We start from the raw sequence: 72,089 nt of genomic DNA on the forward strand, positions 1-72,089 counted from the left end.
TTTTCCTTTGTAAGAGTTGCTGTGGTCATGGTGTCTCTTCATAGCAACAAAGCCTTAACTAGACATGTGACATAGAAAAGTACATAAGTAAACAATCACTCTGACTGTGAATATTGCTGTCTTAGCCTGCTTCCTACGTTTAGAATCTGAGACAGGGTTGTGTGTGGTTATCTGATGTAGAAGTGTAAGATCTGGAAGAGTAGAATGAGGGGGATTCAAAAGGGAAGGAGAATAAAACAGTCCCGGAAAGTGTCGCTGTTACAGAAGCCAATTCTTTAAAAATAATGTTTTGAGGGTCATCATGAAATATACCCCAAACTTTGTCCTTTTTTTTTTCTTTTGGTAAGTTTTGCCTCTAGGAGGCTTAACCCTCATGGAGCTGTCTCTTGGACAGTCCCCTTCGTCAGCATCAGAGAAACCCTGGCAGAACTACATTGGCTAAAAGGCTCCAACCATAGCAACCATCTGGGATAGCCAGTCACTTGAGCAACTTGCTTGGAACACAGCATCTGTTCCTCCCCTGAGGCCCTCACAGGGATGACAGGCACTTCCACTGGACCTCATAGCTAGAGTCAATAATAATACACCTTGAGGTCACTTAAGACATAAGACCAATATCCTACTGTGAACTGTGCACCTGCCTTTAAGAGAACATTGTAACAACCAACCTTGCTTGCCTTGAATTTCCCATCAAATCAACTTCTGTAATCTAAGTAATAGATAGCTATAATTTGAAATTATATACTCTTCCATACCCCTGACCAAATGAAAGTAGCAAATACAGAAGTTTAAAACAATTTTTAAAAATTGAATGTCCACCCTAAGTGTTGAATATAATGTTTGGATAGATAAGCAATGATATTCGTAGTACTGCTTTTGTCTAGGTCAGTTGGGGTCAGTTGAAGTCTGTGAGTTAATCCCTGGTCTGTTAGCATTTCTGTGAAGTATCCCATTCCTTCCCCCATGTGATGCTTTCTGTGCTGTTCAATAAAAGAGAGAGTAGAAGCTCTTTCTTAAGAGGTCAGTAGACACATGGATCATGCCGTAGAGAATTCAAATCCAGACTTACTTTTGTTTAAGTGACTTCTAAGGGTGAAGTGTTTTCTTTCCTTAATTCAATGCCAATGCATTATTAGTGACTCAATGTTAATCACTAGTTTATCTACACACTTTTCTAGATTAGATTAGGGCATCAAAGCCCTCAGTTCCTACTACCTAGAACCTTCTTCTTACTTTAATACAAATAATCTGGCTATCTTAAAGTCATTTCCTAAAAAAAAAAAAAAAAAAATTCTAGAGCCTGAGAGCTCTATTTGAATAGCTAGTGTGGGGGTTTAATGCCTTTCTTTTGCATGAGAAACAAAAGTGTCATGTGGCTAGCACATTGTATGTATGCCTGTGTTAAAAATCGTTCATCACACCACTCCCTTAAAGAGGAAGAAAACCCATTTTGTTGAAAGGTAGGTGAGCCTCTAGGATTGAAACGTTTCCAGGGAGACTGTGTCCTTATGTAGAAGTAGGGAAGGCCATATAGGAAACATATACAGCACAAAGCGATGATAATGATCTTTGGGTTTTTTTTTTTTATTATAAATGTTAAGCAAATCAGTTCACATTTCAAAGCTCAATTTCAAGGATCCATTACTGAGAACACTGGGACTGACTTCACATCATGAGAGTCACAACCATAACCAATGGAGAAGCTGAGACTTCTGTCAGTATAGATGTCAAAGTCTCCATGAGAAAATAGCTGGTTTGAAGGGCTATGGTGAGTGGTGGTTTCTCCAGTGAGACAAGCTGTGATCTTTGCACTCGTCACACCTGGCACTGTTGTTTCCACTCATCACCCCATGGGGCAAAGTTCAAGCCTCTATGCTATCGAAGTCTCCATTTGCCATCAATACATTAAAACAAATGCATGCACAGACTCAAGTGCTATTTAAAAAAGAAGCAAAACTGACAACAGTAAAAGAAGAGCTAGATATGTCATCAGTGACAATAAAGACATCAATGCCCTCCTTAAAAAAAAGTCAATAGAAAGTAAAAACAGTATCACCAGTTTGCTCTCTATGAATTCTAAGCCAGCCTGGTCTACATAGCAAGTTTCAGTCCAGCCAGGGTTGCATGGTGAGCAAACAAACAGATCAAAAAGCCAACAGACAAGCAACAAGTTAATAGAGGGATGGCAGTATGGCTCACCAAGCAAAGTCACTTGTCACCCAATCCAATGACCTGAATTCAATTCCCTAGGGCCACACAGAAGAAGAGCTGTCTCCCCCTAAGCCATCCTTTTACCTCCACACATGCACCATGGCGCATTTGTATGCACACAGACACACACACGTAAGTAAATGTAACTTTGCTTTTTTGGTTTAATAGAATAACCAGGTAGAAAATCATCAAGGATTAGAAGAATCCAGAACTCTATTAACCAGCAAGACCTAAGAACAGGCGTAGATCACTATATTCAGAAACTGTAGGACGCAGTTTGTTCACGGGTCCATGGAGCACACACCAAACTCTCCAAGGTGATAGGAGAAATACTGACAAATTTAAAAGGATTGAAATCATGTATGTTCTCCAACAACAAACCAGGAATCAGAACAGAAGAGGTTCTTCCAAAGCTTGACGGTTCATGCAAATAACCTCCGTGTTGTGATTTGCCCTGGAGTTATCTGTATTTTGATGCTAATTCTGCTGCCTCAAGGACAGCTACCTAGTCGCTACTCAGGTCTCAGGTGACTTCACCAGAATCTTCTCCCCATTGAATTTGTAAAACACAGGTGAGGGGCAGGTATGGGATAGAAGGAGGCCTGTCATTGGAGGAGAAGGAAGGATGGGCGGGAGAGAAGTTTGAAGGAAGAGGAGGAGACTGGAACGGAAAAGAGAAGAGGCAGGAGGGAGAGGGCGAGAAGCCGTGGCAGGTGACGTTAAGATTCCACTCTGTGTATTTACAGGTTGTTATTAATGTTCTTAAGGGATGGATGGTACTGGGCTTTGTATGTTTAGGTGGGCAATTATATTTTGCCAATTGGGCCAAAGGTTATTGTGTTGTGTGTTCTTTCATGTAGCAATTTAAGTGTAAGAAAGTGTGCGGCGACTGGTCTGGGCTGCCACAGAGTTGGGATGTGTGTTTCTGGCATGGAAACCTGCCTTGGGAACTAGATAGGTAGAGAGATTGCTGCCAGGCTCAGAGAGAGGCCTTCAACAGTGTGATAGGGGGTGGAGCAGAGCAGGTGAGACGATTTGCTGACTGAGAATTAAGATATGCAGCAGATATCTTGGGGCACCGTGGTGCCAAACCTAGTGAGGTAAAAGACAGCCTGACTTTTTTTTTTATTTTTTATACTTTTACAACAACACCTCGAAGTAGAAAGGCCGAGACAGGAGAATGGTTAAGTTTGAGGCCAGTATGGGAACCGGCTTGAGTTCCAATTAAGCCAGGCTTGAAACAAGAATGAGATCCTATCTCAAAAAAGCCAAGGGTGTGGCTGCAAACTCTGCAGCATTTATATCATATGGCAACACAAGAACTAGTATAGGCTATATATTGGAATCACTTGACCATATAAATGCATGTGTATATGCATGTGCATATGTATATAATGGTAGACAACATTTTTAATATTTTGATCACATTCACTTCCTCACACAACTCCCCCCATAACTTCCCTTTCTACCTTTATTGTCTACCCAACCACTTTAAGGCATTTCTTTTCTTTCTCTCTTTCTCTCTTTCTTTCTTTCTTTCTTTCTTTCTTTCTTTCTTTCTTTCTTCCTTCCTTCCTTCCTTCCTTCCTTCCTTCCTTCCTTCCTTCCTGTTTTCTTCTTCCCCAATTGAGTAGAGTTTGCATTGCCCAACTACTCTTGGGCAACCTATCAGAGGTCACAATATTAAAGAAAACTGACTCTCCCTCTCTCAGAAACTATCCAATGCCAATAGGATTCTGTGCCCTCCTCCCCTCCCTCCCTGTTCCCCCTCCCTCCTCAGTGCTGGCATTTTGTCTGGTTTGCACTTGCACAGGTCTTGTGTGTGCTCTTACAGTCCTTGAGTTTACATATGCAACTGCCCTGTTGTGTTTGGAAACAGTCTCCTGAGGTAGTCTATCACATCTGGCTTTTACAATCTTTCTGTTAGGTCTCAGGTATACACACATCTAGAAATGAGCTCACAGTGAACTGTAGAAGGATTTCTGGTAGCCAGATAAAAGCCAGCCTTCCTTGGGAAATTGTGAAAGGATTTTCTGTCCCCAGAAGGACTCCCTCTCCTTGCCCTCCTAATTTGCATGATTTGTCCACCCTATGGTTTCTCACACTCCCTTGCCTCTTGAAGGTAGCCCTGACCATGACCACTTTGTTTCTCTCTGTTCTGGACTCCTCCTGATACCACTGAATATTTTCTCTCTCTTACCCCAAATGAAAAAAAAAAAAAACTTTCTTCAACGAAGTAGCCATGCTGGCAGTTTCTGTAATAAACCCCCTTGCAAACATTTGGAGCACAAATGGACCCCTTTCAAGAGGCCTGGCTTCTCCTAACCAAATCAAACTGCTGATTTGACTCTCCTGAGGTACAGGTCATTTATTTACTTCTGCTGGCTTCTGTCACCCATATTCTCTCGGTTCCAGAGTCTACCTCTTCATCTACTTCTCCACCTGCTCTAACAAGCTGTCCATCCTCATCTGCTTAGGTAAATGTCTCTCTCAGAGCCGCCTGCTCTGTCTCTCTCCACTCCTACCAAAAAACTATGCCAGTTCATCAAGCAGCTTCCTTTTGGGCACCCCATCATATGGCGGAGAGACACCCCTCCACTAATCCTGCACATCTCTCTGACAAGCCTCTTGGTCCCCTTGGGGACACCCCAGATTGGAACCTTTGTCACCCAACATTACCCTGTAAGTCTCTCCCATCTCCTCCTTGCTGTAATCCTGGTTCCTTCCATATCTGTCGCTCAGCTGCTGCCTGGCGCTTCTCTGTCTCTAACCGTGGCTAACCACTTGTCTCTCCTCACCTCCCCCTAGGAGTCACCTGCTCTGTCTCTGTTCTTGTTGGCTCACTGAAGCCTGTTGTCTCTATCGCTCTTAGCCCCAAGTTCTGGAGGTACATCAGGCAATTGCTCCATGCCCTCCTGGGCCTCTATAAGATCAGAACCGTCCTCTGACAGAGTTCCTGGTTGTGATTGTTTCCCCAAGTCTCTCCCATGTCTTCTTCACTCTGCTTCTGTGTCTTCTGTCACCCAGCTCGCCCCTGGAGGAGCTCTTCCCCAATGCCTCGCCTGCCTCCTCTAGTCTTTCCTCCTCAGACTTAAAGATTTAGAGCTTCGCTGTCTTGCTGAAAATGACCTGACCTCAGCACACACCAGCCAATCACACTCGATTTCCAAATTCTCACATCTGCCTCCGAACAAGCAAGTGACCTGAAAATCCCTTTATCTTTAAGTTTTCTTTGCTCTAAAAAAAATCTCTTTATCTCTAAGCCTTTCGCTCTTGGCTCTCTTCCCTCCTAACCACTGAGACAATATTGAAAAGGTGTTCCGTGCTGGTTTACTCTACTAAAAAGCTGGCTCTGGAGTGACACCCTGCTCTCTCCAGCTGGAAGCATGCTTGTTCAAACACTCCTCCCAGAGTCTCTGTCCTGGGTCAAGAAAGGAGAACAACACAGAAAAGCTCACTTGGCTAACGACAGCTAAAAGGCAAATTATCCTCAATAGAGATTATTGCCGCTTGACTCGTACTTCTTTTTAAATTTTGTTTACTATCCTTAAACACAGGCGTTTTGCTCTGTGAATGTAGCCCCTACCCCCATATAGCTCTAAAAAAAATGTCTGCCAAAGTATAAACTTCCTTTTATCTCAGGATTTGTAAGACCATTGTATAAACTTTACGTAACTCTCAGGATTGATAAATTCACTGGTTGTGGTTTAAAAGATCTGTAAACTGTGTAACAAAACGTTGGCTTAAAACTTGTAACAGAAATGGTTGATTTCACACACACACACACACACACACACACACACACACACACACACACACATGCTATAGCATGTTTGCATGCTTGTATGTAACTTGGATTCAATTCCTGTTTAAGAAAATAGTTTTTTATAAGGGTATGTGCCTAAGGGGCTCACCTTGGAGCAAGTCACAACCATGTAGTTGGCCGCCATCTTCGCTAAGGCTAAAGAGAGAACATACCATGTGACTTCACCACCATCTCAGTTAAAATGGCCACTTGTAATAAACAAACTAAGTCTGCACCTATAAAACTCCATAAAATTTCTCAGTCCTACCGAACCTCTGCTCATTCCCTTCTTAGACTCAGGAGGCAATACCAGGCCTCCAAGATGGTTGGATTGTTTTTATTTCGCCTACAATAAGGAGACAACAGCAGGTGTCCAAGATATTTTGGTTTAGGATAGATTTCTGTAGGATGATTTTTTTGTCCCTAGGGTGAGAAGTTATGGATAAGGACAAAACAATAGACAAAATTTAAGGAAAATAGGACTTAAAAACAACACGTATTTGATGGTTAGGATTTATAAATTTCTAAAGTTCTAATGCCCTACTCAGGTCAACAGAAGCTGACTTAAAGATGTATGCAGTCACTTATGTCTTTGCTAACTGTGCTCAACACTAGGTTTCCATTTTTTTATTTTTTATTTATTTATTTATTTGGCATAAGAAAATATACCAGGCTGGGGAGATGGATCACTGACTGCTCTTCCAGAGGTCCTGAGTTCAATTCCCAGCAACCACACAGTGGCTCACAACCATCTGTAATGCAATCTGATGCCCTCTTCTGGTGTGTCTGAAGAGAGTGACAGTGTACTTACACACATAAAAAAAAAAAAAAAAAAAAACTTTTTTAAAAAGAAACAATATGTCTTTGATGAATAAGGTTTATGAATTCCTAAAGTCTATTCAGAAATGACTTAAAAGATGTACATTCAGCCACTTTGTCTTTGGTAACTCTATTAAACCTTAACTATTTAGATAACCGGACCATACATGAGTGATATTTTGTAAAGGTACCTTGCGAAGGGATTGGGAGAATAAGTTTCCCAGCCTTTCTGTAGACTATATTTTTGGTTTAAAGTTTTACTTTAATGCAAAAAAAAAAAAAAAAAAAACAAAAAAAAAACCTTCAATTCAAAACTTCAAGATTCAAGCTTAACAGCTTAACAGGAATAAAAATATAAAATCCCAACCTTACAAAAGCTACGAACTTGTCGTAAACTGTTGATGATAATTAAGACATGCAAGTCGATAGTCAACCTATAAGTGATCAGATTGTTTTATGCTCAGAACTGTTTCTAGTCATGTAATTAATTTACGGGGACAAGCTTTAGACGTCTATATATGTTGCCAAGGTTAAGCCTAAAACGAGTAACTTAAAACAAGCAAAGAGTGTTTAAAATCAGGTATACTTAATACGTTAGAGGATGGCCCTCAATTCCCTCAGTGAGATCTGCTGAATCTGGCATTTAAGGTATCTAAATGAAAAAGGTTTCCCACGGTAGACATAAATGCCAACTCTTGGTGGCAGCCCTAAGGTCTCCTCCAAACAAGATGGGGATAGACTTTACCTGGAACTTGCTTCAAATGCAGCCACAAGGGTCACTGGGTAGAATTACCCCTTACCTCAACCCCTACCAGAACGCTACTCAAACTGTGGACAAGCAAGGCGTTGAAAAATCAACTTTCTCTTCTTGCCTTTACAAGGTAAGTCAGCTCTTCAAAGAAAAATCTCTCAGACCTTTTAGGTTTGGTGGCCCAAGACTGATGGCCTCTGTACCCAACAAAGCCATCTAGATCACCACAGAGGATCCAAGTCTGGCTGTCCAAGCAACAGGTCATTCCTAAATGGCACAGAGGCCATTTGGTTCATACTTTCTACTCAAATTCATCTTCCTCAGATCTCTGTGGTGGCAATGAAGGCGGGGAGGAGGCAAGCTTTAGCTGAGAGTTCAGCAGCAGGAAGCCACCGTCCAGTCCACCAGCTCCTCCCTCAAAGCCTGCTGTCAGTCCATTCACAGCTAAGGGGTCTGCTTTCACCTTTAAAACATTGACTCCTTAGTAACTTTTGGGTGGGAAAGGCGTACATGTTGCTTGCTGATGATACAAATTTTAAAACACAAATTTTAAAACAGACAGCCTTCCCACTGGGAAAGAGAAACTCACAAAACAATTCAATGTAAGAAATTTGCCTTTTATATTTTATTTTAAAAATTTGCCTTTCAATGACTGCTCTTGGTAATTAAGTGCCTATGCCTCATGGTTAATGACTGGATGTTTCCACATAAAAGGAGAAAGCTTAAAGTTAATGTAAGTTGTCAAGGTCTGAAGAAATGATTTGGGATGCATGAATTCAGGTTGTGAAGAAGGTCTGGGGGAGTGGTTGGTTGTATGCAAGAAGCGAGACTTAAAGATGATAGATTTGGTGTCAAGACCTCAAAGTTCACAGCTTAATGCTAATCAGTGGAGCTCTGATTTGTTAATCTGGTCTTGGTAACAAACCACTGGCTACCGAACCGTTTTAATAATTGTCATAGTGGGCCAGGCTGGGGTGAGCACACACTGCTGGAAGCAGGAGACAACACCACAGGCTGTGCTCCCAGCTGAAGCTAACCAGTATGAGGTGGAGTGATGAGAGAGAAAGAAGTGAACAGATCCATGGTAGAGAGACAGAAGCGGAAGAGTAGCCGAGTGGTTTGTGCGCTTTGAAGAGAGGCAGAACTGGAGATGCAAAGATAGTTGCTGTTCTTGCCTGCATCAATAGAGCCAGTAACAAAGGCAAGCGCCAGTGGACCAATGCCTTCTTTCTTTGAGAAACCTGACCACTGGGTGAGTGGCTGTGATGCCCAGAGCTGCATCCTGGCCCAGGAAGAAAGCAGTGCCTGCAGAGTGAAGACCCACAAGTGACTGACATGTCCCGCTGTGTTTTCTTCCCATCACTGGGCAATTTGCTAATCTCTTGTAGCGTTTCATCTGTAAGACGGGATGGCTCTTTGTTGAATTACAGTTTCTCTGTGCTGTGTTTAGCTTGGGCCAGGAATTTCTTTCCTTTGGAATCTTAGGGTTGGACAAACATTTAACCATCCTAGTTTTCAAAAGATGTCAGTGCTGATGCTGCTCGTATGGTCGCCACTACAATGGGCAAGTATATGATGGAGAGATGGGAGAGAGAGAGAGAGAGAGAGAGAGAGAGAGAGAGAGAGAGAGAGAGAAGCAGAAAAGCCTGTCTACGCTGAAGGGAGGCAGAAGTGGAGATCCGAGGTGGTGAGTCTGATGTGAGTAGCCTACGCTGCCACCTGAGGCCATGATGATGGCCCTGCCATGCTTCTGCCAAGGGCCACATCTGGGTCCTTGACCCTGCGTGTACCAAAGTCCATGGGCTGCTGCCTGGGGCCATGTTGGTGTTTGAGGGCTAAGCAGAGTTGGCCCCACCCCTTGCCGGGGCAATGTGAAAGAACAGACCTGCGCCTGGTCTGGATCGCACAGTAGAGCTGGCCCTGGTGACATCGGGGCGAAAGAGCTGGCCCCACCAGGCATGAAGTGGCAGGGTCCTGGGAGAGATGACCCCCCGCTCATCGCTGCCTTCGACAAGCATGGGAACTGCCCCTCCCCCATACACACCAGCTCGCACCTCACCTGGGCTGCACATTAGAGCTGGCTCTGGTGGACCGGGTGAGGGTGAGCTGGCCCCAAAGGCATGAGAGCAGGCGCGCTGGCCCTGGTGTGGGTGCAGGAGAGCTGGTGCGTTGACCAAGTCAGCTTCCACCCTGGCTCAGATCCAGGGCTCCAAGTTGGCCCACCCCAACATCTACTTCATCTATGAACGACTAGAGCATGTGTAGGGGCTGGTCCTACAGAACCAAAGCTGCAGGATCTTCATGACACAGGGCAACCACAGGACATCCAAGAGGAGTCCCAGTGAGGATCCAGTCTAGATGGCATAGCAGAAACCGGAGGCCTCGAATGGGACCAATAACTCATAGCAATGAAGATGTGAGAGAAATGTTTGGACAAAAAGGAGTACTGTGGGACACACTGGGACACACTACGGCTTCCATGGCAAGATGTGATTTGTTTCGTGGGGGAAGTTGCAAGGGCAGAGGGTGGCTATGGAGGGACAGGGAGATGAGTGGGATGGGGTTGTATGATGTGAAATTCACAAAGAGTTGATCTTAAAAGGGAGTTTTAAAAATTATCACAGTCACGGGCTCAAATTTTTAAATTTCCTTTGATTGTTTTCTAAATACAGACTTAAAACTTGCTTCTCGTTATGCTGAAAACACCCCTAACCAATCTGTCTGTCCAGACCTCTAGATGAAAGGGAACAATGGTCACATTTCTATCCTAAAGCCATCGTTGGGTCCTCAAGTTCTCCGTCCCCCTTTGTGCTCCTCCCTCCCAGAAAATGCCTGTCTTCTATCAAATGACCGTTCATCTCCGACTACGTTGCTGGCTCTTGGGGCTTTGCTTTCACTCTGACTCAAAGGCACGCATCTGCTCCAGCTGTTTGCAGACACTTGCTAGCTGCTGTTTTCTACAGTGAAGAGAACAGACAGTGCTCATGCTAATACCCACTGTCCCTAGTCTCTGTCCCCACAGCAGATTCCTACTCAGCCTGCAGGAACTCCCAGCCAAGAATCAACTGCCTCAAAATGGGCCTGCACCTTGTTAGCCCCAAGTGGTCCTGCAAAATTGGTAAGCGCTCAACTTGCTCAGTCTAGCCAAGTGAGGAGCTGGCTTGCAAACCGTGGCCCCCAGGGACTAACTCCAAGGCTATCCTTTGATCTCCTTTGAGCCTCTGGCTCCTCTGGCAACTTAACTCTGTTGGTCTCTTTCCCTTTTATAACAGTGCAACAGCTCCCCTTCTCTCTAGGTTTTTTCAGGTGAAATTAATTACCTAGCCTGACTGCCAATAAGCCAGATATTTCTGATGATTTCCCTCTGGTTTCCCTACCATCACCTGCTGGTTTGAACCCCTGCTTTGGACCAGCATTGTAGACTCCCATTTTCTCAAGCCCCCAGTCGACAGGAAGCAGCTATAGAAGAGATTATGTCACCCTTGTCACCAACAAAAATGTTAGGTCTCAGGAGAACATACATCTAGAGATGAGCTCAAGCTAGACTGTAGAAGGATTTCTGGCAGTTGTAGAGAAGCCAGCTTTCCTCAGGAACTTGTGAAACAGGTTTTGTATCTCAGAAGTCCCTCCCCTCAGCTCCTCGCCCTACCCCATAATCCACATGACTTGTCTACCCCATGTTCTCTCACATTCTCTTCGGTTCTATTCTCTTGAGTTCTATTCTCTTGCCTCTCTTTCAAGCAGCCTTGGCCATGCCCAGTCTTTTTCTTTCTCTCTGCTCTAGACTCTTCCAAATGCTCTGGACATTTTCTCTCTCTCGCCTACAATAAAAATCTTTCACCTAATAGAAGAGTCATTTTGGCAGTTCCTAAACTACACCCCTTTGCATACACTTTCTACTCCCCTAGACCTCCCCAAAATAACAAGCTATTGTCAATCCTATTAGCCAAGAACTCTCAAGAACTTAACATTAAGACCCTATTCCTGAAGATGTCACAGAACATGAAAAAAAACAAACAAAAAAAAAACAAAACAAGCTCTGTTGGAAGCTTGCTTCACTCTTGAGCTTGCAATTACAGGCATGTGCCAACACATTCAGCTCATACAGTATGTCATGCTAAGAATAACTTTAAAGAATCACCCAGTAAATGCTTGCTAGCTACAATACAAGAGCTGTTACTTGGCTTCCACATCATCCTGTGGCCTCCTTAGTATTGAACTACTTCATTAAGAGACCAGTAGAAGCTGGGTGTGGTGGTTCATGAGGAGGCAGAGGCAGACTGACCTCTAAGTTCCAGGCCAGCCTGGTCTACATGATGAGTTGATGGACAGCCAGGGCTACACAGAGAAACCCTGTATCAAAGAAAAAAAAAAAAAAAAAAAAAAAAAAAACAGGAGTATTCTCAGAGAGAAAAAATATCTAACATCCCTATTTCTACCCCCCCTCTCTCTCCTCTCTCTCTCTCTCCTCTTTCTCTCTATTCTTCTTCTTGATCTGATAAAAGAATATCACATTTAAAAAATCTAAAATAAGTAACTTCTTCCAGCAAACACACAAAGAAACCTTCCAATTCCCTTTCGGCATCCTCTTCATTAGCTCTCTATACAAAATAAGACCCCTCTGACCTTCCTCTTCAAAGTGTGAGTTAGAAAAGAGGCTTCTTACCTTTATGTGATTTAAATTCAGATAAGTGTTTAAGCCACCTGCTTACATTTAGAGACATTTAGAGGGACATTCAGGTGTTCATAATGCAAAAGATTTTAGGAGGCAAAACAAATTAAAGAAGCCATTTAAATTTCAGGCAATGTCTCAAATGTCAAGTATTTCTGCCTCCATTTAATGCGCTAGCATTTACCTTTTGCTTCAGCAATCTCTAAAGATGAGGTTTGCAACGTGATTTCTGTTCTTGCTTCCTCTGGGATGACCTCAAGCAGGTCATTACAGGAATTAAAGGAATGTTGCCCCAAGAGTGAGGCAAGAGTCCGCCCTGAATTAGTCAAACAGAGCCACCCTCCTGATAACCTCTGCCCCAGTTTCAGAATGTCTTTCACCTTTTCCCTCCTTGTTTTGACTCTTTAAAACAATCTGGATTGTGTGTTGGTAGTAGTGGGGAAGGCGGAGAATGGAGAGTTAACAGGGAGGATTTGTTCCTGGGCAAAGTCCAGATTTTCTTGCAGTCACAGGTTGGGCAGAATGTGATCAGCAGACAAGCTCTCTCTGTGAGGAGAGGGGAAGAGACTTCCCAGGACAAAGGACAGGGGAGCAGAGGTGAATAAGTTGGCCTTGTCTGGCAGTTAATGTGCCTTCCCCTCCCTTTCCATGTAATGCTGGAATTCTTGTTGCACTAATAATTAAGGGATGAAAATATAATTCTAGGAAAGGGTAGAATTCAGTTATAATTAAACATATAATTTAAACATATGTGTAGAAAGTTTTATAATATTTAAGATTTATTTTATTTATATATTGGTATGTGTGTCTGCATGTGTGTGCATGTGTGTGCATGTGCGTGCAGGTGCCTGTGGAAGCCAGAAGAGAGCACCAGTGTAAGGCATCAGAACCCTTGGAGCTGGAGTTATGGGTGCTTGTGAGGTGTCTCTCCAGCCGAAAAGTTTATAATATATAATCTTTAGATATGTGTGTGTTTATATATGTATATCTATACATGTAGATGGTTCCTGAGATATACTTGAAGAGTTTTTTATTTCCTCAATAAGAAGATACATTTAAAGGCTCCTGGTTCCTGCCAGCCAGATCTTGAGAGCAAAGAGTCTCTCCAGAAAGACAGAATTTGTCCCACACAGTAGATGTCCTTCCAACAGGTTCATTATATCAAGAGGCTTAAAATCCTGCATCTATGGGATAAACCTTGAGATAGACACTCGCCTGTTAACCTTTGTCTCCCTTTGTGGACGTTGGAACAGGACACAGTCTGCCATCAGTGCCTGGCCCCCTGTTTGGGTTTGGGAGAGGGAAGCTGGTTTGCAAAGGCAGATTTGGGAGACCAGAAGGGCCAAATTCTCTTCTTAAGATAGCACTGAGAAGTCTTGGAAACCGTACCAAGGATCAGTTGGAATACTTTAGGCTAAAAGTGATGGCCTAGGGCGACCTAATGGACGCAACCCTGCAGGTTCCGAGCAGATCTGAGAATTTCAGCGTTGTCACCTAACTAGACGTATGAGCTGCATAGGGTAGTCAGGACTGTGTCTTAGTTTTCTAATATTCAAAATTATGGAAATAATATGTCTTGTGGGCTATGATCCTTTGATAGAGAGGGGCCGCGGGATAGCTCAATGGTGCTGCATAGGCTTAGCATGTTCTAGGCCTTGAGTTCAGTAAATAATACTAAATAATGATGACAATTCCACTGGTCACTGACGAACAGAGGAGGACATGCAGTCCGTTCAGTTTGTCACATATAATTCTCAGCTACATTCCCATCAACAGGACTTGTCCTACCTGCACAAGTCTGTCATAGTCACAGCATCTATAAGAAAGTGGCAAGCCCCCATCTGTGCTTCCCACCTCTCTCTCTCTCTCTCTCTCTCTCTCTCTCTCTCTCTCTCTCTCTCTCTCCAGGCCTCTGGATTCCCATAGAATGGCAGGTACCACCATTCACACTGCCCCAAGGACTTTACATAGCTCAGGTTTCCGGACTCTGGGACTTCTGCTGCCCATCTGTCTGTTCATGGCACTAATAACTCTTCCAAGAACTCTCTTATCCAATCGGACAGTTCCCCTCAGTTTTCTCCTTGAGTCCCAAACCAGAAACCTATCTGGAAACCTTTGTAGGCACACACAGATGTGCTTCTATGATGATTCTAAAGCCAGTCAAGTTGAAAATGGAAATGTAGTGCTTTTTGTTTGTTTTGGTTTTTGAAACAGGTTTCTCTGTGTACCCCCTGGCTCTCCTGAAACTCACTCTGTAGTCCAGGCTGGCTTTGAACTCAGAGATCCATCTGCCTCTTCCTCTCAAGCTCTGAGATTAAAGTTGTGTGCCTCTGCCTCCGCCTCCACCTCCGCCTCCGCCGCCACCACCACCGCAGCCACCACCCAGTGCTTAAAGATTCAAGATGCCTACAACACTTTGAACCATTGTGTTTACAAAACAAGAAGGTTAATGCCTTGGTTCCGCAAAAGATAGAACATCCCAGTGTGAACATCATGCCAAAGAAGAAAGGGCTGCCTATCATCCTTGGGGACCCTTGAGTGGGTCCTGCATAGACTAGGGGAACAGGCTACAAGGGTCTCCAACCTCACTTCTTGTCCAGTAAGTGAACTTTAAAATTCCAATCTTGTTTAACTAATACTAGTTTGGTTTTAAGGCTGGCTAAGGGCAGTTAGTCTAATCTATCCTGCTTCTCAGCATCACCAGTTGGGGGTTATTAGCCCCCAAAGAGTTACAGTTCTGAGCGCGGGGTTAGAAGAGGCATCTGGAGGTGTTGTCCCGTGTTTTGTATGGGCAGTGATGGAGGGGCAGTCAACCTTGCTGTTTCAGACAGACTTCCTGGTAGGGTCAGAGACAAGTCAGATGAGTCAGTCAGCTAGTGTCAAAGGGTTGCAGAGCCAGCTGTTAGTTAGACTTAAGGCCTTTTCACCAGTTTGGGAACTTCTCATTGGGTATTTTTCTTCAGAAAAATAAACCCCATTCAACTCCCCCTTTCTCAGAGGCCTGAGGTTCCGTTGAGGTAAATATGATTCCCGCTCTTTAGCTTTCACACAACAATCAATACAGCAGACTTCTGACACCAGATTTCTCCACAAGCCAAGCAGTGGGTACCAGCCTGGTGTCTTCTAATCCAGGTTGGCCCTGACTCTGTCTCCTTCAAGATCACATCAAACCTCAGAGTTTGAAGACAGTCCCCAAAGCTGCTGTCTGCCCACCTCCCAGAGGCCAGGTGAAAGTCCCACTGTGTGTCCGACCTACTGGCTACAACTTGAATTCTCACAATTCCTCCTCAGGACTCAGAGAAACACTTACATTGTCGTTTTATTATTTATTATTACATTGTCATATTAATATGTGAGAAATGCAGAGAAACAGGCATCAGGCGGGAAACGGAATTTTGTGTATTTTCTGAGATTGCCAGTTCTAAGAACCTACATGGAATAGGTCCAACTATTCCAACACTTCCTGAACCCAGTCCTTTTGGATTTTGATGAAGCCTCTGTTTCATAGACAGGATTGCTAATAGGCTAATGGGAACCCCAGCTCTCAAGACTCAATGGCCCGGGCATTCTTCCTGATTGGTTGTGTGTGCATGGCATTCTCCTCTCCGGAGTACAGTTAAGATCCCTCGAGTTTTATCATTAACAAAGGAAAATTGGAGATCAGAGTGTCTTTATGGGCATCACCAAGACAGAGAGGCAGAGAAAGATTGCCATGTTTTTAGTTTCTGTGAGTCACCTGGAGGAAGTGAAACTCTAGTCTGTATGGTCTGCCTTGGAGAGAATGCTATGAACCAGGAACCATGGACAAAGGCCAGGAAACGTGAGAATCCCAGAGGGGTTTCCGGGCGGTTGATACTGTTGGGGCTCGTAAATTCTTACGTCCATATCCAGGACGATCATTTATTAGTTTTGCAATCATCCTCTAATCACACCGAGACTTTTTTTTAAATTCAGAAGGTCAGACATTTTCATAAAAGTGCGAGAGATCCTATAGGTCTCTCTGTATTTGCCTGTGTGGGCCACAGGAGGGTGCTCTGATGAATCTGTGTTCAGCGAGTGACAATACCCTTAGGATCCAGAACAATGGGAATCTAACTAGAGAAACCAGATGGCTGAATTAGAATCCAGCTTTAGTTTCCCAGGCTGTCTGTCTTGGCCATCAGCATCTAGAGTATCAACAGGCTGACAGAGAGTTGCTCTGGGAAAGAGGAGAGGAAGACTCCTTGTGCCTAGGAACGGTCAGAGAGAAACCTCAAGTTTCAAATCTATGCAGCCTCCCACCCCTTTTGTCCTGATTATTATCCAGAAACTAGTCACGAGGTGATCTTTTAGAGATTACTGTGCAGATAATGAGCGAGAAGCTTCATGAATCAGGTTTGAAATCATCTCATTACTCAGCCCTTCTGATGCCCGTGGACAGAAGTATCTGTTTGTTCCTTCATTCCTTTGTTCAGGACAGGGTCTCACATAGCCCTGGACAGCTTCAAACTCTCTAAGCTGCAAAACATGGCCCTGAACTTCTGATCCTTATCATCTTTTCCCCAGTGTTGTGAACTGCCCTGGTGCTGTTTGTATTTTGATGCTAATTCTGTTTCCTCAAGAGGGGCTGCCCCAACTCAGATGATTTCCGTGTGAACCTTCTCCCCATTTTAACTGGGTCAAATAAAGACTAGAGCCTGTGATTGGGCAGGGGAAGGGAAGGACGGGGCTGGAAGTTTTAGAGGGGAAGAGAGGAAGAAGGAGGGAGAGACAAGGAGATGGAGGAGACAAAAGAAAACAGAGGAAGAGGAGGTGGGAGGAAGATGGAGCAGAACCAAGTGGCCTGGAGAAGCCACAAGTAACAAGGCATCTCATAGCTGGGGAACAGAGTAGTGTAGTGGTGAATCTGCCCAGTCTAGGCATGCAGCTTATAAATATAACTGAGTTGTGTGTTCTTTGCACGGGTTTATTGGGGTTGGAGATTTACTACAACACCCAAGTGCTGGGATTGCAGGCACAGACCACACTCAGTTTTACACAGAGCTAAGTACTGAACGCAGGATGTGGTGCAGGCTGAGCACGTTCTCTACCAACTGAGCGCCATCTTGACTCCCGGAGGAAGTATTTGGTGAATGGGGAAGACATTGAATATCTGTACTATCCATAACTGAGGAGAGAGGAGAGGAAGATGAAGGTGTGGAGTCAACAGAGAAGGAGAGAGCCTGACTGGCAGGAATTTACTTGTCGCTTCCCATTGTGTGGCAGCAGATCATGGGTCAAACAAGTGTCACCGTAGTCCTTCAGACCAGCCAAGTGCTTTATTCTCTATGTCCAGGTTCCCTTCCTTCAGCCTTGAGGTCCCTTTGGGCTAAAAGTCATAGCCATAGCTTTACAATATTGTTGGCTGTGTGGCCTTTTCCTGTCGTAGGCTGGGCTCATACCATGGGCAATCTGCTTAAACTGGTTTGGTATCAAAATACCATACATAAAGTTTCACCAAAAGCTTTCCAAGGCTCGAGAGACTTTGCTAGAATTCTTTGAGTCTATTTCTCAAAATGTTACTCTTGTGTGGCTTTTGACAAGACTCTGTCACAGAATGCCTCCTAAAGAGTCAAAGCTCCCTATCAGTCACAGAGACCTGCTAGAAAACCTTGAGGCATTTACTTTTGTCTCAGCATAAGTCTGGCATAGCCAGACTGTAGGTGTGATTGAACCACATAATGGCCTAGCTTCCATAAAGTACCAAGTCTCCTTCCCACCTGGATGTTAGTCTATTTGCTATGGTAGAGCAGACCCAAAATTCCATTGCTAGATTAGAGAGGAGGGTGTATGCAGCTCAGACGATAGTGACACCCAAGGTACTATCCAGGCAGCTGACTTCGAATCTACTACCATTGTAAACCTGTAAGTCTTTAGTTCGAATTTAGAACTGAAAGAGGAAGAAGGGAAGGAAGAAAGAGAAGAGGAGGAAGAGGGAAGAGGGGAGGAAGAAGACAATCAGGAACTGGGTGAGCTCAGTAAGTGGAGAGCGTATTCAGTATGCATGAAGGGCTGGACCTCCTGATGGAGTAGTGGTCCTGCAGCCTCAGCAATCAGAAGGTAGAAGCAGACAAGAGGATCCGAAGTTCCAGGTCATTCTCAGCTATGACAATGGTCATTTCAAGGTCAGTTTGGGCACATGGGACCTTACCTCAAAAGGAAAATTTAAATACATAAAAGAAAAAAAGAATCAGTACCTTTCTTATCATAAAGTTTGGTTAACATATCTACTTCTGATTCCCAGGGGCTCCCAACTAAACCTGCAAAATGACCGAGGGGCCTTCATTCTTCCTTTCTGTACACCGTCTGTTTATATCCCCTTTCTGTTTTAGCTCTTTGCTAGAAATGTCGAAGAGCCCTGAGAGTTTGCCTTACATATAATTTAAGTTAGCTGGCCACAGCTTCAGGCTGGCAGCAGGACATGAGATTCTTGGTCATGGACAAGGTCTTAATGATTCATCCCAACTGCAGTAGGCATGTACTGGCATTTGTACTTATTTCCGAAGCTTTAACTCCCACAATGTACCAAAAGGAAGTCCAGATATCACCAGACACTCACACCATGGTCAGTGTTACAAGAGAGAAACCCTGAGCTTAGGAGACTGGAACCTTTCATCATAGACAGCAACAAGCATGTCTACTTACTCTACCGAGAGGCATCAATTCTCTCCTTTGGAGTTCTTTGTTCTACAAATATCCTTAAAGCAGAAGTTTATAACAATGGCAGTCATAAAAGACTGGTTCACACAGAGATATGGATTAATTTACAACACATTGTAAGTTTAAAAGGCCAGACATGTAAGACTTACATAATTTATGATTATATTTATATGAAACCTAGAAAATGATAAATTATAGTGACAAAAAAGTAGATTGGGTTTTTCCAGGTCTGAGGGAATGGGATTGACTTCTTATGATTGCAAGAAAACATTGGGGAGTTGACCATTTTTTCATGTTTTTTTTATTGGATATTTTTTATTTACATTTCAAGTATTGTCCCCTTTCCCGGTTTCCCATTCATAAACCTCCATCCCGTGCCCCTCCCCTTCTTCTATGAGGGTGTTGTAAGGCTTGAAGTGAGTCTTAACTACCAGGACAGCCCCCAAGTGAGACATAAGAATGGAGTTCGATACAAATGCAAGAGGTTTATTTTTCGAGAGCGTCAGGGTCAACCTTCAATCAGCCCCTCATGGCAAATGACTAGAAGGCAAGCCTGAATATCTATAACAAGCAGTTTTTTTATACTTTTTAGGGGTACAGGTAACATCAGCAAGGTTACAGTTTAAACTCATTGGCTAAGCATATTGACTTTTGAATCTATTGGCTAGCAAGCATATGACATGCATTCACACTCTATCTGGGACCAGAGGGCCAGGTGACTATCAGTCAGTAACTTCTGCAGTTTTTCAAGAACGTCCCTGCTCTTCCTGAGAACTGTGGGTGGAGAATGGAACTTGGCCTAACCTTGACCCAAGGCAGGAAGCTGATACTTGGCCTAGACTTGGCCTGAGGTGGTGGGTATAAAGCTGGCAAAAGCCCCTAGGGTCCTTCACAGGAACCACATAACGGGGGGGGGGGGGTTGAGCCTTGGCAGGACCAAGGGTTTCTCCTCCCATTGGTGCCCAACAAGGCCATCTTCTGCTACATATGCAGCTGGAGCCATGAATCTGTCCATTTGTACTCTTTAGATGGTGGTTTAATCCCTGGGAGCTCCGGTTGGTTGGCATTGTTGTTCTTATAGGGTTGCAAACCCCTTCAGCTCCTTCAGTCCTTTCTCTGACTCCTCCAATGGGGACCCTGTTCTCAGTTCAGTGGTTGGCTGTGAGCATCCCCCTTTGTATTTGTCATGCTCTGGCAGAGTCTCTCAGGAGACAGCTATATCAGGCTCCTATCAGCATTCACTTCTTGGCATCAGCAATATTGTCTGTGTTTGGTGACTATATATATATATATATATATATATATATATATATATATATATATATATATATATATATATGGGCTGGATCCCTGGGTGGGGCAGTCTCTGGATGGCCTTTCCTTCAGTCTCTGCTCCAAACTTTGTCTCCATATTTCCTCCTATGAATATTTTTGTTCCCCCTTCTAAGAAGGACTGAAGCATCTGCACTTTGGTCGTCCTTCTTCTTGAGCTTCATGTGGTCTGTGGGTTGTATCTTGGGTAATCTGAGCTTTTGGGCTAATATCCACTTATCAGTGAGTGCATAGCATGTGTGTTTTTTTGTGATTGGGTTACCTCACTCAGGATGATATTTTCTAGTTCCATCCATTTGTCTATGCAGTTCATGAAGTTATTGTTTTTAATAGCTGAATAGTACTCCATTGTGTAGATGTACCACATGGGCACTGGGAAAATTTTCCTGAACAGAACACCAATGGCTTATGCTCTAAGATCAAGAATCAACAAATGGGACTTGATAAAATTACAAAACTTCTGTAAGGCAAAGGACACTGTCATTAGGACAAAATGGCAGCCAACAGATTGGGAAAAGATCTTTACCAATCTTACATCTGATAGAGGGCTAATATCCAATATATACAAAGAACTCACGAAGTTAGACTCCAGAGAATCAAATAACCCTATTTAAAAAATGGGGTATAGAGCTAAACAAAGAATTCTCACTGAGGAATATCGAATGGCTGAGAAGCACCTAAAGAAATGTTCAACATCCTTAGTCATCAGGGAAATGCAAATCAAAACACCCCTGAGATTCCACCTAATACCAGTCAGAATGGCTAAGATAAAAAACTCAGATGACAACAGATGCTGGGGAGGATGTGGAGAAAGAAGAACACTACTCCATTGTTGGTGGGCTTACAAACTGGTACAACCACTCTGGAAATCAGTCTGGAGGTTCCTCAGAAAATCGGACATAGTACTACCTGAGGACCCAGCTATACCCCTCTTGGGCATATACCTACAAGATGCCCCAACATATAACAATGACATATGCTCCACTATGTTCATAGCAGCCTTATTTATAATAGCCAGAAGCTGGAAAGAACCCAGATGTCCCCTAACAGAGGAATGGATACAGAAAATGTGGTACACTTACATTTTTCATGTTTTAATTAACTGGTGGAGTTTATTAGGGTAAATTTATATACAGAAAGGGCATACAGGGCTATTATATGTAAGTGGTATTAATTATACTAAGACTGTTGTATAACTAACACCCATTTCTAAAACCCTTTCATCATATCAAACAGAAATCATGTATGCATTAAACAGTAACTCCTCATTCTCATAGGTGACTGCTACTGCTTATCAATTATAGCTAAATGCAGATGACTTTATAAAATGCATTTCCTCTGTGTAGTCCCTGTGGTAAAGGGCCTCCCTCAGGCTAAGGTGTTTTTAAAACTTTTGCATAACCCCATTGGGAGTTTCCCTTGTCTCTGTACCAGCTTGCCTTGGCCATTGACTGTCACTTTTCTTTCCCAGAATGTCCACAGACAACCGACAAATGTTTCCCCAGGTTGTTTGAAATTTTATTCCATGACACACACCCTTACAGCTACACAGTTTTTTTTTTCTCTAGCTAGTCATGTCTCAGTACGTCTTTTAACCCAACTCAACCTGCCAGCATCTATCTTTGAATATGTACAGAACACAGACATGGACAGATTGACAAACAGGCATGCAAGGGGAGGGTGGGGGAGAGAGAGAGAGAGAGAGAGAGAGAGAGAGAGAGAGAGAGAGAGAGATGCCCATGCCTTAACCATAGCTTTCTCCCTTCAACAGTGTGACACAGTCTATGTTGTGTCTTCTCATATTTTTGACCATTTCCCTCCTTAAGAGCCAGACTTCATGCTTATGTTTGTAAATGACATAGAATTCCAGGTCAAAGAAAAACAAGTCTTCATCTTAAAAGAGGTAAAATAACCTTCATGAGTCTGAGGCCAGTTTGGACTTTATAGCAAGATTCCATTGGAGGTTAGGGGGAGAAGAAGAGAGAAGGGAAGGTAGAGGGAAGAAGAAGAGGAGGAAGAGAGGTAGAACAGGGGAGGGGGAGGGGGAAGAGAAATCCACTTTGTATGCCATTCTTCCTGATGTGCCTTTAAATGTACACTTCCAAGACCCAAACATCTTCTATCCTGTCTTCTGCTCACTGCACATCTGCAACTCGAAATCTGACTTGTGTTGTAAGTTCAGGGTGGGAAGTAAAAATATATCTGTCCTTTTGGATCCCCCTCATCCTTCCTTTCCCAAAGGCCCAAAACCAATGCTTCCTCCCCAATTCTCCATTAGACTAAGGAGATGTTATGGTTCAAAGCAAAATCCTTTCTTTCACAGAGATTCTGTAAAAAACCCATTGTGCAGGGTATGGTTAAGGGAATGACTATTTAAAACTCACTCCTCATTTCTTAGCCTGAGGTAGCAAGGTTTGAAAGCAGGAGGTTAAGGAAAGAAAAGAATATTCTTAGTCAAGGGAGCGTGAAGACCAGACCCGAAGCAGGTCAGATACCTCCAAGGAAGCTGGACATCTGTCTGCCCACTCTGAACCTCCATCGAACCTGTAGTGCTGAATCCTCCATCAGGCAGTTCAGAGACTTATAAAGGCAATAGGAACACTATCCCTGCAAGTACTTGGGGGTCACTCCTCCATGTTCAATATTCTAGTATTTAAGATCAAAAAATAATTGAGGCAGAGAACTGACCCTTGTGGACAGGCAGGAAGATTAATCCATAGTAGAGAAGTTAGAAGAAGGTCAGAAAAAACTCCTTCTAAGATCTAAGGACAGGGCAATGTTAATAATAAGTGTAAGAGAGATGGCTCAGCAGTTAAGAACATTGATTGCTCTTCTAGAGGACCAGGGTTCAATTCCCAGCATTTATATGATAACCAACAACCATCTCTAACTCCAGGTCAGGAACACTGATGCCCTCATCTGACCTCTGTGGGCATCAGACACATACCTGTGGTACAGATACACATGCAGGCAAAATATTCATACATATGTGTTGTGGTTTGAATAGCTATGGCTTCCACAGCCTCATGTGTTTAAATGCTCGGGTCATAGGGGATTGGTGCTATTTGGAGGTGTGGCCTTGCTGGAGTAGGTATGGCCTTGTTAGAGGAAGTGTGTCATTGTGAAGGTGGGCTTTAAGGTCTCCTATGCTCAAGCTGTACCCAGTATGGTATACGGTCTCCTCCTGTTGTCTTCAGATGTAGAATTCTCAGCTCTTTCTCCAGCACCATGTTTGCCTGCATGCCACCATGCTTCCCACCATGAAAATAATGGACTAAACCTCTGAAACATAAGCCAACCCCCAATTAAATGTTTTTCTTTATGAGTTGCGTTAGTCATAGTTTCTCTTCATAGCAATGAAACCCTAACTAAGACAATATGAAATAAAAAAATTAAAACTAAATAATAGTAATAGTAGTAGTAGTAACAGTAGTAGTAGTAGTAGTAGTAGTAGTAGTAGTAGTAGTAGTAGTATCATCTCTATGAGGTGTTACAATGAAGTAAAGTCCTCATTGCACTTCTGGAAAAGTCACAGTATTTTGGAACAAAACCATCATGTGTAATAAACTTTGGTTTTCACCACATTGTCATCTCAACTACTCCTGGGTAGAGGTACCTTTATTTTTTTTTCTTTTTTCTTTTTTTCAGAGCTGGGGACCAAACCCAGGGCCTTGCGCTTGCTAGGCAAGCGCTCTACCACTGAGCTAAATCCCCAACCCCATGTAGAGGTACCTTTAAGAGGAAGGGATGATGCCTAGAATTCTAGTGAATAACAGCAGTTAGACCATCTGAGATCCACAGAAGAATGGGAGGCCAAGGAAGACACAATTACTATTGAAAAACAGCTCCTGACGGACCACTCAAGAACACAAGACAAAGTCTTTCCAAACCCTTAAAGAGAACTATGACCTCTCAGGAGAAGCTGGCTTCTGAACCGCAGATGGACCGCAGCCATACATCTTACTCCACCCCAGACGGGATGGAAGAGACAATTGTCCTATGTGTGTCAAAGATCAAGGCCACATATTCCAGAGTGTGGTCTCGAGTAAGCACATAAAGAGCGCACTACCAAATCTCTATCAAATAAAGCTCAAAAGGCTGGGAAAATGTCTGATTAACAAAAGGATACAACTCCAATATGGAAACAATACTTTCAGGCCAGAAAAAAAAATAATAAATGATAACAATGTGAAAAGGATAGTTTACCTCCAAGTAGAATATACCAAGAAGGGTCTATGTATAAAGGAGTTGACTGTCCATGTATGATTTAAGGAAAATGAAAGGTATAATTCAGTTATCTGGGGCTAACTGTAGCTCAAATTACAACTTCTAACACTAAAACAATTAGAGAGGAGGCTGCAGGGGCCCTGAGCAGATTAGGTCAGGAGAGCATTCGACTTCACTCTAAAGACAGCCTGTCATAGGCAGTCACGCAGTGAGTAACTCAGGGCAACAAATACTTTGAACTTTCCTTCCCTTTCTAATCTCTGCCAAACTTTCCCCAGGTTGAACCCTAATGGGAGCCAAAGGACATGGAAGCCAGGATGTTGAACCACACAGTGATCACACTGGCAGGGAGAAAGTTAGGTGGAGGAGGAGGGAGTGCCAATGAAGTACAATCAGTATGTAAGCCACACCGGGGAAAATGACACGAATGAATGAATCACAGAGGAGTGGCTGCCCATAGGCCTAATGGCCACCAGGACTGACTCCTTCTCTTCAGTTCACTCAGTTCATAACTTGAGTCCTGGATGTGCCTGGGTGAACGAAGCTCGAGTCTAGCTGTTCTGCTACACGGTTATCTGGAAATCTGGGTCGTCTTGCTTGCATTGTTACCAAACTTTAGGTCACAGTGTAAACCTCAAGAAGCCAAGTCTGATCATTGCCCTTGAGCAACCCATTTAAACAGCCAAGTTAATAGCAGAGAGCAGAAAAGGAACGATTCAACGTGGTTGCGTCGGGAAGAAGGCCAAAGAGATACGATGACCCCCTTCCCCTGAAGTCCTGAAGTGAGGTCGGAATTTAATCGAGGGCTGAACTATGCACATCTAAGCAGTCCAAAGAAGTGTGTAGTACCGTCCACCATTGACTCATCAACCTCTGGGGTCCAGCCTCATCCAATAAGGTAGCCTAACAAGTTGTAAATCTCTTTCCTGGGAAACGAGTTGCCCCACTCTGGTGGGCATCTTTTTCTTCTCTCAGCATGAGGGGCCTAGGGAATTTCTACTTCTCAGGATCCAGTGTTTAAATACTCTGACAAGCAGAGAGAGGAGAGATCCACGTCTGCAGAACATCTTCATTTCGGGACAGGCTGGGCACATCGTCATCTGTAAAATAGGATAATACTACTTCATCGTTTACCGCTCTAATTGGTAGTTGGGCTTGGAAGAGTGGATGCAGATTAAAGTCTCATGTGATAGCCAAGTTTATTCAGAGCATCAGACAATCTGTACTCTGAGGGAAAAGCCACATGAGTAAAGTGTTCATCACAAGGACAAGTTGCATATGGTAAAAAAAAAAACAAAAAAAACCAAAAAAACAAAAAACAAAAACAAAAAACAAACAAACAAAAAAGAAACCACAAACAAACAAAGAACCAACAACAATAACAAAGCCATGTTTTTCCTTAGAAGCATATAAACACATAACAGGTGACTGCAGTGAATAATCAGACGTATGTTCACTCCTCTCTGCTGCACCTTTGAGGGGCATGAAAACAGATCCCAAGAACACCTCTGCGTTTTTGAAACATTGAGGTCACACGACTCTTGTTCTCTTGGAGTTTCCTCACACACACTCAATTCTCTTACGACTCCATTCTTGACTGTGTTCTGACACAAGGATCAAATGGAAAAAAGGTACAGAAAGCCCTGTGGCCATGCTCAGCATGGAGTAAATAAGACACATTGTCTACCTTTCTTTTTCAAATTGGGAAATAATAAAGACATATAATGCTGTACTGGAGAGCTGATGGCTCAAGGGTTGAGAGCACTGGCTGCTCTTCCAGAGGCCTCAGTCCCAAGACACACATGACATCTCACACTGTGTGTAACTCCAGTTCCAGGGTTCCCAACACCCTCATGCAGACATATATGCATCAAAAGACCAATGTACATAAAATAAAAATAAATATTAAAAAAATATATCGGGGTTGGGGATTTAGCTCAGTGGTAGAGCGCTTGCCTAGCAAGCGCAAGGCCCTGGGTTCGGTCCCCAGCTCCGAAAAAAAGAAAAGAAAAAAAATATATCTATAATGTTTAGTACTGGCAAGATTACTGAGCAAAGATACAAAGTTTATTTTTCTTTTTGCTGGAAATTGAACCCAGAGGCTACTAAATGCTAAATGCATGTTCTACCAGTGATGTCCATCTGTCTTTCAAGTACATTTTATTTTATTATTTTATGTACATTGATGTTCTGCCTGCATGACTATGTGAGGGTGTCAGATCCCCTGGAACTAGAATTACAGACAGTTGTGAGCTGTCATGTGGATGCTGGGAATTGAACCTGGGGCCTTTAGAAGAACAGCCAATGTTCTTAACATCTGAGCCATCTCTCCAGCCCTCAAGTATATTTTAATGAGAGTATCCAATTTGGGGTGAGGGAATAATTTTACTATATTAATTATAACTCAAAATAGGGGTAAACAGGGGCAACCACATCTTACAATCCCTAGCTTACAACCATTTGTAATGGGATCTGATGCTGTCTTCTAGTGTGTCTGAAGATAATGACAGTGTACTCATATAAATAGAATAAATAAATCTTTTTTAAAAATAGGGGTAAACGGGGTTGGGGATTTAGCTCAGTGGTAGAGCGCTTGCCTAGCAACCGCAAGGCCCTGGGTTCGGTCCCCAGCTCCGAAAAAAAGAAAAAAGAAAAAAAAAATAGGGGTAAACAATCACGTGTCTAATAATCTATCCCATTCAATTACTCTCAGGAATGGGATAGATGTATGTATGTATGTTTGTATGTATGCATGTATGTATGCATGTATTGAATAATCCAAAAAAAAAGAAAGAACCTAAATTTACATCATGGAGTCTGATACCCATGTGTGTTGGTTTTCTATGTTGTATAACAACTTAAACAACTTGATAGCTTAAAAGCAAAAGAAGTGTATTACCTCACAGTTCATGTGGGTTAGAACTCCCTTATTGGCTTCTCTGAGTACTTATGGCTCTACTGTGGTTCTATTATAAGTGGTCCCATAGGTTCATGTGTTATTACGAGGTGACTGGACCGTGAAAACAGTAACGTCACCAATTGGCTAGTCCATAAATAAGCTCATATTGAATATGCTACTGGACAGTAATGGCCTGGATAGGGTCATAGGAACATCCGTGTTCTTGGTGCCTTCCTGTCATGCTTTGCCTCTGTGTGATGAGGTGAGCTACTTGCTTTGCTCCACCACATGCTTCTCACCATGATAGTCTTCATTTTCACACATGGGCCAGAAAAATGGACTGAAATAACTGAAACTGTGGATTTACATCAGTCTCCCTTGTTTTCTCAGATATCTTGTCAGAGTGATGAAAAGTGACTTAAATAGCTGCCAGTGTTCAGCCCAGCATCTTAGGGTCTCCATGTGAGGGGTGCAGAGCCAGGGAGGAGGGCAGTGAGGGGGTATAGAGTCAGTGACTGGTACCAAATCTGTTTTATCTGTGGTGGTTCTTTTGTCTATAACTCTTTGCCTTTTGGTCTAAGACCAAAAGTCATTGGTTTCTGGTAACTAGGTCCTTCTGCTCAGCAGCAGGGGATTAAGACTTAATTACTTTGATTCTTTTTATATTTGACTCAGGCCTCTCATTAGCCTGGTGAGAGACTTGGAGTTCCTTAACTCTTTGTGAGCAGGAGAGGAGAGGAGAGGGGAGGGGAGGAGAGGAGAGGAGAGGAGAGGAGAGGAGAGGAGAGGAGAGGAGAGGCGAGGATAGGAGAGCAGAGGAGAGGAGAGGAGAGGACAGGAGAGGAGAGGACAGGAGAGGAGAGGAGAGGAGAGGAGAGGAGAGGAGAGGAGAGCAGAGGAGAGGAGAGGAGAGGAGAGGAGAGGGGAGGGGAGGGGAGGGGAGGGAAGGGAAGGAGGGGAGGGGAGGGGAGAGGAGAGGGGAGTGGAGGAGAGGAGAGGAGAGGAGAGGGGAAGGGAGGGGAGGAAAGGAGGGGAGGGGAGGGGAGGAGAGGGGAGGGGAGAGGAGAGGAGAGGAGAGGAGAGGGGAGGGGAGGGGAGGGGAGCAGAGGAGAGGAGAGGAGAGGAGAAGAGGCAAACATACTGGATGAAGCTGAAGAAAACAGCACCCTTGTTTCATTGTCGTTTTTAGTTCTTAAACTTTTCAGATAATTGATCACATGGGTTCTCAAGCATCTTCACATTCCATAAATTCATAGCAACTTCACACAATAGTTCACGTCATAAAATGACAAAAAGTTACAGCAGAAATATTTAAATGTCTTTCCATTAAGACTAGTATCTGACTAAACATTTATTATTTATCTTCTAGATCCATAAGTTCATTATAAGTTTAAAGCAATAATTTTTTGTCACAAGTAACCATGGTTTTGCCAATAGACAAATCATCCACCTAGTGTCTCATTAGTTTTGAAGTTTTGTATAGATAAACCAATAAGTATTTTATTTTCTATTCTTTCACCTACAATAAATTGTCCGTTCCCAGTATATGACCTTTAATTACCGGATAATGTTCTCACAGTTAACCTAGAAGGAATGTTTTCCCTGATAGTAAATCTGTTTCAAGCTTACTTTCTTATCCAAGTGCAATTAGCCTGTGACATATAAAGATTTATAGAGTCGTATTTGCAGCTTTTAGAGGGCTCAATGCTACTTGTATAAATTTAGGAATTTAATAAAAATCATTGTTAGGAATTATGAAATCATCAACTGTCCATACTACCTGGAAGTAGATCTTCATGTTAATTGCAGAAAATCTTCCCAATAGTGTGGAATAATGCCCAGGAATTATTAGGTTATGTGATAGTGACAGGAAAAGGCATATCAGCCACAAGAAGCAATCCTGGGATGAAGTCTCTTGGGACCTTGCCTCAGAGCTCACCCACTGTAGGCCATGCAAAATGGTGATCCATCTCCAGAAACATCACTTGCATGTCTTTGGCCTTTCCTAGATGGCTTCTGACAATAGCCTTTTACAGAGGCTGTAGATCTACTGTTGACTAAGGCTGTAATCTCATGGGAAAAAGCTGATGGGGGAAAGCCTGGAGTGGACACCCTCTCTTCCTGTTAGAGTATTAAAAGCAAGCATTTAGACTTTAAATCGATACAAATAAAAACCATGAAAACTATGGTAAGACTATTGCTCTGCACTGATCCTAGCTCTTCCAGACCTTCCTTCTGGAAGGTTCTCTTCCCCTTTCGAGAAGAAACATGGTGATCTGGAGGCGAAACCCAAGTTGACTGAAATTTTACCCTTTCTTGCTTTGTTCTTCACGAACATGTTTCCCTTTTATATTTTAGGTAAAAGGGTTGGCATCTAAACCAGAAAACAGAAGTTCACATTGTATCAGCTCTTATGTAAATTCAAGTCTCAGCTCGTCCCCTTCAAAACTGCAAAACCCCATGTTTCGTGAAAGACGTTGTCATGACCCTCCTAATCTTGTTTTCTCCATGAGCCTGAGCACTCTCACTTTTCATCATTTATCATATTTACCCCTCTGTAAAGTACTCAGGTGTTCCTCCATAAGTTTTTGGTGAATTAATTTACTTCTTCAAGAATAAACAAATATTATAATTGGTGACTGACCTTAAAACATTACCAGGACAGAGTAGCACCCTAAGGACAGAGTGTCAGTGAAACGCTCTAGATTGCACAAGGGAAAATCCAGCTTTCTGCTTACCTAAACAAGCTCACCAAAGAGTCCAAAGTTCTGAAGATCCAGGAGGATGAGGAGGATGTTCTCTCTGTGATCAGGGCTGTGGCCATATTGGAGCATGGAGCTCTTGGCTCACCTTTGCCCTAGTCCTCAGGCAGATGTTTTTTTTCTATTCACATGGCACCTGCAGTCATGTGCCTTTACTGGGGTTTGCTTTCTCAGCTTCCTGAGCCTTGTGAGTGTCGCTAGGTTTCAGTCTTACTCAATCCCCTCTTCGGCTCAGGTAATGTTTCAATGTGGAGCAAACAGCTCCAAGATTTATCCTCCGTTGCTCATTCAGGTGATGCTTAGTGAGTACCAATGGCGTGCCAGGCATCCTCCAGGCCCTGGGAAAATAGCGTAGAGTGAATAAGCAAAATCTTGCCTCTCATGGACCCAAAATACAGACACAGCACTGCCAAGTAGGGTAAGAGCCACTGGCAATGATAACAGCTTATTAGTTAGACTATGAAAGGTTGTTGGCAACCTCTCAGGATCAGTAACCCTGGTTCAATCTCTGACACAGTGCACAGGCATTCACACACACACACACACACACACACACACACACACACACACACACAGATACAGGCTCAGATCCTCATACACATACACAACACACTCTTAGACACACATTCACACCTGTATATACACACACCACACACAGACACACATGAACATCCTTACACACATACACACATCACACTTTCTCTCAGACACACATATACCACACACACACACATGAACACCCTCACATACATACACATACCACACATTATCTCTCTGTCTCTCTCTCTGTCTCTGTCTCTCTCTGTCTCTCTCTGTCTCTCTGTCTCTCTCTCTCATACACACACACACACATACACACACCACATACATCACACACACACTTCACACATACATCACACACACACTTCACACATACCATAACACACACCCTTTACACACACACACATGAACACCCTCAAACACCACACACATTCTCTCTCACACACACATATCACACACCCTTACACACACACACACAGAGAGAGAGAGAGAGAGAGAGAGAGAGAGAGAGAGAGAGAATGCAATGATTATGAGAGCAGGGAAGGAATCATGGAGCCAAGAAAGTGAAGCCTGTGGGGTAGGCACTAAGTAAGGCCTGAGGACCTAATGGGGAGACACATTCCAGACCCAAGGACATGGAAGAGATTGAGAGACTATGAGAAGTGAGAACTGAGCCTGTGGAAGAGATGGGAGCTGGAGGAGAAAATAAAGGAGGTCTCCTCAGGGCAGGACCTTACCCTAAGCTGAGGCTACACTTCTGTCACAATGTTAGTGTCATCTCCTGTTCGACCTCTTCCTGTCACAAAGCTTATCACACATGAAAGGTGGGAGATGGGGCTGGGGATTTAGCTCAGTGGTAGAGCGCTTACCTAGGAAGCACAAGGCCCTGGGTTCGGTCCCCAGCTCCGAAAAAAAGAACCAAAAAAAAAATAAAAAAAAAAAAAAAAGAAAGGTGGGAGATGATTGGGCTTTTCCTCAGTTCCTGATTCTGAGGGATGAAGTGCCTTAAGGGTAAACCAGTTTGGCTAAGAGGACTGTGGACAAGAGTTGCCAAAAGGCTCTCCAAATTCAGGAGAGGCATAGACTGCTTGAATGGTGGTCAAGTAATAGGATGAGAAATAAGAGCTGGATAGGACAGACAAGATGGAGATAGAATTGAGGAAGAGATGATGGGCAGAGCTGCAGAGCTGGAGCACGGAGTAGTGTAGAGACGTGAGCACGCTGAGGTGGTGGCTGTGTGTGATGGTGCTGAGGTGGTGGCTGTGTGACGGTGCTGAGGTGGCTGTGTGTGACAGTGTTGAGGTGGCTGTGTGTGACGGTGCTGAGGTGACTGTGTGTGACGGTGCTGAGGTGGCTGTGTGTGACGGTGCTGAGGTGGCTGTGTGTGACGGTGCTGAGGTGGCTGTGTGTGACGGTGCTGAGGTGGCTGTGTGTGACGGTGCTGAGGTGGCTGTGTGTGACGGTGCTGAGGTGGCTGTGTGTGACGGTGCTGAGGTGGCTGTGTGTGACGGTGCTGAGGTGGCTGTGTGTGACGGTGCTGAGGTGGCTGTGTGTGACGGTGCTGAGGTGGCTGTGTGTGACGGTGCTGAGGTGGCTGTGTGTGACGGTGCTGAGGTGGCTGTGTGTGACGGTGCTGAGGTGGCTGTGTGTGACGGTGCTGAGGTGGCTGTGTGTGACGGTGCTGAGGTGGCTGTGTGTGACGGTGCTGAGGTGGCTGTGTGTGACGGTGCTGAGGTGGCTGTGTGTGACGGTGCTGAGGTGGCTGTGTGTGACGGTGCTGAGGTGGCTGTGTGTGACGGTGCTGAGGTGGCTGTGTGTGACGGTGCTGAGGTGGCTGTGTGTGACGGTGCTGAGGTGGCTGTGTGTGATAGTGCTGAGGTGGCTGTGTGTGATAGTGCTGAGGTGGCTGTGTGACAGTGCTGAGGTGGCGGCTGTGTGTGATGGTGCTGAGGTGGCTGTGTGACAGTGCTGAGATGGCTGTGTGTGACAGTGCTGAGGTGGCGGCTGTGTGTGATGGTGCTGAGGTGGCTGTGTGACAGTGCTGAGATGGCTGTGTGACAGTGCTGAGGTGGCTGTGTGTGACAGTGCTGAGGTGACTGTGTGTGACGGTGCTGAGGTGGCTGTGTGTGACAGTGCTGAGGTGGCTGTGTGACAGTGCTGAGGTGGCTGTGTGTGACGGTGCTGAGGTGGCTGTGTGTGATGGTGCTGAGGTGGTTGGTGTGTGACAGTGCTGAGGTGGTAGCTGTGTGTGACAGTGCTGAGGTGGCTGTGTGACAGTGCTGAGGTGGCTGTGTGTGATGGTGCTGAGGTGGCTGTGTGTGACAGTGCTGAGGTGGTTGGTGTGTGACAGTGCTGAGGTGGCTGTGTGTGACGGTGCTGAGGTGGCTCTGTGTGAGGTGTTGCTGAGGTTGATGTGTGACAGTGCTGAGGTGGTGGCTGTGTGTGATGGTGCTGAGGTGGCTGTGTGTGACAGTGCTGAGGTGGCTGTGTGTGACAGTGCTGAGGTGGCTGTGTGACAGTGCTGAGGTGGCTGTGTGTGACAGTGCTGAGGTGGCTGTGTGTGACGGTGCTGAGGTGGCTGTGTGTGACGGTGCTGAGGTGGCTGTGTGTGACGGTGCTGAGGTGGCTGTGTGTGACGGTGCTGAGGTGGCTGTGTGTGACAGTGCTGAGGTGGCTGTGTGTGATAGTGCTGAGGTGGCTGTGTGACAGTGCTGAGGTGGCGGCTGTGTGTGATGGTGCTGAGGTGGCTGTGTGACAGTGCTGAGATGGCTGTGTGTGACAGTGCTGAGGTGGCGGCTGTGTGTGATGGTGCTGAGGTGGCTGTGTGACAGTGCTGAGATGGCTGTGTGACAGTGCTGAGGTGGCTGTGTGTGACAGTGCTGAGGTGACTGTGTGTGACGGTGCTGAGGTGGCTGTGTGTGACAGTGCTGAGGTGGCTGTGTGACAGTGCTGAGGTGGCTGTGTGTGACGGTGCTGAGGTGGCTGTGTGTGATGGTGCTGAGGTGGTTGGTGTGTGACAGTGCTGAGGTGGTAGCTGTGTGTGACAGTGCTGAGGTGGCTGTGTGACAGTGCTGAGGTGGCTGTGTGTGATGGTGCTGAGGTGGCTGTGTGTGACAGTGCTGAGGTGGTTGGTGTGTGACAGTGCTGAGGTGGCTGTGTGTGACGGTGCTGAGGTGGCTCTGTGTGAGGTGTTGCTGAGGTTGATGTGTGACAGTGCTGAGGTGGTGGCTGTGTGTGATGGTGCTGAGGTGGCTGTGTGTGACAGTGCTGAGGTGGCTGTGTGTGACAGTGCTGAGGTGGCTGTGTGACAGTGCTGAGGTGGCTGTGTGTGACAGTGCTGAGGTGGCTGTGTGTGACGGTGCTGAGGTGGTGGCTGTGTGTGACAGTGCTGAGGTGGCTGTGTGTGACGGTGCTGAGGTGGTGGCTGTGTGTGACGGTGCTGAGGTGGCTGTGTATGATGGTGCTGAGGTGGTGGCTGTGTGTGATGGTGCTGAGGTGGCTGTGTGTGACAGTGCTGAGGTGACTGTGTGTGACAGTGCTGAGGTGGCTGTGTGTGACAGTGCTGAGGTGGTAGCTGTGTGTGACAGTGATGAGATGGCTATGTGTGATGTTGTTGAGGTGGTGGCTGTGTGTGACGGTGAGGGCTGGAGAGAGAAAGGACTCCCATCTGCACAGGGTTTTTGTTGACATTCCTCTTGCCTGGCAAACTCTTATCCATCTTTCAAAACGCAGATTAATTGAAACCTCTTCAAAGCCTGCTCCAACTTTCTTCTTCCAGACTCCCTTAACCCCTCACTAACCCCTTCATTCTATCACTTGCTGTGCACAACACGTTATAATTTCTCTGTTCTTCCCACCTGACTACATGAAGAGTTAGTCGGGGGTCAACTTTACATCCCCGGCATTTAAAACTGTGCGTGGAATATAACAGGTGGGAAAGAAGCAAACAGTAAATGAACTATCAATAATGACAAAGGGACCAGAGTAAAAGGGATAGCCTTGGGAGATAAAAAGTGAAATACGTAATTAGATTGTTATAGCAGGACTTTACCTGATGAGGGTGCTATTGAAGGCTTTTAGAAGATGCTGGATTTTGAAAGAAGTAGAAATACTGAGGTAACACAAAATACTGAGAAGAAATTTGGGAGAAAAACAGGAGACATTTTTAGATGGGGCTGAAAGCCATAAGAAGTCTCTTAATTTCCTGAGGACATACATATTTCTTGATGCAATCATAAAAACCAGAGACAGGATAGATTTTTGCACAGGAATCAGAGTGGGGTGAGCAGCGCACTCCTAGCGAGTGAGGTGTGTCAGCAGGTGGGTTTGTGGCATTTTCTAGGCTGTGATCCTGTAACTCCATAAATGAGAGCTTTTCCTGTTTTGGTCCCCCCAACCCTCGCCCCTCTTTTAGAGCAATTAGGAAAATGAGCGCTATATAAACACTGCAGTTTCTTTAGCCAACTCTTTCATGGTGTGCACCCTTTCTCAGTGTCCCCACTGTCCTCTGTCATTGTCCATTTGGCAATGGGGGTGGGGCGGCATTTGTTTGTTCATTCACTTTACATCCGGATCCCAGCCCCTTCCCTCCTCTCCTCCCAGTCCTACCTTCCCACCCGCTTCTCCCATTCCCCTTCTCCGCAGAGAAGGGAGACCCCCTCCCCGTTCCAACCCACCCTGGCACATTAACGCATCCTCTCTCACTGAGGCCAGACAAAGCGTCCCAGCTAGGGGAAAAGAATCCAAAAGCAGGCGATAGAGTCCAAGTCAGAGATTGCCCTCTGCTCCAATTATTAGAGGACCCACATGAAGACCAAGCTGCACATCTGCTCTATATAGGTAGAGGACCTAATCCAGTCCCTGCGTGCTCTTTGATTGGTGGTTCAGTCTCTGTGGACCGTGGGGGAGGGCGGCATTTTTTTGGAGTGTTACAGACAAATACTGTTATTAACTGGGTAGTACACACAAGAGTCCCCAGAAACAAGGACCATCAGGCCTCACATGTCAACAGTGCCAGGGTTGAGAAATCCTGCCAAGCTTACTTAAAATCAAGGAACACAGGCAGGCGTTTGCCCTGGCTTAAGATTTTTGAGGGCGTTTTTTTTGTTTGTTTGTTTTGTTTTGTTTTTTTGTTTGTTGGGTTTTTTTCTTTTCCTCCTTGTTCTGTAATGTGCCAGAAGAGAGTGCTGGAAGATTTCTCTAGAATCCTTAATGAAACCATTGAAGGTTTGGTTTCTTGTGTTACACCAAAATGTCCACAAGATGGTGGCAAAGGATTCCTTTTGAACACACACAAGCACGCCATTCTATCTCAGGTTGTTTTGCTTTTAAGGATACTAAAAGTACTACAGTTACTATATTTAGCATGAACGACTCATAAGGTCAACTGTAAACATTTCTGTTGAAACATAGATCAAATCACTTCTTTCCTGTTCTACAACTTGTCATAAAAAGGCATTAGGGAGAACAGTTTTCTGCTTTTATTAACGGAGTAAAGATTGACAGCAAGAGCCAGGAAGATGGGGGTTGGGGATTTAGCTCAGTGGTAGAGCGCTTGCCTAGGAAGCGCAAGGCCCTGGGTTCGGTCCCCAGCTCCGAAAAAAAGAACCAAAAAAAAAAAAAAAAAAAAAAAGAGCCAGGAAGATGGCTCAGCTTGTCAAGCCAGTAACCTTGCAAGCCCGACAACCTACATTCGATCTAGCCACATGGTAGGAGAGAATCAACGCACACAAGTTGTCCTCTGACAAATGTGCCCCGTGCCCCCAGGACGAATATATGTGATTATTTTATAATGATTGAACAACAACAACAACAAAATGTTGACAGCACACTGGTAGAGTACTAGCAGCCACCTTGTAGGGGGAAAAATGGCGTTCTTGGCATCAGTTTTAAAAAACCCTTGTGTTAAGGGATGGCCAGGAAGAAAACTGTCTTTCCTGGCTATGGCTTCTTTGCCATTAACACCTGAGCAACGGCGAGATCAAGCAGAAGTGAGGCAATATGGCTTCCTTCAAGCCCCAGACTATATTCAAAGTAAAGCTCACAGCATACTAAATTTTTTAAAAAGTGACTTAGATCAGCAAACCTCCCAAAGAGTCCAATTCTTTCCCACCCTGAGGCTAATGCTGGAAGGTGCAAGTAGGAGCCTGAGGAGCCTGCACTGCCCACTCAAACCTCCCCTCAGAGACCACTCAGGCTGAGAGTCACTCGAAGCACCAAGTGTGTGGAGCTTTTGGGATAAAGAAACCAGGCATGGTGGCTCATGAGGTCATTTAATCTTTTGGGAAAAGAAACTTAGAGTTAAGGCCTATCCTTGGCAATATAGGAAAGCCTCCTCTTAGACACTACTGTACCCCACACACACACACACACACACACACACACACACACACACACAAAGCAGGGTGACAACAGAGGAGAAAGGAATTGACAGTCTTTAAAGTGTTCTACTGCATGCATTCAAATAATAAGAATTCCTCCGAATTTTTTTGCAACCTGCACTCAGTCACATTTGTTGGTGTGTTTTTATCTATCCAGCTATTAATGTCTATCTCTCTATGCATCTTGACTCAATGTGTATGTAGCCGAGGATGACCTTGGACTGCTCCTCCTCCTGCTTCCACCTCCGGAGAGTTGGAGGATTACAGGTAGGAGCCACCAAGGCCAGTTTCTGTTGAGCTGGAAACCAAACACAGAGCTTCCTGCGTGGTGGGAAGGCAAGCTCCCAACCCATGGACACCCCCGCCTTCACTTTTGAATGTACTTAATGAATACATTTAAGGATGAACTTGAATTCCCAAAGAGCCCGATTTCCTATCATCCAAGTTTGCTAAGAAGTCTCAAGGCAAGGGGAAGAGATAAGAAAGCAATCAGGAAGAGGAAGCCCCGAGACACGTGTAATTCTTAAATAAGTCTACGGGGTTTGTGCCTTTTACCTTTATTTGACAGATAGGTAAATGGAGAATTTGAGAAGTTAAAATGTTTTCAAGGTCGCTCAACTAGTAAATCGAGGAACCAGGGATCAACTAGATAGCTAAGAAATGCCAAGTATGAGGAATCCTAATCACGCCTGGGAACTAACCCAACTAACCATCCATAACCTTGACTATTTACACCACGTGGAGTTCGTTAGAGGACCATATCGAAAACAGGCTAGGTATTCCCATGATTTTGACTGGCAGTGACCGCAGAAGGTACACGTGGGACTTGTGGTTTTTCCTGGGAAGGGGCTTCGCTTCTCGCTCTCCTCGGGAAAGTGGTCCTAGGATGCTGGGCAGTTTGCAGACTAGTGTGGAAAATAAACTTCCATCCAGGCTGGGGTCCGAGGCCTCCTTATCTAGTGAAAACTGCCAGGCTTCTTCCAAGATGGAGTTTCCCTCTTCTGTTTATGGATATGCCGTAAAAAGAAAAGTGCTTGTAAACAGCTTGAGTGCATGAACAATCTAATTAAAATAATTAAGGTAATAGCTTGTGAAAAAAAGCGCAGTAAAGCTAATTATTACAGAGAGGCTGTGTGGGAGGAGGAGAATTGCTGACATTCTTTAGGTCCAAGCAGCTGGGAAAGCAAAGATGATTTAACAGATCTCTTCTGAGGTTGTGGCTCCCCTCCTCCCCAACCTCCGTTTAACCTCCTCCTCATCTTGAGTTTCAATTTCCTCCTTGGCAATAATCATAGGTGGTGACCCTCTGATGCCTCTCGGTCCAGATCAGTCCTTCCAGTCAGACACTCCGCTCTTTTCTTTTTAAACCCAGAGAACTATGTATGTTTAGAATAGGAAGGTTGGCTGGAGAGATAGCTCAAGCAACTAAAGAACACCGGCTGCTCTTCTGGAGGATCAGGGTTCGAGTCCCAGCACCCACATGGTGGCTCACAACTCTCTGTATCTCAAGTTCCAGGGCATCTGACATTGTCTTAGGCCTTTGCAGGCATCAGACATGCACACAGTACACAGATGTACATGTAGGCAAAACATACATATACCTCGAAAAATAAAAATAACTATTGAAAAATATTAAACTTAAAACGAGGGAGCTCCAGTGTAGACCAAAGGAAGCTGTAGACATGACGCAGAGGGTGCACAGCCTCTCTGCAAAGGTCTCCACCATGGCTCTAAACCATACTGGTCCAGCCCTTGCTGGGTTGAGCAAGTTGGAAGAAGATGAAGGCTGTAACTGCTTGGGCTGCAGTCTAGAACATTTCTGTTTCATTTTTGAGCTTCACCTGGTTCCATTAATATCCGTGTGTGTGTGTGTGTGTGTGTGTGTGTGTGTGTGTGTGTGTGTGTTGAGGGGGTCCACATTTACACTTTTCCCTGTACACACACACACACACACACACACACACACATACACATATGCAATGTAATTTACTCAAGAAACTGCAAATGATGTTTGTGCATGCCTGCAGCTCTCTTCCCCTCCCCTCCCCTCCCCTCCTCCTCCCCTTCCCCTCCTCCTCCCTTCCCCTCCCCTCCCTTCCCTTCCCTCTCCTCCCTTCTTTTCTCCTCTCTTTCTTTGGTTTTTTTCAAGAGAGGGTTTCACTTTGTAGCTAGCCCTGCTACCCTGGAACTTAATCAGTAGACCTCAGATTCTGAGATCTGCCTTTGTCTCCTGAGTGCTGGGACTAAAGGCATGTGTCACCATGTCCAGCTACTGTTAGCCTTCTAATTGTTAACCTATGGGTACCTTTGCATCTACACTGATGTGTGCTCCTTAAACATGTTAGGGCCTCAGGAAGAGTGGACAATACAATCTGTTCCCAATTCTTCCTTCATCTAGGGAACCAAGGTACCCCTTGTAGCATAAGATGATGATGCCAATAAATAATTGTCAATAAACACTTATGGTAGAAATTCTATTAAAGTGGTCAGAGTCTAAAATATCGGATTATGAAGGTTTGAATCAAAAGGACACTTCTCGGGGCTGGGGATTTAGCTCAGTGGTAGAGCGCTTACCTAGGAAGCGCAAGGCCCTGGGTTCGGTCCCCAGCTCTGGAAAAAAAGAACCAAAAAAAAAAAAAAAAGACACTTCTCTACAATGGGATTGTCTTGTCTGGTGGCCGAATGCATTTCTATGTGCGTCATCATCTTCCCTGTCTAGAGTCTCTTTTTTTCATTGCTTCTGACTGACAAGGGAAAAGCTCCCCATTTTCTGCCTTCTCTTGGACAGTTCTTGCCACTTTTGCTTTTTTCCAATCTCCCAGAGCATTGGGGTCTTTACAATGAGCCTTCCAGGCATGCAAGACAAGGCAGTATTCGTGACGGCTTTTCCCCACTAAGGACTTTAAGTCATCTACTCTTTGTCATCTTTGTTTGAGGGGAAACCCTAATGGCCCTTAATTTAGCACTGTTAGCAGACTGTAGACACCTATGCTTGCCCACACCCCCCAAGAAAGAAAGGATGCTAACGTTTATTAAAATAAAATCTCCTTTAACTGGTCGAGTTCCCAGTGTGCCCCTCCCCCACGGACTGTCACCTTAAGTTATTCCAGGAATCTCTCTGGGTTGTCTGTCTGGAAGGCCTTTTGTCCATCGCTGTCTACTTCAGATTGCCTGGCTCACTTTTACACCCACTTGCTATTGTTCCACGCACAGAACCTCTCCCCTTTCTTCTTTTCTAAGCGTGCTGGCTTGAGAAATCAGAGGCCTCTGTCTCTCCTAGGGCACCTTTAACTCATCCTGTGTGTGCAACACTTTCTTCCTTTATTAGGTTGGGGCAGTCAATTCGCTTCCAGAATTGGACTCTTAAGGGTCCCTCGATGGCCTTATTATCTGCTTTGTCCCTAAATCAGCCCTTTGTAGTAGTATCTGGTCTTCTAATCCTACTCAGTGTCTTCATTCTACTTAGTGATCTCCTCTCCCCGGCTTCCCGAGTGACTTAACCTTGTCTTCCCCTCCATATTTTAGCATCCTGACTGATTAAACTCTGGAGTTTCCTAGATTTCTTCTGATTAACCACCAAGTTGTAAGAAAAAAAAAAAAAAAGAAGAAGAAAATAAAACAAACAAGCAAAACAACACAAACAACCAAACAAACCAAGCTAATAGAAAAAAAACCCTAAAATTTCATTTGGGGTTCAATCTTTTTCTGTACACCCAAAATCATGTGTAGTAAACACAGTGAATTTTTTAAAAATTCAAATTCTTATTTTTATGAACCAATTCCACTTTCCCTCCCATGCCCAGCCCCGTCATTATCTTTGGTTATAGAATATGCCAGGATCTTAAATAATCTTGATACTCATCAAAATGACTTTCAAATGCCTTTCAGGTATTATCTTGTTTTCCTAATATTTTTATCTAATACTAATACCTGCACTTCTTGCATAAGTTGGCATAAATATTTTTCTACCCAATCCAACCTTGGATGTGTGTTTTTCCAGGCTGATTGTGGAAGGGGACAATGGCTTTGTTTTCACGATAACTATGCAGACATTCTGGTGTTCAGAGCAGTCTTGGAGCAATCAAAGAGTAAAGATAGCTGCCTCAGAATGAGACTTTAGGATATAAAGGGGTTAAATTATGAGCTCCAGCAACCCAATGCTTAGGGCCTGACAGAACCCTAGAAGAGCCAGCATTTCTCAGCCATTACTCTGTGCCTGGGGGCAGAGGTGGGGGACAGGGCAGGGGTGGGAGTGCAGGCCTCCTTTGTCGTGGGCCAGTTTCCTCCGATTGTCATTCATTCTGGTATTCCTTCCTGCTCCTCAGTGGTAGCTAATTGTCACCACCCCCACCCCTGCCTGCCCCACTGCAGGCTTTTAATTTCCTCGAGTTAGAGCTGTAACACTTCCTCAGCAATTTTTGCCCCAGCAGGTTGGCCTCCTTTCTACACTCTCCCTCGGTTTGCCTGTCACCAAAATGGGAGTGCACTTCCTAAGACGGCTGCACCCAAACGCGCGGTCAGTCATTGTGGGACCGTTTCAGCAATGAGGAAGTATGGCTAGCCTGGGTTCTGTGGTTATTTTAATGGACGTCCAGTTACACCCACCAGTTAGGTTAGAAGCTGTAAGGGTTCACTGTAGCTCACCACAACGAATCTTCCCAAACAGTTTTTTGGTTCACTTTATCTTTTATTCATATATTTCTTTCAAGGGAAAATTCTAATTTACTCTATGTAGCACACCCATCCACAAGAGCAATTTTCCAAGTGACATTTTGAGTAAGCCTCTTTTCAGGAATTAAAAAAAAAAAAGTGTGCCCCCCCCACCACCTATCACCCCTCACCCCATTTTTTTCCGGAGCTGGGGACCGAACCCAGGGCCTTGCGTTTCCTAGGCAAGCGCTCTACCACTGAGCTAAATCCCCAACCCCCCCTCACCCCATTCTAAAGCCATGGGTGACCTAAGACTCCCACCATGGTGAACAGACTCACCAATTGCCTTTGTCATAGATTATAAAGAGAAGCTTAATTTCTACAACCACAGCATTTAAAACAAGCAAACAAACTCACTCCATCTATGAGCTGGAAACAGGGCGTGGGGGGCAGGAGGGGCCGGTGTATTAAATGAGGAGCATTAGACCATGACACGCTGTGTCGAAAACCCGCTAATGATATGTGGTTCTCTTTTCCTCTGAGGAATCGATGCTTCTTTTCCCATTTAGTGTAGGTAGGGTGAAGGGCCTGGAGTGTCTTCTGATGAAGTGGACTGGCAGCTTTTGTTTTAAGACCAGGGCTCTGATTACACCTGACAGAACTGAAACCGGACTCTGGCACAGCTCAGCCAAGCCTTATCTGCCACCAGCCACTCTCTGTAGGAATGTCCCTGATGGTGTCAACTTTGATTTGCCTTTGTACAATGCTTAGCACGGCAACAACAATTAAAAAAAAGAAAACCCGAAACAAACCCAAAAGCTTCTTTTTCCCCTTCAAATTAGTTCCAAGATGACTTCTTCTTTCCATTTTTTTTTAATATGGGTCATCGCTGTACGATTTCTTTTTGAGGTTAATCTTGATGTCCCTGTGGAGACAGTCTCATAGTTCAAGAATAATCACACTCATTAAAAATCTGCCTAAGAAAATGGTTCACATAACCTGGGCTGTGGCAGTGGTTTTGTGGTATTTGGACTCGTGTCTACAAAAATATTTGTGCACCAGATGCTGAATTGTTCAGAGCATTCATCCCAAACAAGTTTTAAACATTCACACACATAAAACACGATAGGGGGAGAAAATCATCACCGTTTTTTTTCCCATTGGTGCCACATGAGTAATGCTTTAGCCACACCGAAAACAATCAGATTGCTGGGTAGGGATTGTAACGAAAGTACAACTCACTTTAACAGCTCACCAACTAACCGCGCATGGTTTCTAAAAACCAAAGCCAAGGGCCGTGGAGAGAGCTTAGTTAGAGCGAAGCACTTGCTATGTAGACTTGAGGACCCTTATCCAAATTCCGGAAGCTGTGGGAAACAGCGCCCTGTGGTGGAGGTACACTTGTTTTCCTGGTGCTAAGGGTGCAGAGACAGCCACATTCCAGGGGTTTCGCTCATCAGCAGCCCAACCTGATGAGAAAGCTCTAGACTTATTGAGATCCTATTTCAATGAACACAGTGGCTGAGAAATGGCACCCAGGGTTCACCTCAGGCACCCACATGCGTGATTACACTGTACTGCCATGCATGCACGCACTTAAAATCATCTTGGTGGTGACACTGTCTAGACTGAGAGGGAGCCCAATAAGATTCTGGATCAGTAGCCCACTACCCCAGCCGTAAGTCCAAAATGACTTTCTCCCCAGGATGATGTTGGGTCCTGTTGTTTTCTTTCGTGGCGGAGACTGGAACCCAGAGCCTTGGGCGGGCTAAATGGGTCCCACTCAGTCCCATCCTTAAGTCTTTGACTTTGGTTTCTACAGTCAGTTCTCAGCTCTCTGCTGTACAGGATGAGGAGGTAAACAATGGCAACAACAAAACAGAGTAATAGAAAAACTAAGTTTGTATCTGGGGAATTTGCGGTATGTTGGTGGGTGGCTGTCACCGATGCCACAGACCGTGTCCGTGCTCCATTAGCCCTGGTTGATCGTTCGTTGTCAGATGAGAGCAAAGGAGGACTGTTTTCTGAAGATCATCTAGCCCTTGCCTATGATACATCTACCTAGGTCTGTGTCTTTCCAAGGATGGGTTCAGGCAGGCATCTGGCTTGTTTGGAGCCTTGGTCTTTACAAGTGGATACCAAGCTCTTACGTGCAATCCTGTGTCCAATCAGCACAGAGTTCCGACACGTGGCTGCCAAAAAACCTCATCCCTGACATTGCGGATGCTCACTCTTATGTAAGCTTAATGGGAGATATGGCGTTTAGAGAGGAAGGCAGGTAGTCCTATGCTTTTTAACCATACATTGATTTACTTACTTGTTTTTATTTGTGTGTGCACGTGTCGTGACATGCGTTCGGAAGTGAGAGAACAACTTGTGGGAACTGCTTCTCTCCTTCTACAGTCTGAGTTCCAGCGATCAAACTCAGGTCACCAGGCTTGGCAGCAAGCCCCTTCACTCACTGAGCCATCTCACTGGCCCCGGCCATTCAGTTCTTTAAGGTATTTTAAATCTTATCCTGGATCAACTCGGATAATTAAAGAATAGAGGTCTCACAGTGCATCATTTCGTCCAACCTCAGAAGAACTCAGTTGCAGATCCTCTTAGTTCAACAATCAGTGCTACCTTGAGGCTCCTGGATTTTACACATGGAAAACAGTGAGTGGAAACTCACTCACTTTAAATGTTATTTTTGACATGAGTGACACCACAGCATCAATAAATGCCCACAAAGGGAAACCTAGTCCTTCTTGTCAAGAGGTTGGAATCCTCACTCTAACATTTCAGTCAGGTGGGTCTGAAGGGGACCACCCTTCAGGACGGTAAGCCCACCCCCAGGAAGGCAGGATCGCTGTAGGTGATACTAAGAATATGGACGGAATAATCATCCCTTGATTGAGATAGCATACTTTTCCTTCCCAGGGGCCCCCACCCCTTAGTACAGTCTAAGCTGCCTGGGGTTCTTTGACTCTCTCCGCCTAAAGGTGCAGTTTGCTCTTTTTCTCTTTTCTGAATCTCTTTGGAGACAGGCCAGAACCTAAGTTCGTTCTCTCTCTCTCTCTCTCTCTCTCTCTCTCTCTCTCTCTCTCTCTCTTTCTCTTTCTTTTTCTCTCTCTTTCTTTCTTTCTTTCTTTCTTTCTTTCTTTCTTTCTTTCTTTCTTTCTTTCTTTCTTTCTTTCTTTCTTCTGGAGGTTTGAGCTTCCTTTACCCTTTCCCTAAAGCTTCCCTCCCTGCCTTGTTGCTAACCATCTGCAGCCATGTGGCTAACCTCCATGCCAGTTAACCCAAACATGCCTCTCCCTCCCCCTCCTCCCTCCCCCTCTCCCTCCACTCCAAACATGCCTCTCCCTCCCCCCTCCCCCTTCTAGGCAGCTGCTGAGATTTACAGCTTGCCCATCCTGGCCTTTACTTTTAAATGCCAATAAAATTGCACCTCTATTTGAGTCCATTCTTAAATTATTTTTATTAATGAACTAAGAACCCCGAGAGGCTTAGATACCAATTTCTCTGGTATCATCTGGCAGCAAAATAAAGTAAAATAAAATAAAAATAAAAAAAGGATGTCCAAAATTTTTCAGTAACACCAAACGTTCCTTTTGAGGCTGCATGGGAAAAAATTTTTTTTAAACTCTCAAGGCTCCTGGGCCCCTGCTGTGTATCTTACAAAAGACTGTGGGTCCTCTAACTGGTCCGCTCTCTTCTTATGAGCCAAGTCTGTGGTCTGTCCAGAGCCAAGTCTGTGGTCTGTCCAGCAGCCGCAGTGTTTTTATGGTTGGATTTCTGGCCTGCTCTTATTTTTCTTTGCTCCAACTGAGTTCTTTTGGTTCAATTATGTTTTTTGGGTTTTTTTTTTTTATCCTCAATTATGTTTTTAATAGGACACCTATAAGGTATAGTTTGAAACCAGACAGGGATTAAATGGAATCTTTATGTTAATGAAATCATTTGTATGGCATTTTCTATACCACACGTGTGGCAAGGAGAGACTATTGCTAGGTTGATGACATGGGCACTTATAACAAAGAGCTTAGTAAGCGAAATCATGCTTATTTATTTATTGTAAATTTTATACAAACTAGGTGTAGCATAGCCCTGGAACTCAAGAGGCAAGAGGGTCCCTGCAAGTGTGAAGACAGCCTAGTCTACATAGAAAGCTCCAGGCTAGCCAGGGCTATATAATGAGAGCCTGTCTCAAAAACCACTAGAGGAGTGGGGTTGGGGGGATGACTCAGTTGGGTCTGGGTTCATAACCCTAACCCACATAAAAAGCCAGGCACTGCAGCCTGAGATCGAAGTCCTGGTGCTGGAGAGGCAGAGACAGGAGGAGGATCCCTGGGGTTTGTTAGTCAAGGATTCCAACCAATCAGGGAGCTCCAGGTTCTGTGGGAAACACTGCCTGAAAATGTGAGGCAGAGAGCAATTGCAGAAGGTGCCTGACATCAACCTCTCGCCTTTATACATGTGTGCACACACCTGCCCCACCTCATGAACGTGTACATATACATGTGTACACAAAGAAAGGGGGAGAGGAAGAGAAAGGAAGAGGAGGAGGAGGAGACGGGGAAGGGGAGGAGAAAAGAAGAGAAGAGAAACCCAAAACCCAACCAAAAAAGAACAAAAACATTTTTACTGGAGTAAAACCATTCAGAAATAAAAATTTGAAGAAATAGAAGAGCCTATGTATTTTCACGCTGCTTAAAGAAGAAACGGGCAGTCCTGTTGAATTCTGCCTGGATATTGGAGGTATGCTCTAACAGTGCTAAATTAACAAGGCCCATCCATTCGGAGTCCTCTGTGTCCTCGTGTCTGCAGAGAGAAGACTGCTCCTTTTCTGAGGGTGCAGCATGAACATGCCCAGAAGGTGAGGTGATATAGTGTGCCTCAGGAGAGCGGTGTGAGGGGACAGTGAGGCTCACCTTCTTGCTCATCTGGGTTCTCAAATGCCAAGGTACCCAGTCATGAAGCAGTGCATCTTGAATCCCACCAAGAGAAAAGCACGAAGGTATGAATGGTTGTGGGAGAAAACTGAAGGATGTTTTAATTATCCAAAGAATTGGAACTTAGGGAATGATTCGTCAATGTGAAAAAGTGTTTAGGAAAAATTTATTTTAAGTTACTTTAAATCTGAGGCATGGAATAATTTGAAAGGCATGCTGATCTAAGACAACAGAAAAGTGCAGTATTGTTATGTTACATAGACTTTTTCTGTGGAGGAAACCAGGATCCCCGTGAAGTTGGGATGGTGACCCTTCACTGGCTGGGCAAGAGCCCATCTGGGCTAAGGGTTGACCCAAAGCTTGCTTCACTCAGAAGAAAGCTTTTACTCTGGGGAAAGGCTGAAGCAGGGAGAAAATCTGCTCCCCATAACACAATTTAACCCTTTACAGCAGCGAGTCTCAACGTGTGGGTGGCGAGGGGCTGCATATCAGATATCCCGCATACCAGGTATTTACATTATGGTTCATAACAGTAGCAAAATTACAATTATGAAGCAACAGCAAAAATATGGTTGGGTTCATTACCACATGAGGAGCTGTATTAAAAGGGTCACAACATGGGCTGGAGAGATGGCTCAGTGGTTAAGAGCACCGACTGCTCTTCCTGAGGTCCTGAGTTCAAATCCCAGCAACCACATGGTGGCTCACAACCATCTATAATGGGATCTGATGCCTTCTTCTGGTGTGTCTGAAGACAGCTACAGTGTACTCATATATAATAAATAAATAAAATATTTTAAAAAAATGGGTCACAACATTAGGGAATTTGAGAACCACTGCTTTATGGCCTCCCCCTTAATCTTGTATTTGAGGATTATTGTACTTAAACGCGGGCAAACTATTACTAGGTTCTTCCCTCCACCTCTACCCATTACTTTCCTTGCTGCCTTGCCTAAATACCTAACAGGGTAAAGGGAGGAAGGATATACTTGGGCTTGAAGCTGAGAGAAGGCCTGAGGTGAGAGGTCACACTGCCCCTGCAGTTGGGAAGGAGAAAGGACAAAAGTGGGTCCAGGCTAAGAAACCCCAAGGCCAGCTCCCAGTGACCCACTTCTTCCAACTAAGCCTGACTTAAGTCTTTCCCCAGCTGAAGCCCAAGTGTTCAAACACAGGAGCCTGAGGAGGACAGTTCCCATTCGAACCCCAGGACTGCCTTCAGTCATGGAGCTTATCAGTGAAGATGCTGTCCTCAAAAAGAGCATCCTTCCTACTTGAACCTTTAGGTCCATTCATTCCAACAGTGTTTATTGAGTGTCTGAAAGGAGGGTAATGAAATTAACTGTGGGAGGCTTTCTTAAGTTATAGTAGGGGACAAAGAGAGCCCACCCAAAGAGGTGACATTTATATGATCACCCAAGAGATAGATGAAGGCTGTTGGTGAAAGCCAGGAAAAAGGGGCTACTGAGTGGATGGTCATTTATTTGACATTTCAAGGTGGGAAAGGGGTGGCAGGGGTGGCAGGGGAGCAGGAGGGAGGGCATGCATGTGCAAACTGACAGAGGACATAGGTGACGTCATGCAAAGAACATAGGTGATGTCATGCAAAGAACATAGGTGATGTCATGCTGCAGCACGTCACTTCCTTCTCTACATAGCCTTATAGGTGTGCTCCCACCTCCTTCAAGTCTTAGCTTTAGGGAGACTGTGCAATCCAGTGGGATGGCTACATTTCCTTTGTCCAAGTGGTTTCCATCACATCTGTCGCTTTCTATTGTAGCAATGATTTGCTCTTTATTATATTTCTTTCAGTTGTTCCAGGCATAAGTTGTTCAGAAAGAAAGAAAAAAAAGGTGTTTTTGTCTGTTTTCTAATATGTCCCCAACATCAACAGCAGGGTCCAGCACTCAGGAGGTTTTCCATCAATAGCGATTAAGTGAGATCGTATTAAAAGTTAATGGATGTTTTACACACCGCGTGGTGTCACCTAATCTATTTTCGGGAGCTTACTCTGGATGCCGAGTGAAAGCAATGTTTTAAATCCAAAAGACACTCTTCAATGCAGCTCTGTAACCACTCCAGATCCAAGACCAAGATTTGGCCGAGGAGAAGCTGTGCCTGCCAGCCCCCCACCTCCCCTTCCTCTTTTGTCTTCTTTCTTTTTTAAAACCACACAGGTAGAGGGAAGCAGACAAATGGATACTGTGGAGGCTTAGGTACATGGGCGGGAGCCTCCGATCGAAAGCCAAGTGTTCTATGAAGCACTTTAGGCCAGAGGCATACGCTGTGCACATGACTGTCCACAAAGCCCTAAATACCTGGGATCAGTTAAACGACAAGCTACAAAAGGTGTGTTTGTCTCTCTGCTCCCTCCCTTCGCTGAGGCTTGTAACCGCCTCGAGGAGGAAGCTGTTTACTTTTCATATGGGATTTATTATTATTATTTTTTTTCTGGTTTCGCTCAAAAGCAAAGCAATTTGTACCGGTTAACTCTTTTTGGAGGAATCTGTTGAAAGAAATCGCCTCAGGATGGGTGCTCCCTACTCCATTAAGATGGGATTTATGGGTTACCACAGGCTTAGAAAGCCTACCCTGGGCTGATTCATTCATTCAGCAAATACTTCTGGAACATTTTCTCTCTGCTGGGCCTCCCCGGAGAGTTAAAGGCACAGTCCTTTTACCGGCTTCTTATAAAGCAAGCATACCTTGTAGTTGAGGAAATGACATGTGTGCACAAGAAGTTAAATAAAGACTTGACAGTGCAAAATGTGCCCCCAGGTTCTTGTGCTTAAGTAGTAAGCAGGTGGTGAGGAGAACAAAGTGCTGGCAAGCCGACTCCCAAACGCCCGGTCTCCGTCAGAGCAGTTTTCATTACTTGAGACAGCACACGCTCCTGGAAACAGAGTCAATTTTCCAAAGCTAACTGTGCTACGGTTATACAAGTGGCCATCCTTCTGAGGCGACACCCTTCACGTTAAGCGAAAACATTATTTTTCTTTGATAGCATCATCATGAGAGTAGCATTTAAAAAAAAAAGTTCTTATTTGTCAAAGTACAAAATTGACAACCCTATATTAGATTTTATGATTTTTTTAAAAAATACTACTGGTTCAGTTAATAATACTCCCTTTCCCCTCCTAGAAACAGCTGCTGTGAGCCAGGCAGAATTAGAGCCAGGGGGGACAGGCTGACCAGATGGCATAAACCCGGTAAGATTTATAAGGTCAGACCGGGAGCAGATGCACATCCATATTAGGTCTTGGCCCACTTTTGATGAGCAGATTCAGTGTATGTGGAGATGGTGTGAATGTGGCAGTCAGGGTGGAGATGGTGTAAATGTGGCAGTCGGGACACCGGCTGGAAGTCAGCAGGTAGCACCTCAGCCCGTGGTTGGTAGGAAATAAGATTGGTGAGTACAACTTGGGCAGAACAAGGAGAGCAGTAAAGGTCTAATGTGGACCCTGAGGACGGGGAAATGGGCAGTACTTTAATAACAGCCGGAAGGGTTTTATTGTTGTTGTTGAGACAGGGCTTTTCTGTGTAGCCCTGGCTATCTCAGAACTCATGCTTTAGACCAGGCTGGCCTCAAACTCTCAGAGATTCACCTGTCTCTGCCTCCGGAGTGCTGAGATTAAAGGCACGAACCACCACCACCTGCCTAACCAGCTGCAAGTTTTAAAGTAGAAAGTGATACAATGTAGCGCTACTTTATCAAGGTTTAGCGTTTTAAAACTATTTTTAGCTTACATGACATAAGGAAAATTTCAGGCAAATGTAATGTATTTTGAGCACAGACCCTGCCACTTTACCCCACAAAAATGCATCTTTATCTAAATTGATGAACTTAGGTTAATTCGTTTAACAAATGTACTCCTTAGGACGGAGTGGCAATAGTGTGGAGGTTTTATGAAGTGGTGGGATAGGACGTACACAGAAAGCCTGAATTTGTTTTTCTGTTCTGTTGTAAACTCAGACTGCCCCAAAAGATAAAGTCTTTTTATTCTTTTCCTTGAAGATTACCCTGGCAACTGAGTATAAAATGGAGAGGGTTTGGAGCAGACTGAAAATGTAAAGTTGCAAAGATAAAATCAAGTACGATCATTTGCAACGGGTCTCTCTATGCAAGCAAGGTAGCCTGGAGTTTAGGACTGCTCCGTTAAATGGCAAATCCACTTTCAGAAGGGAGCCCTTCTGAAGGCCAGGAGCTCAGCCAGGAAGCAATTGCAACATCTCAGACCTAAAATGAGAAGTGCCCAAAACAAAGTATCAACAAAGCCAATGGAAACCGGCAAATGATTCTGGATACTAACAGGAAGGAAAATCTGTGGCTTTTGGTGATTCATGGGATGGGCCGGAGAACCGGGTTACAGAAGTGACCCTGAGGTTTGGCCAGCTGGCTGATCAAAAGCCAAAAACATTGCAGGAGGACACAAGAAGCTGGAGCAGGGTGGAGGTTGCCTTCGGGTTGAAGCTGCAGCCTCGTCGAGGAGGCCTCCGTGTGTGTGTGTGTGTGTGTGTGTGTGTGTGTGTGTGTGTGTGTGTGTGTGTGTGTGTGTGAGTGTTTCCGGAACGGGTAGACCCAAGCCTTCCCACTCCCAATGTCTTCATGGCTGGGTTGTGAAGTATACGGATGAGTTTCTAAGCCAGAGTAGAGCCTCCACAGGAGGATGTTTTCAATCCGGTGACATTTCCAGTTCCCTCTTCCTATTGGCCCAGGAAAAATAAAAGCTCCAAGACTCAGAATAAAGAGAGGATGTAGTGACTGCTGCTCACCTTTTCCGGGAGGGGCCCAGAGGATGTTTACAGGAAAGATTCCTTTCTGCCCTTTGACTTAGAGCCTTCAGAATAGACATGGGGACCCCAGTGTCGACTAAGTCCTAGATATAAGTGAAAGCAACGTGGAGACAAAGCTCTCAGCCCGGGAGGGAGGGAGACTTTTCCGTAGTGTGGAATGGCATCTCCGTTCCTGTCTCTCCCCTCTTCAGCCCGACCGTTTTGTATTCCCTCAAATCATTTGAAACAACAACCATGTTCAAAGATCGCATCGCTGTTTCTGAACTTGCACCAGGTGAGATGACCGTGCTGAACAAGGTCATACCTAATTTGGCCTGCAATGGGGCTAGGTTAAGCCAGACTTGTGAGGTTGTAGACCCAGTCTCCAACATCCAGATTGGTAAATCCTTACCTATCCCTCTCTCTCGGGGTAGCTGTGACCAGCTACCTAGTGTAATGATTAATCTTGTCAACTCAACAAGATCCAGGATCACCTCAAGATGCCTCTGAGCATGTTTGTGAGGACATTTCTAGGTTTGCTCACTGAGCTGGAAAGATCTACCCTAAATGTAGATGGTGTCCTTACAAGCTGGGGTCCTGGCAGAGTAAAAAGCAAGGAAACCAAATAGCAGCTTTCGTCTCCCTCAGTGTCCTGACTGCAGACTGAATGTGACTGACTGCCTCACACTCCCGCTGCCATGATACAATGTGTCTCCTCCAACTGTGAGTTAAAATGAATCCTTCCTGCCTCAAGGTGCTTCTCCTCACTTGTTTTTTTTTGTCACAACAACAAAGAAAGCAGCTAATACATCCACTGTCTTCATCCAAGAGACAGTAAATAATTGTATGCTATCTACAAGGCAGCGGAGCCACAGAAGGCAGACCTTGGTCCAAGCACTGTGAGGCCTAGCAATTGTAAGTCTTTGGAAGTCTTCTTTGATAAAAGGAAGGCAAAGCTGACATTTTCGAGTTTTCTGTGAATATACGTCTCTGTGAGGACACAGTAAACAAAACTCAAAGTCTGAGTTTGATCTCTAGGACCCACATGATGAAAAAAGAGTGCCAACTCCTGAAAATTATCCTCTGATTTTCATACCTGTACCCTGACCTGCATGAGTGCGAGCGAGTACGCTCGTGCGCGCACACACACACACACGCGCACACACACACACGCGCACACACACACACACACACTCACATGTGCACACACACACAAACGTACACATGTGCACACACACACTCACATGTGCGCACACACACAAATAAGTGCAATGCATTTAAAAGACTTTGTTAACAAACAAACAAACAAACAAACAAAAACATACAGCTAAGTCCCTTTCCAGGGTCTTGAAAAACTTAAGCTCTCTCAGCTTCAAAAGGGATCTCCTTCTAAACAAATGTCTACAGCAACATGTTCATCCTTGCTGCTGTTCATTTACTGGGAAAATGTACAGGTATAGACCAAAGCACTTACTCTGCGCCAGGCGGCGAGCTCTCGGTAGGCACTGGGGTGTTGTACATCTGGAAACTCTGTGCTGAGTTAATAGAAGGTCACTAAATATCAAAGCAAACTAAATTCCTTATCTAAAGAATGTAGTCTGACTTGACATCACATCCCAAGCAAATAAATAAATGGCCACTGATCTGGGGACTAGATAAACTGTTTATGACTATTATTTTATTTTTCTGTTTAAGGATTGTAATGTAGGGGTTGGGGATTTAACTCAGTGGTAGAGCGCTTGCCTAGCAAGCACAAGGCCCTGAGTTCGGTCCCCAGCTCTGGAAAAAAAAAGGATTGTAATGTATTCATATCACTTAACAATCACCGTCATAGCCAGCTTTTAAAAGGTGTTTGTGTGTGTGTGTGTGTGTGTGTGTGTGTGTGTGTGTGTGTGTGTGCGAGTGTGTGTTTGCTCATGTGGGCTCCTTTGTACAAGCGTGGATGGAGGCCAGAAAGCTTTCCCAATCACTTTGCGCTTTGAGACAGGATCTCCCACTGAACCAAGAGTTAGCTTCCCTATAGGCTAGACTAGCTGGTCCATGAGCTCCGGAGGTCTGCCTGCCTGTGCCTCCCTCTTGCTGGGGTTACAGATACACACTGCTTTTATGTAGGTCCTGGGGGGTCTAAACTCAGCACGTCTTGCTCATGTAGCCGTCTCCTGTCTCCCTGAGTCATTTCCCTGGCCCCGGAGGCTTCTTTCAGTTAGTTATGTCCTCTGGCTTCATCTAATGAGATAATAAATGTGAGACTTCCTTTCTATGGCTGGATACTGTGTTCTGTCTATCTGTACCACGTTTGTTTGTCCATCTACTCGCTAAGGGCACCTAAGGGTTTCTTCACAGTTTAACTATTGTGAATGATGCTGCTATGAGTGTGGGTAGAGAGGGAGCATTCATACATAGCTTTAGAACATGCAAACCGGTATGGTTACTGGCTAGGAATGTACCTGGGTTGTTCATTCTGATCTGCTCACGTGGGAATAAGTCAAGCAGTCAAATGCACACAAGCCAGAATGGAACTCAACTTCTACTGCATTTTACTACCACAGATAAGGACAGTGAGTCCTGGGAGCCCTAGACTAAGATTTAGGGCATCGGGGCACTGGTCCCAGCCTGACAGTCATTATTAGCATTATTATGTATTATGTATTATTACGGCAAATTCTTTCGGGTTGGTGGGTCTGTGATTCCTCATGACCTGTGAGAGTTAGACAAGGGTTTTCTTTCTAGGTGTATGGTCAGCTGAGCCCATTTTTTGCCAACAAAACAAAAGTCTTGTGACTCTGGAAAACTGGACTGGCTGGTCACCCTACCTTCAGCATGGAGTCAAGTCTGACACCAGATTAAATGTCACAAATTAAATGTAATGTGGCTGTTTGTCCTCTTCCACCCCACCTCGCTCCCAGGAAAAATTAAAAAAGAACCCTACAGCCAAGCCAGCCTGGGATAGAATTCCAAGTGTGTAATTTTTAACAGGCTGTTGGGGAAAAGGTTGATTTTTAGGTCCTGTTAGGAAGTCATTCCTCACAAATGTTCTGGTTACAGAGGGGTGTGTGTGTGTGTGTGTGTGTATGTGTGTGTGTGTTAATGATTAGACAAGAGCTGTTAAAATACCAGCTAACTTAAAATATTTCCTACCTTTAAAAGCTACCATGGCTTCTCATGGAATCTAAACCATAAAACAGGTAGAGGAGGAGCTTTTTCGATCTCCTTTCATTTTCTCGCTGATTTGTTTGTCCTCTCGAAGTATGTATTTCTGTGCCCCGAGGGGAACACAGAAACATTCATGAACAAATTGAGTTAAAGCGGCTTCTTGCCTGAAATCTTAGCTAGAAGAAAACCCCAGCCTGGAGTATTTCAAAACTTTCCCTCTCTTGCCCAGGAATGCACTGAAATCCCTAAGGAGCTCCCTCAGCTGGAGGGTGATTGGCCAGACTCCAGCTCCCATCACCCCTTCCTCAGATTTACTCATCCTTGGTTTATGCAACACTGTTGCATAACTGGGGGATTTGAAAACTGTTTCAGGACTGAAACGGAGTACATACGCGTGGAATCCTCACTGATGGTTGGTATGGGCAGAAGAACTTCAGCTCAGTTCCTTTGGTTGCAGATTTTTTTTTTGTTATTATATATTTCTTTACTTACATTTCAAAGGTTATTCCCCTTCCCGGTTTCCTTCCAAAAGCCCCCCCCCCTTCTCCCTCCTCCCCCCTCCCCATACGGGTATTCCCCCTATACATCTCCCTTATTGCCCTCCCCCATATTCCCCTGCACTGGGGGTTCAACCTTGGCAAGACCAAGGGCTTTCCCTTCCACTGGTGCCCCACCAAGGCTATTCTCTGCTACATATGCAGTTGGAGCCCTGGGTCAGTTCATGTATAGTCTTTCGGTAGTGGTTTAGTCCCTGGAAGCTCTGGTTGGTTGGCGTTGTTGTTCTTATGGGGTTGCAAGCCCCTTCACCTCTTTCAATCCTTCCTCTAATTCCCCCCAAGGGGGTCCTGTTCTCAGTTCAGTGGTTTGCTGCTGGCATTCGCCTCTGTATTTGACATATTCTGGCTCTGTCTCTCAGGAGAGATCTATATCCGGTCCCTTTCAGAATGCACTTTTTAGCTTCATCAATCTTATCTAGTTTTGGTGGCTGTATATATGTGGGCCACTTGTGTGTCAGGCTCTGAATAGTCATTCCTTGAGTCGCTGCTCTAAACTTTGCTTCCATATCCCCTCCTATGGATAGTTTTCCCCCTTTTAAGAAGGAGTGGGAGCATCTGCATTTTGGTCATCCTTCTTGAGCTTCCTGTGGTCTGTGGATAGCATCTTGGGTAATTTTTAGACTAAGAGTATAATTCTTCAGACGTGTAGCTCAGTCTCTGTGTGGGTCTTCCAACAACTGGGGCAGAGCCTCTCCCTAAAGCTGTAGTCCAGCTGTGGTATTAGTTCCCAGTGGCACTGCCTTGTCTGGCTTCAGTGGGAGAGGATACGCCTAATCTGGCAGTGGCTTGATGTGTGGGGGGATACTGGGAGAGGCACCTTCTCAGAGGAGAAGGGGAGTGGGGAGGGACTATGTGAGGGAGGAGTGGGAGGGGACAGCATTTAGGATATAAATAAGTAAATATTAATTAAAAAGGAATATAATTCTTGGTCCATGAACAATTACGATGCATGGGTGACTTGACTGGGTCTTGGCACAGGGCCTAAAAAACTTCCTTTCTATGAGTACAGAAGTGAAATGATAATCGGGCATATCGATTATGCCTATTAGACAACGTTCCGGGGATTATTTCCTTGGAATTCACTTTCTACAGTTCGAATTATACTTTAGAAAATCTTCCTCTACCTGTAGCATTCGAGTTTGTACCTTAAGATAAAATATGCAAAGTAAGTTCCCATCATCCCTATCATAAGAATGCCGTGGCAGACTCCAGAGAAAAACGAGTCTGATCCATGCTGGGCTGGACTCAAGCCGAGTCTTCAGAGTCAACATCGAGAGTCTGTCAGCATGCAAATTAAATGCTCTCTTAAAAAAAAAAATATTCCTTCTAGTAATTTTTTGCTAATCTTTCTCCTTCTAGCACTGTCATCCAGATATAATTATTAACAGGAGCTTTAGAGGGACTGTTAAAAGAGCAAAAAGCCAAAAACAATATTGGGGAACAAACAGAACCAGAAGAGGAAGAAAAGGCAGCAGAGAGGTCCAAGTCTCTGGGTGGGGGTGGTCGGTAAAAGGGATACTTAGCTAAGGAACTTAGTAGGGCAAATTTGTCTTTAAGTATAACTAAGAGAACTACCACATTAGTGTTCAAGGAACTACTGATGACCCCTGGGAACGTAATGCCACAGCTGATGGAATCGTGGGTCCAGTGGATCCAAATGCATGCCCATAGCTCTAAGCACACCCCCCAGATGTTGACTGCTGCTTCCTCCAACAGCATTGAAGAACATGGCATCCAGGGAAGGAGCCTGGGAAGTACTGCTGAGGTCGAATCATCTTGGGAGAGGAGGCTGTAGGAGCTAATGAAGCAAGTGTTTACGAGTGGCTGGGCATTTCTATGTTCTCTCTCTCTCTCTCTCTCTCTCTCTCTCTCTCTCTCTCTTAAAGCTATTGAAGAAATAAGAGGAAGGAGTAGGAGGAGGAGGGGGAGGACGAAGATGAGGAGGAGGAAGGGGAGGAGGAGGAGGGGGAGGAGGGGGAGGAGTGGGAGGAGTAGGGTAGGAGGAGGGGGAGGAGTGGGAGGAGTAGGGTAGGAGGAGGGGGAGGAGGAAGAGGAGGAGGAGGAGGAGGAGAGTTGGATTTGAGGCCCAATCCATTGGAGGAACTGTAAACCTGGCTAAGAACCCATAGTAGGGGAGTTCATAGACCCCAATATAAGGAATAGAGCAGTCATCAGAGAAAAGAACTTAGAAATGTTTGAAATGACCCACAGGTAAGTCAACTCTCTAGAGCTACTTATCAACTACAGTTACTAGAAGGAATATTTTAAAAAGAGAGCGCTTAATTTGCATGCTGACAGAATCTTGAAGTCGATTCTGAAGATGTGGCTTGAGCCCAGCCCAGCAGGGCCATGAACCAGTTTGTTTGTGAATCAGATCATTTTCTCTGGTAATGGAGTGAAACTATTACTAGTATTCTGCTAAAGGGAGATGGTATCAAACTGTCCTCTAAATTCATATATTTTTATCAAATTTATTTATTCACTTTACATCCCAATATCAGGCCCCCTCTCCTCCCAGTACCCTCTCATGTAGATCACCACCCAAATTGATAATTTTATAACCTGTAAATTAGTGCCACCCTCAGACCTTGTCTGAGGAGTGTCTTTGTGCATTGGATGGCAGTCAACACAGAAGAAACTCACAAGTGGTCAAAGAGTACCAGTCTAGAGCGCTCAGCCACAAGGAGCCATCTGTATCACACCCCTCCTTCAGGTCTTAGGGTTCATTGCAGAAGAGTTTGTAGGAAGAGCCAGAGGCCAGGAAGAACTGGAGGTAAACAGTGTCTTCTGCATAGGAGAGGACCACTGAAGTCACGAACTCATGGCAGCTGTGTTGCCTACACCAGACCTGCATAAGATCAGTCAACATTCTGCCATGGAGAGGGTAGGGACTCGTGAGACCCACCCTCTAACAGAGGAGCTGTTGACAGTTGATGACTTTGGGGGAAGAAAGTCAGTTTCTTAGAGGGTGTGGTTCTCGCTAGATGGAGCGTGTTTTTAAAACGTCCTGTGTATATTTACTCCTATTAGATAGCGAGAGTTGGAGAGTTGACTTATCTGTGGGTCATTTCAAATATTTCTAAGTACTTCTCTCTCATGACTGCTCTGTTCCTCTTATACTCTCTCTCTCTCTCTCTCTCTCTCTCTCTCTCTCTCTCTCTCACACATACACACACACACACACACATACACACAGAGAGAGAGAGAGACAGACAGACAGAGACAGGGATACAGAGCGAGCATCATGTGTGTGTAGTGTAGTATATATGAGGCTGGAAAACACGTGGCTGGGTTTGGAACAGCTGTGAGTATTATGCCAGTGAGCTGATAAGCAAGCAAAAGCATTTTCCAGAGTGCTGGGCATGGAGATCAAAGCCCTCTGCAAATATTTTGATAGGAGGCAGCTGTGTTATAACAGAGCAGGCACTGACCTTCTCTCCCAGGACCTTTGCTGAGTTCTGGTCCTACTGTTTTCTACTTCTTGTGACCCTAGTGGAGTTATTTGTTTCTTTGAGCCCTGGTTCTTTACCAGGTAGAAATAGTGAAAACACTTCTTCTTTTTTTTTTTTTTTTTTTTTGGTTCTTTTTTTTGGAGCTGGGGACCGAACCCAGGGCCTTGCGCTTCCTAGGTAAGCGCTCTACCACTGAGCTAAATCCCCAACCCCGTGAAAACACTTCTTAAAATTTCATCGAGACAACAAAATAAAGATCCTTTAAAACAGGAAACAAGGGTTGGGAAGTACCACACACTATTCCTTTAAAAGGAAGTGGCTAACTGGGCCTGTGGCTGAGCTCCTGGCAAAGCAGATGCCATTGTGCACCCGGCAATGTGGGTGAGAGAGTGGGGAAGACAGTGGGGAGGACAATACAATGATGGTTGACTAAGTTGCTTAGGGATGTAGGTGCCTGATCCCACACAAGCTTCTGAAGAGCCTTATACAAAATGTAAGTCAGAAATGTCCACCCAGGGGGGCAGTTCACCCACATCTGCCTTTCCCAGCAACGAGATTGGAGTGGCTTATCGACATCAGTGCCCCCTCACTTCAGGGTGGCACACGTATGAATGCCACATATGTGCCACAGAAGTTGTCCCAGGGGAGAAGGAAAAGGCGATGTGTGTGATGGGGCAGGCCATGGCAGGCTGCATGTTTGGGCTGGCCCTGATGTCGTCCTGGAACAGTAGCTGTGATTAGAGAGGAGACCAGAAGGACTTGACATGACGGACAAGATACAACCCCACCTGGGGAAAGCGACAACAAAAACGCTGACACGACGCAGCCTCGGGGACTCACAGCGGTCTTACATGCCCTGTTTGTAGAGAAGGAGGGGAGACTGTAGACATTTATTTCGTAATCCCATTTTGTCAGATACTATGTATTTCTGTAGAATTAAGGATTATAAACTGCAAGTAGGTCCACCTGGCTTTTTGTACCACCAAGACCTAGCTGAAGAACTCAGATCACGCCATCCTCTGCTTTCCCATTTCTCTCAGCTCTTTATCTTTGCTTGCCAAGGAAGAGATAATAAGCCAACAAGCCATTAGTCTGGGCATGACTTATGACTGTCCCTGAATTTCAGGTATTTTGATTTTCTCCCAAGGAAACCGTTCGATCTCTATGGTGAGGAAGAGATAAAGAGATCGAGCAAAGAAGTTAACTGTGAATGCGTCACAGCTGAGCTTTGAATGGCACCTGTCACTCTCTCCAGTCACATCCTAGCGCCCCGCTGCTGGGGTTTGGGGAGAGGGAAGGAGCGTCTTCAAACTACTGGTTTGGAAACGTTTTACAAATAAGCGGGGCTCGTTGTCATCTGAGTATGAAGCATCGATTGCTCATGTCTGTTCTTCTCTCAGAATTCTACCAGAATCAGAGCAATTTGAGTTGTTCAAAATAAAAACAAACAGCAGAGCGCTGCTGCAGATGGATGCGAAGACACACAAATGACCCCTGGAGTCCTGCTCGTGCCTGAGCACTAACACGCTGCCTACTAGCAGCCCAACTGCGGTCACAGGAAGAAACCGGATGAGTATCTATGCGTTGACAGATGAAATAGCCCAAAATGAAGCCTTGCTTTATTTATTGGGTTGCCTTGTTTGGAAGGCCTCTCTTAGGACAATCACGACCAGTTTCCGATTTTTTTTTCTTTTTTTTTTCTTTTCTTTTTTTTTTTGGTTCTTTTTTTCCGGAGCTGGGGACCGAACCCAGGGCCTTGCGCTTCCTAGGTAAGCGCTCTACCACTGAGCTAAATCCCCAGCTCCCAGTTTCCGATTTTTGACTTACCCTTCCTCTTTAGGGCTTCCCTAGTTTATTTTACATTTTACATGAAGCTTTTCTTATTTTTTTTTTTAAATTTGTAAGAAGCAGAGATACAGTTTTTCCAAACAGACACACTTCCCTGATAGCATTTATTCTACCCTTCCCCACTATTTTAAAATATACCTTTATCTAAATTTATTCTTACGTGTGTTCACCAGTCTGTTACGTGTCATCGAGACTATGTTACTTAATATGTCAGTTTTAGAGCTTGATAACTGTTGAGACCATTACTGTCCTTCCTGTTTCTCTCCTTCTCTTGGTTATTCTTCTGTGTTTATTTTTCCAGACAGTTTATAATTACCTGATACTCCATTGTAAAATCTCGTTGGAGTTTTGATTTAATTTGCTTTTATTACCTACATCCAAAATTATCCAAAATTGCCTGGTTATAACACAACAGAAAAGAGAAACGTTTGAAAAGAGCAAAATCACACTGCCCTGCAGGTGAGGAGACAAGAACTAATAACGTCAGGAGCGTAAAGAATGGTTTGGCTGAAATTAGGCTGACACTGCAAAGTGCAAATAAAGGGAGTGGGTGGTAGAGAAGGAGACAAAAAAAAAAAATCCCTTTTATTATTCAGTAAAGTCAGGTCAGAAATAACTGGCTTCTCTTAATTGAACAAGACATGCTAATGTTTTGTTGGTCTTGTCATTATTATAAATATCTTCCTAAAATGGAGGCTAAGTCATAGCCGCCCTCTGTATTGTGATGTGTGTTGTGCTAGAAGCCTTCCTTGTGGCAGGGTGTGCACATTGGGTCAAAGCCCTGTTTTCTGAGTGTGTGTATCTTCCCGTAGCGTTTTCTTTCTTTGGAATTTAGCATTCCCAACTGAGTTCCCCAGAGACTCTGGAAACATTGGTGCACATCCATCTGGTAATTGAAGGTTGTGTTGGAGTGTGGGAAACTCCGGGGTTATTTTCAGGTTATGACATTTAAATATCTCTCTACAGGTCCAAAGCAAAGTTTATCTTTTGAGACTGTAAAGACACCAGAGTCTTAGAGCTCATTTAGAGAAGAAACTGCTTCCGCCTTTAAAGAAATACCCCTTGAAATAAAAGCCTGCATTTGAAAACGGAAGAGCTAAAACGCAGATGAAGCAGTCTGAATGTTTCAAATTACCTCTTGGATTATTTTTTTTTCTTTCACTTAGGCGGAGAACATTAAAGAACTATTTAAGAAGAGGTTGTGGGGGGTAAATACATGGTATTATAAAGTAAACTTTTGAGAGCTGGGTGTGCTGACACATACCTATCATCTTAACACAACATGGGAGGTGGAGATTAGAGGAACGGGACCTCAAGACCAACCCTAGCTTCAGAGGGAGTTCAAAAAAAGATGAATCCATACTAATGATATAGTTTTGTTCTGTATTTGTATGTGTATGGGTGTTTTGCTTGCCTGGATGTCTATGTACCATGGGAATGCAGTGTCTGTGGAAGCCATAAGAGGAGACTGAATTTTTTGGAATTGTGAGTCATCGTGTGGGTGCTAGGAGCCTGACCTGGGTCCTCTGGAAGATCAGTAAGTGTTCTGAACCACTAAGCCATCTATCCAACCCACATTTGATAGTCCTTACTGTTTTTCTCCTCTGTGAATCCAGGGTTCAGCAAGGCCATCCCTATCCACTCTGGGAATAACTCTAAGGCTTTTCTCTGGGGCTTCTCAGGCTCCGCATGCTACCGATTCACACTAAGTTTCTCCCATCTTGACTGTCTGATGATCAGGGAAAGCCCCGAAGAAACTGTGCAAACCCCAACGATACCCAAGGCTCAGCTACTGCAACCAAGAAGAGATGATACTCTGAACACTGGCTGTGGGGTGGTCTCATCCAAAGGCTTCTGGCCGCTATTTCTGCAGTCCTCATCAGCGTTCAGAACACTTTCTGTATTTCCTTCAGCCACAGAAAGCTGGACCCGGGCAATGCTAAATGAGTTGTTATTTTAGTCTAGACCCAACAGTGGGCAGATGTGGTAACTGTGTTATACAAGAGCTGCCAGCAGCCACCCATTCAACTGCTCTTATCAAGCATCTTACGTATGGTCAACCACAACGCATTATCTGAATCTTGAGGTGAGACAGTGAAAATAAACATGAAGTATGGAGGCAGCCTTAGAACATACCACTTGGTAGACTACTCGCATCTCAGCTGGGTAAGGTGGTACTTGCCTCTAATCCCCCGAGCTCTGGAGGCAAAGACCAGAGGATCAAGATCTTGTCTCAAAATATCCAGGGCTTGGCACTGTGGAGATTGCTGTGGGTAAAGTACTAGACTTGAAGGCATGAACATCTGACCTGAGTTTAGAAGAGCCCTGGGCCTCCATTTTGAAAAGCTGGGTGTGTTGTACCCAGTTGTAATCCTAGTGCTGAGGAAGTGAAGACAGGAGGATGCCTGGTCCTCATTGCCCAAGCAGCCTAGACTCCTTGGGAGTTCCAGCCAGCAGGAGACCCCTCCTCAAGCATGGGAACACACACAACAAGGGAAAACAACTAGGAAATGCAAGCTGAGGTTGCCCTCTGGCTTCCACATGCAGGAAACACACACACACACACACACACACACACACACACACACACACCTTAAAAGATGAGAGCTAGAGTCTAGCTCAGTAGTGCACTTGCCTACTACATGCAAGGCCTTCATTTGGTTATATACACCTACACACACACACACACACACACACACACACACACCACTCATATATGTACACAGAGATTGAGAGAGAAATAAAAGGAATATGTACTTTATAGATGTTCATTCATCTTGACACTACTACTCCCATTTTCTCCATTCATCTTAAACCAGTTTTATCCAAAAACATCTTTTTCGTTTCTTTATATCCACTGGTTCTTGGCTCAAGTCTTCATCTCTCATCTGGTCCCCAGTAAGAATCTGTTACAGTAGACTCTCTCATCTTGCCAATATGTAAATCTACTTGTCACATTTACCCGCATAATGGGTTTGTACCACTCATTGGCCCAGATCATTGCTTTGAATTCCTCCAGCTTTTGGTCCTTCCCCAGCTTCCTGCCTTGCCTCTTTTGTTCATCCATTGGCGCTTTGTCTTCCTATTCATAGAGATGTGAGCACTGTCCACTCTTAGAGGCGATACTTTAGCCACTCAAACTGTCATGATGGAGGGGCATACACTGGTGTCCAGCACTTCTAGCTGTCCACTTCCAATCCCCTGAGCAGGATCACCTTCCTGGTGAGCTTCTGCCCTGCTGTAAACAGCTCCCAGAGGACCAGCCATTGAGCCAGGGCTGAAAGCGTGCCTCTGTGTCTCTTAGAAAGGCTTACAGACCTGGGTTTTCCAGCACCCGTGCAGAGATGAAACATTTGCGTGTCAGCACTGTTTGAAGACCTGAAAGGACCTCTTATGTTTTCTAAGATATTCTTGAAAAACCCACTGCCTCGTCTCTGGTTGCTCTATAAACACTTTCGCCTATTTCTGTTCCTCAGAATTTTATCAGTAAAAGACATCTACCTCGCACACGGGCCCACCAGCAGATCAGTTTTGTGACCAGCTTTGATCTTTTTTATTTTCCCACTGACTAGGAAACCTTATGTCCTGAATTGACCTAAAAGTACGAGGAAAAAGTTCCAGCATCTTTTCTAACAAGAAAGAAAGAAAATAATACATGGGCTGTTTTTCTGTCTCCAGTCTGAATCATGGCTATGTGGACCAGTCATCATAATCGTATTTCCTGCATCAGCATCATTAAAGGGTTTTTAGCAAGTTACTGCTCAACTCAACATTAAACTGGCCTTAGGGGAATTCTAAAGAACTAATCGCTGTCTCCAGAAGCTGGATGTGGAAGTTAAGACATGAATAGCTAGAATGATAACTTTTATTAAAGGAGTCGAAGTCTGGATTGCATTCAAATAACAGACACCGTGGGAGTGAAGAGGAGGAGAAGGAAGAGGAGGAAGAAGAGGAAGTGGAGGAAGAGGAGGAGGAAGAGGAGGAAGATGAAGAGGAGTAGTTAGCCTGTTTTTTTCCCTACATGCAAAATTGGTCTTAATAGATAGCGTCCATTCTAACCCATCTGAAGAATCAGCATATGTGACCGATGCAGAGAACACAGAAGAGGGGCTGGTGTGTGAGAGGCCCTAGGCTCGCTCCTTGGGAGCAAGGGAGTAGCAGCAGCAGCAGCAGCAGCACTAGTAGATAAGAGAACGTAGGGATGTCCTCAAAACTGGAATGAAGCTAAAATTGCAGTTGTATCATATCAGTCTGCAAATAAGAAATGTAACTCAGGGCTGGAGAGATGGTTCAGCAGTTAAGAGCCCTGGCTGCTCTTCCAGAGGTCCTGAGTTCAATTCCCAGCAACCACATGGTGGCTCACAGCCATCTATAGGGGGAATCTGATGCCTTCTTCAGGCAGACGGATGTATATGCAGCAGAACACTCATACATAATAAGTAGAATTTAAAAAAGCAAAGAAATGGGGCTGGGGATTTAGCTCAGTGGTAGAGCGCTTACCTAGGAAGCGCAAGGCCCTGGGTTCGGTCCCCAGCTCCGAAAAAAAGAACCAAAAAAAAAAAAAAAAAAGCAAAGAAATGTAACCCAAAGCAGCATCTAAGCGCTTCAGCAGAGTTCTGTAACACTCTTAAGTCATTGAACAGAAGTTTAATGTAATCAAAGCAACATTTAAAAAATTAGGCAGCATGTAATAACCTTCAGGCCTGTAAGCACAGTGTTCTACCCTTGGGGCTGTTTCAGGAGGAAGGGTCTTTGCATTGTGAGCACTCATGGGTTCACACCATCCATGTCCCAGCCTCTTAGCTGTTCTAAAATCATGATAAAATACAGACAGCAGAAACTCGCCATCCCAAACAAATGCTCTTAAGAGTGTAGTTCATGGGTCAACTAGGTTCACATTGCTCTGCAGGTACCGTCCCCAGCTATTACAGTTCCTGTTCTGAACTGGACCTCTGGGAACTGAAACTGTACCCCTTAAACAGTGACCCCCATTTCCTTTACGGCCTGGCCTCTAGCAACTGTTGGGTTTTCTGTCTGTATGGATTTGGCCACTTAATAGAAGAACAGTCATACAGTCTGTGTCTTCTATGATGGCTTTATTTCATTTAGGGTGTCTTCAATATTCATGTGTATTTTAGCCTGTCTTGGAATTTTTTTCCCATTTAAACCTGGTTCATATTCTATCAAATATTCCACCCAAAATTTTTGTTAGAGAAGTTAACTTGTCCAAATCACAGAGCTGGCCAGATAGAGCACAAGGGTCTAGATTGATGCGACCTGATTCTAGCCCATCCACGGTCCCCGTGTCGGCGGCTTCATGTAAGTCTGCGACCTGTCACCACCATATCTGGCACAAGGAGGCAACTGTAGGAACATTTCCTATTGTTTATGCAACACTGTTTCTCTAGCTTTTCTTCTTTTAAGTGTTGGCTTATGAAAATGATAGGTACACGTGTGTGTGCGTGCATGTGCATGCATATGTATGTGTGTGTGTCTGTGTGTGTGGGGGTGCATGTGCATGCATATGTATGTGTGTGGCAGGGGCTGGGGGAGGTGTGTGCGCACAAGCATGTGCAGGTGCAGGGCAAAGGACAACTAGAATGCCATCTACCTTGTGTTCAGACACAGGATCTCTCACTGGTCTGGGGATGAGGCAAGCTGGCCAGTGAGCTTCAGGGGTCTGCCTGTTTCTTCTTTCCCAGGGCTGAGAGTGCAAGCATGTGTCACCACATTGGCTCTTTAAAATAGATCTTGAGGATCACACCCAGGTGCTCACGCTTGCATGCCAAGAGCTTTATCAGCTGAGCTATCTCCTCTGCCTTCGCTCTTCATAACACCTCCTCTCGGCCTCCCCCAATTTCTTTCTTCTCCCCATCCTCATCCTCCCTGCTCTTCCTATCAGTGCCAGGTATTGAACTTAGGGCCTCAAACGTGCTAAGCCATGTGTTGCCATTGAACTACACTACCAGCCCATAATTATTCTCTTCCTTGAGAAACTCGCAGGCTACCCATGCGAGACCAATCAGATCTGTATGCCTCGTCCTTCAACAGTTACAGAGTACAGAATGGTCATGTGGGTATGGTCAGAGTCCTCTCCAGTACTTTGAGAAGGGTACGCCCACTTTAAAGTCTCAGTAGGGAGAGGGCAAGAGAGTGACCACTCTGAGTGACATCTGAGTCCCTGGATCTAGACATGCCTGAAGCCATCTGCCTCCATCAGCTTCCCAGAGACACTGTGTGAGGTATTTCTGAGCTTTGGTTTTAAGCACGCTGCGGTTGAGTGAGTGTAACTTGCCAAGAGAGACCTGACTAATGGATTCGTCAGATCTGTGGATCAGAGACAGAAGGAAGTGTTATGACCCTGCATGATGCAAGGAAAGGGAAAGACATCAAATGTCCTCCTGATACCTGGTGGCAACAAAGGATAATGCTATTACTAAACAGGCGGAAGACATTGTTGTGGGGGACACATTCAGACTGGAAGGTGTTTGGCATTCCCGGGAACATAGGGAACGAGCCAGCTTCTGAAGCCGGAAGCTGCTTTACCCTCCTTACAGAATCTCAGCCTTGGGAATGTATCTAAGGCCGATGCAGCTTTTGGACTCTGACCTTTAGCCCCCAGCCTCACTCAGTCAGCTACTTTGAGTTTTTCCTCAAAGTACAATTTCCTCGTCAATCTGCTCATCTACACATTTGTCAGGGGTTCCCATGACTATGTCATGAATTATGCCACGTCAGGAATTATGCCAGCACATGCTGCTGAAAAAACTAAAAATGGTCCTTCGTGTTTAAGGAGTTTTTAACTAGTGGAGAAAACAGACACAGAATGGAGTAGCCTATGATCGAACACGGTTCAAACGGTGTTAAGTGCTGTGAAGGGAACAGGAAGTGTCTCCTGAGTGGTGACCTGGGACACCTAGTTTATGTGGAAGAGAGTGGGAAGACTAAGGCATCACTTCTCTAGGAAGTAGCTCTGAGCCTGAATGGGGCCCAGCGAACTGAGAGAAAGGTGGAAACCAGAGGACCTGGTCTCACACGCCCTTAAGAAATACGTGAATCACTGTGAGGAATGTAAGGCTGGGAGGCTTCCAAACACATCGTCCGCAGAGCACAGACTGATAAAGTAGGCAGTTTAAGGACTCCAGAGTCACCCTGCAAAGACTCTGTGGGTTTATTCACTAAAGCGATCACTCACTAAAAAAACATTTATTTCATGGAATTCATAGATGATGAAAGTTGAAGGTTTAGCTGATAGCTCACACACGTAGTCTCAACATTGGGAGGCAGAGACAGACGCATCCTGAGTTCAAGGTCAACCCTGAGCTCCGTAGCTGGACCTGTCTCTAAAGAAATAGATAAATAGGCTTAATTAAACTAAAAAGGATCTGGAGAGATCTGGGTGAAGGAAGACACTCCAGTCAGACCTCAGCTGGAAGGCAGAAACCCAGGTTGGCTCAAAGAACCATCTTAGTGAATTGAGGGAATCGACTAGACACAAACTAATATGAACATTTAGAAAGATTTCTTGTGGCTGAAAATATGGCTCAGTGGTTAGGGACAGTCATTCTTACAGAGGACCCAGGTTCGATTCCCAGCATCCAAATGGGGGCTCACAATCATCTGTGACTCCAGTTCCAGGGAATCGCATACCCTCATCTGGCTTCTAGGGGCTTTAGGCATGTACACAGTACGCAGGGAAAATTATCCATACACATTTTTTAAAAAAATAGATATTCTCAAAAAACATTTTTAAAGAAAACAATTTCTTTTTTTAGGCCCTTACCCTGGTGAGCTTTTTTTGTTATTGTTTTTCAATGAGCTGAATCCACTCCTTCTAAGCAAAGACAAAAGTCCTTCGGCCACATAAAACTAGGCAGCATGGCAGCCTAACACCAAACACACTGTGGCTGCCCAGTCTCTCCAGATAAACACAGGGAAAGGTCATCCAAACACAGGAAGACAGCGTCCCCTTCCCTTTTCCTTTGCCCCCTCCCCTTCCTCCCCTGGCTCTCTTATCCCTGGAGGGTGGACCCAGCCTTTCCCAACGTTTATTCTGAGAGCTCCAGCTTGCACAGTGGAACGTGCCTCAGACATGGGAATACAGCAGCGGGGCCAACCGGGAAAACCAAAAATATAAACTGAGATATTTGATAGATTTCTGTTCTCTCTTCCCAAATTGCACCAGGAATGTCTGCTAGAACTGCTTCTACTGTTCTTGATGTAACTCGGCCCTTCCTGGGAGGAAGGCTTCTGGAGTTTATAGAATTTACCAGTTTGCACAAAAGAAAAGTTAGTCTGGCTTAGGATCTCAGTGTCTTGTTCTTGACCCAGCACAAGAAGGCAATAAATGTTGGGAAACAATAACTGAAGACCCTTGCATCTCAAACACTGGCAAGGAGCTTAACAAGTTTCCCCCCAAATTACAGAGGAAATTAGAAAGCTAAATTTCCTCCAAATTTGTTGTTGCACTTTTATAATTAACCGGGAATTCTAAAGCTCATAAGTGAAGGGCATTTTACCTTCTAGTGACATACTGTGATCCAAACGGTGGCACGAAAATAATCTTGTTCCCGTCACTTCGCTGGGGAAGGGGGAAAACGATGAATGCTACAACATTATGAGCTTCAGCGATTATAAACCAGTATTTGTGATGAAATGTTCAGAACTAATTTCAAAACAGACCCGGGGTTTGAAAGCAAAGCATAATGGTGACCTTTCTCATTAACTGTTGCTCAAACAAAGATATGTTCCAGCAAATCCGATGCTTCCTTCCTGCTGGGCCTCCACCCAATGCCATTTAAAACAGTGTGTCACATCCAAATGGGAGCAGAGGATGTGGTGTGGCTGAGTTTTAGAAACATTGTGTTTGTGCTTTATTATTATTTTCGAAGGTTTTTTAAAATGCTGTATTTGTTTTGTTTCCATCGACTTCTTGTTATGAGTTGGATTTCATAAGATTAGCTGCGGGAGCCAATATAAATGAATTTATTAGATGTGCACTTACTTTTCTATTTCCTCAGATTTTTATTCTTGTGACAAATGGCGACGTAGTTTTGGCTGCTGATGTTTGGTTTCGGTTTTCCAAAACAAGCTCTCTCTGGTAGACCAGGCTCCTCCAGAACGCACAGTAGTCCAGGATAGCCTCGAACATGTTTATGGTCTTTTTTTTTTTTTTTCCGGAGCTGGGGACCAAACCCAGGGCCTTGTGCTTGCTAGGCAAGCGCTTTACCACTGAGCCAAATCCCCAACCCCGTTTATGGTCTTTTTACTTCTGCCTTTCAAATGCAAGTAGGGAAGACAGATATGAACTACCACACTGAGTTCACTTCACAGGTTCTGAATCATAAGGACAGAAATTTATTTCATTGCTTTTTGGTATTTTTATGATTGCTCTGAGGTGAAGCAAACAAGCAAAGATGATTTTTAAAGAATTGTTTCCTTGTTTTGTGTAAAATGTTATAAACATGAATAAATACAAATCCCAGGAAAGTGTCTGAGAATAGAGGAGAGGGGAGAAGGCTTCAGGGAGGAGAACAGCTGATAGTTCTGCCTGAGGTCATGTAAGTTGAGGATGGACAAAGTCAAGCTGACTTTTTAAAAGGATTTATTTATTTTTACTTTATGCCTGTATATTTTGTCTGCATGGATGTATGTGCACCACGTGTATGCCTTTCTAGACCTCCAAAGAGGGGAATGAATCTCCTGAGATAAGAATTATAGAGGTGGGGTTGGGGATTTAGCTCAGTGGTAGAGCACTTGCCTAGGAAGCGCAAGGCCCTGGGTTCGGTCCCCAGCTCTGAAAAAAAGAACCAAAAAAAAAAAAAAAAAAAAAGTTTATAGAGGTTTGTGAACCCACAACCGCCTTTCTCCCTTCTTGAGCGTGAATAGCCAAGGAACAGTGGAGAAAAAAATCACACAAAGGACAGATAGATTTTGCTCAGAGTTCATGGTCATCCCTCACCCGGGAGGGGGGGTACAGTGGTGGGGGTACGGGAGACCGGTGGTAGTCTTTCTGTGTGTGCTCTCCAAGGGGAAACGTCAGACCTTTCCCACCATTCGCAGGCAGTCCGCCATCTTTATCCCCACCGTTTCAGTTACGGATGTTCTTTGTTTTGTACAAAATGGAATCCACGAAGCTATTCCTGAACGTTACATACTTTCTATCTTCTCTTCTCATTGTATGTGTTTCTTTCTTTTCTTCCTGCTTTTTGTTTGTTGGTCTGTTTGTTTGAGTCAGGGTCCCACTGTGTAGTCCAGGAGGACTTTGAGCATACGGCCTCTCAAGTGATGGATGGTGAAAACTCACCACCACGTCCAGCTTACCTCTTGTGCTTGTGTCCTGCCCATTTATGTAAGACTTGAATTTTGACTCTTCTCCACTTGTTAGAAATCTGCACTATCAGTTTGCCCTTCTCTGGCCTGTCCCTCCCACCCTCCAATCTCATCAAGTTGGAGAGTTCATGGTTTACCGATCTAATGCCATCTTTTTATCCTTCTCTCTTCTCCAGAAACCCCACAAACTGACTCCCTTGCTCTCTGCTCTCACATCCCTTCCCGGCAGCAGATCTAGACAGAGGGGAGTTTGAGATAATATTTGCCTCTGGAACCTTCCCTGAAATGTCTTCTTGGTTTGGCTGAGTTTTCTTTGACCCAAGTTATTGCCTTCTCAAGACAGCCAGCTCCTGAGTTCTATAAAATTTTCCTGCTATTCACTCCTTTTCAGTGGTATAGCCACTGGTGAGTTATCTTTGTTCCAGCAGATAGCTCCACACCCATGCCCCCACATGGGTGGCCCTGGTTAAGCTCAGTGGGTCACAAAATACAAAGCAAAAAAACAAAACAAAAGGACACAGGAAAGGAGGATGGGGACTTGGTGGAGGAGGGGAGCCAGTGAGGCTTGGGAGAGGTTTAAAAAGGGCGGAGAGATAAGTGTGGTCATATTATTACTTAGATACACGTATATGCATACATGTAAATATGTATGATGTATAATATTATACACACAGAGAAAAAGACTGTCAAAGAATAAATTAATATTTAAAACACAAGTAAGGAAATCACTCAATTTTTCTTACCCTGGAACACTCTACAATGCTCTATTGAGTCCCTATATAGTTACTACATCATCATAAGTAGTTTGTCCTCCTAATTCTAATGTGGACTTCTAACTCTAAAGGATATGGCATTCTGAGTTAGAATCCTAGCAGGCATTTCATCTGTTTCCTGTTGACTCCTCTGCTATGACGAATTGTTTGCATCAGCCTATAAATATGCTCAAGCATCCTAGACGCACACATCCATAATTTTTTCCTGTTGTTTGTTAATTTTAGTAGCCTGTAGCCTTGATCACATTCTCTATCTCACCATCAGTTGGAACGGTTCCATCTCTGAAGTCCTCAATTCCATCGTCTAAGCACAACCTTTTTATAACTGAGAATCTCCGAGTTGTATCTAAGGCAGTGAGCATCCAGATGTCACTTACTTTTTGACCCCTTTTCTTTTCATTTCTGTCTCCAGGCAACTTAGAAACAAGAGATCCGCCTTTCCATCTCTTTCCCCTTGTTCTTTTACATGTCTGTTGAGGGGAAATCCCAGTACTGTGACTACAATGGCTCACCTCTGCCTTTTGTCCCACACTGATAAAGA

General features: G+C 44.6%; 2 long non-coding RNA genes across 2 annotated transcripts; both read right to left on the reverse strand.

Annotated features, from left to right (window-relative positions):
- Positions 1-21,768: 21,768 nt before the first annotated feature.
- Positions 21,769-52,967, reverse strand: LOC134485959 (uncharacterized). Its single transcript, XR_015676859.1, has 3 exons — positions 52,908-52,967; positions 30,133-30,494; positions 21,769-25,595 (listed from the first exon to the last, which is right to left on the reverse strand). It is a non-coding gene; the product is annotated as an uncharacterized LOC134485959 (long non-coding RNA).
- Positions 52,968-67,574: 14,607 nt separating this feature from the next.
- On the reverse strand, positions 67,575-69,066 carry LOC147996522 (uncharacterized). Its single transcript, XR_015676849.1, has 2 exons — positions 68,963-69,066; positions 67,575-67,786 (listed from the first exon to the last, which is right to left on the reverse strand). It is a non-coding gene; the product is annotated as an uncharacterized LOC147996522 (long non-coding RNA).
- Positions 69,067-72,089: the final 3,023 nt, after the last annotated feature.

Source organism: Rattus norvegicus, chromosome 2 (genome assembly GCF_021556685.1).
Source record: "Rattus norvegicus strain SHRSP/BbbUtx chromosome 2, alternate assembly SHRSP_T2T, whole genome shotgun sequence".
Taxonomy (NCBI): Eukaryota; Metazoa; Chordata; class Mammalia; order Rodentia; family Muridae; genus Rattus; species Rattus norvegicus.